This window comes from Physcomitrium patens, chromosome 5 (assembly GCF_059467195.1).
Source record: "Physcomitrium patens ecotype Gransden chromosome 5, ASM5946719v1, whole genome shotgun sequence".
Lineage (NCBI taxonomy): Eukaryota > Viridiplantae > Streptophyta > Bryopsida > Funariales > Funariaceae > Physcomitrium > Physcomitrium patens.
The window spans coordinates 14,790,296-14,862,384 of record NC_143414.1 but is presented as its reverse complement, the minus strand read 5'-3'; the positions used below and the strand labels follow the sequence as shown (position 1 = coordinate 14,862,384).

At 30.7% G+C, this 72,089-nt stretch overlaps 3 protein-coding genes across 6 annotated transcripts in view; 2 read left to right on the top strand and 1 right to left on the bottom strand.

Moving 5' to 3' along the window:
- The first annotated feature begins 19,638 nt into the window (after window positions 1-19,638).
- Window positions 19,639-21,650, top strand: LOC112282227 (uncharacterized). 2 transcript variants are annotated; one of them, XM_090250623.1, is made up of 2 exons: window positions 19,639-19,711; window positions 20,030-21,650. In XM_090250623.1, the coding sequence occupies exon 2, from the start codon at window positions 20,088-20,090 to the stop codon at window positions 20,643-20,645; it is 558 nt and encodes a 185-aa protein (XP_090106749.1). In that variant the 5' UTR covers window positions 19,639-19,711; window positions 20,030-20,087; the 3' UTR covers window positions 20,646-21,650. The 2 variants fall into 2 exon arrangements, with proteins under 2 accessions (XP_090106749.1, XP_024375377.1); XM_024519609.3 differs by having other exon boundaries at window positions 19,665-19,909.
- Window positions 21,651-37,413: 15,763 nt separating this feature from the next.
- On the top strand, window positions 37,414-43,121 carry LOC112283007 (uncharacterized). 3 transcript variants are annotated; one of them, XM_024521296.3, is made up of 19 exons: window positions 37,414-37,540; window positions 37,706-37,764; window positions 37,898-38,561; window positions 38,659-38,826; window positions 38,956-39,039; window positions 39,165-39,215; window positions 39,319-39,375; window positions 39,485-39,567; window positions 39,687-39,810; window positions 39,968-40,027; window positions 40,174-40,350; window positions 40,520-40,672; window positions 40,870-41,017; window positions 41,154-41,281; window positions 41,494-41,541; window positions 41,670-41,892; window positions 42,059-42,162; window positions 42,290-42,360; window positions 42,467-43,121. In XM_024521296.3, exons 3-19 carry the CDS (start codon window positions 37,983-37,985, stop codon window positions 42,894-42,896), a joined length of 2,688 nt encoding a protein of 895 aa, XP_024377064.1. In that variant the 5' UTR covers window positions 37,414-37,540; window positions 37,706-37,764; window positions 37,898-37,982; the 3' UTR covers window positions 42,897-43,121. The 3 variants fall into 3 exon arrangements, with proteins under 3 accessions (XP_024377064.1, XP_073390533.1, XP_024377065.1); XM_024521297.3 differs by having other exon boundaries at window positions 37,425-37,528; XM_073534432.2 differs by having other exon boundaries at window positions 37,424-37,528; window positions 37,706-38,561; window positions 40,589-40,672.
- Window positions 43,122-70,559: 27,438 nt separating this feature from the next.
- The window catches only part of LOC112282733 (putative RNA-dependent RNA polymerase 4), an 8,468-nt gene continuing 6,938 nt past the window's right edge, over window positions 70,560-72,089 (bottom strand). Inside the window, exons 16-19 of the mRNA XM_024520751.3 lie at window positions 72,055-72,089; window positions 71,695-71,848; window positions 71,269-71,417; window positions 70,560-71,054 (exon numbers count right to left, since the gene is read on the bottom strand). The exon at window positions 72,055-72,089 is cut by the window's right edge and continues 170 nt beyond it. Of these exons, the coding sequence (XP_024376519.1) occupies window positions 70,809-71,054; window positions 71,269-71,417; window positions 71,695-71,848; window positions 72,055-72,089 (584 nt within the window). The 3' untranslated portion in view covers window positions 70,560-70,808. The remainder of the gene's footprint in view (window positions 71,055-71,268; window positions 71,418-71,694; window positions 71,849-72,054) is intronic.

Sequence of the window (72,089 nt, the reverse complement as noted above, 5' to 3'; positions counted from 1 at the left end):
CTTCAAGCACGTCATGACTTTCCAACAGCAGGGCACTTTGGATATAATAAGACTTTGGAACTCATATTAAGAGATTTTTGGTGGCCACAAATGTGGAAGTCAGTCAAAGACTTTGTACAATCATGTGATATTTGTTCAAGATCAAAAATTCCTCGTCATCGACCTTACGGACTTCTTCAGCCATTACCTATACCAGAACAACCATGGTCTTCTGTTTCTATGGATTTCATCACAGATCTTCCAAGCTCAAGATCTTATGATTCTATATTTGTGATAGTAGATCGTTTCACCAAGATGGCACATTTTGTGCCATGTACGAAATCTATCACAGGTGAAGAAACAGCTAAGCTTTTCATTGATAATATCTATCGCTATCATGGATTACCTAAAGATATCATATCGGATAGGGGAACTCAATTTGTGTCAAGATTTTGGAGGACCCTTTTCAAGATTTTAAAAGTGGACATAAAGCTATCTTCGGCTTTCCATCTTCAAACTGATGGACAAACAGAGCACGTAAACCAAGTCTTGGAGTAATATTTAAGGTGTATTATCAACTACCAACAAGATGATTGGACAACCCTTCTGCCATTGGCAGAGTTTACTTATAATAATACGGTACATTCCTCCACGCAACAAACACCTTTCTTTGCCAATTATGGCTATCATCCACGACTTGATACTTTTGATTTTTTAAAAGTTGATAATCCTGCAGCAGAAGATATGGCAAATCGGTTGTCAGAGTTACATGCAATAATGAAGACGTAATTGAAGGAAGCTCAAGAACGACAAAAGATAAACGCAGATCTATATCGTAAGGAGCAACCACAACTCAACGTGGGTGATAAGGTATGGCTACTTCATCGCAATATCAAGACTACTCGACCTTGTGACAAGTTGGACTATCGTAGGCTTGGCCCCTTTTTTGTTTCTGAACAGATCAACCTAGTTGCATATCGGTTACATCTATCGGAGTCAATGAAGATCCATCCTGTATTCCAAGTGTCTCTTCTTGAACCATATAAGACAGTGGATATATAAGGAAGAAGACAAATGCCACCGCCTCCTATAGAAGTAGATAATAATGAAGAATTTCAGGTGGAAGAGATACTAGACTCAAGGCGGCGCCGAAATAAGCTGAAATATCTTGTTCATTGGCACAGATATGATATTCGTGAAGGCACATGGGAGCCATCCAAGAATCTAGCAAACGCATCAGCTAAAGTCAAAGATTTTCATCAACGACATCCATCAAAACTAAGATGAAAATCTCTCTTATAAAAGAGACAAGATTGAGGCAAGATAAAATTCAATTTCCTATCCTTGTTTGTAACTTCTTTGCATTTGTGATGCTAATTAGATGGAGAGCCAACAACCAGCGGATTCAACTCAAGAACCTTCATTTGCTGACCTGCCGGACGAGACATTATGATTGTCACAACCTTCAAGATGACGCAATTGAGATGAAGATCTTTAAGAACGACATGTTCTTCCTCGAATAGATGGTGAGATACAACGCGTTTGGTATCAAGATTTGGGAAGGGACTCCTGATGTTTGGTGATTTTGCTAGAAGTAGGAAAAATTCCTGATGGTGTTCCAAATATTCTATTCGAAGGAAGTTACGAAGGCCTCAACAATGATCAAATAACTGGGTGGTCTTCCCGCCCTAGTATGGGACACTACCGATGGTTGAGAGGCCCTATCAATCATCTTCGAAGAGAACAGAGATCAGAGTATGTGGCGAATACAATTCATCGCATCATAGATTTTCTCAACATATGATGACCGCTCCTCGTGGAACTCGTCTCTAGAAGGGGGGGTAATGTCACGGCCATAATCATGTAAGCTAATAATTACATATAAAAATAGGTAGAAGTAAGTAAAAGTAGATAAAAATAAATTAATTCTATAATATTTAATATAGAAGCTTTCTAGAAACTTCCTAGACGCTGCTTTGACTTCATAGGTATCTTTAATTGACTTTTTGGATTAGAAACGTGGTCAACAAGTTGGCCATGTGCCACACATGTTGTTAGCTTGAAGATCAAGCTAACTATGTGGCCCACACGTAGAAAAACTTGCCTTGTAAGTCAAGGCATGTGTCCTACAAAGTCAACACATATTGGAGGTCCTGTAGAACGTCGCCACGTAGCCCCTAGTTAGATAGTATATATAGAGACAAGAGTGAAGGCTTCTTCACTCTTGTCAACTCCTTTCTTGCTTCTAGTCCAGGTTCAAGAGTCTTTAGTTTCTTGTCTTGTGGCAATAGCCATTCCAGTTTCTTTTTAATATACCTACTTGTTTATATTTTGACTTATTATATCGAGATAGCCTTTTTGTGTATATTTTCCCTCATTGAGTCTTTGTCCTTGACAAGCTTTTAGAAAGCTCCTCTAGAAGACTTTATAAAATTAATTTATATTTATCTACTTCTACCTAATCATGTAAGTAAATTTTGGAGTAAATATATATGTTCATGACATTATCTCCCTTTCTAGGGACGAACTCCATGAAGAACACTCTTTATATGTTGACAAAATCAAAGATGCAATAAATTTTATTTGCCACATACTTTGATCTTTCCTTCCTTTGAAGATGGTTGATAAGCCTTCTCAGCCATCGATAGTATCTCATACTAAGGTGAGAAGACCACCCTATTATTTGATTGTTGTTGAGGCCTTCATAACTTCCTTCAAATAAAATATTTAAAATACAATCAGGAATTATTTCTATCCTTAATAAAATCACCAAACATCGTGAGTCTCTTCCAAGATTATGATATCAAATACATTATATCTCGCCATCTATTTGAGGAAAGATATGTCGTTCTTAAGGATCTCAATTTCAATTTTGTCATCTTGAAGGTTGTAATAATTATAATATCTCGACTCATAAGTTTGCAAATAAAAGCTCTTGAATTGAATCTGCTAGTTGTTAGTTCTCCATCTCGTTAGTATTGTAAATATACAGAAGCTACAAAGAAAAATAGAAGGTAGAATATTATCTTCCTTTAATCTTGTTTCTTTTATAGCAAAGATTTACTATTCTTCATCTTAGTTTTGATGGATGTTATTGATGAAAGGCTTCAACTCTCTTTGTTGCATTTGTAAGATTCTTTGATGGCTCCTATGTACATTCACTACTATCATATTTGTGCCAATGACAAGATATTCCAACCTATTTTGGCACCGCCTTGAGTCTAAGACTTCTTCCACTTCAAACGCTTAATTATTATCTACTTTTATTGGACGAAGTGGCATTTGTCTTTTTTCCAAAATATTCATTATCTTATATGGCTCAAAAAAGGATACATGAAATATAGGATAGATCTTCATAGACACCAATAGATGTAATCGATAAGAAAGAAGATTGATTTGTTCACAAATAAAAAAAAGTTCTAGCCTATGATAGTCCAACTTATCACAAAGATCAGTAGTCTTGATATTACAACAAAGTAACCATATCTTGTCACCTATGTTGAATTGTGATTATTCTTTACAATAGGTATTCAAATTGATCTTTTATCATTCTTGAACTTCCTTTAATTGTATCTTCATTGTTGTATGTAGCTCTGACAAACGATTTGTCAAATCTTCTGTAGTATGATTATCAACTTTTGAAAAGTCAAAAGTATCAAGACATGGATGATAACCATAATTAGCAAAGAAAGATGTTTGTTGAGTAGAAGAATGTACCAAATTATTATATGCAAAATCTGCTATAGCAAAAGAGTTGTCTAATCATCTTAATGATAGTTGATGGTACACCTCAAATATTGCTCCAGAATTTGATTCATCCATTTTGTTTGTCTATCAATTTGAGGATGAAAAGCCAAAGAAAGCTTTATATCTATATTTAGAATCTTGAATAGAATTTTCTAAAATCTTGATATAAATTGAGTCCTCCTATTCGATATAATATCCTTTAATAATCCATGATAGCAATAGATATTATCAATGAAAAGCTTAGCTATTTTTTCTCCTAAAATAGAATTTGTACATAATATAAAATATGCCATTTTGGTGAAGTAATCTACAATTATGAATATAGAATCATATGAACTTGAGACTGAAAGATCTGAAATAAAATTCATAAAAACGAAAGATCATGGTTGTTTTGGAATTGATAACAGTTGAAAAAGTCTATAAGATTGATGGCAAGGAGTTTTGGATCTTGAATAAGTATTACATGATTGTACAAAGTCTTTAAGTGCCTTCCACATTTGAAGCCACTAAAAATCTCTTGATATTAGTCCTAAAGTCTTATTGTATCTAAAATGTCCAATTGCTAGAAAATCATGACGAGCTTAAAGGACATGTTATTGCGCCTTGCTTTCTAGAATATATAGGCAATCTTTGAAATATAGTAGATTATTCTTGAACTCAAAATTTGAAGTATCATAGGACTTAGAAGAAGTATTCCTGATATCATAAACGAGAGGATCAGAGAACATAATTGATTGAATTTGCTTGACAAAGATTGAATCAACAATCAATGTTAATTTTATTGCTTGAAGCTGAAAATGCTCGGACTTCAAAAAGATCATTCTTTGTTGATCAAAAGATGCATCTCTTTCTTTTGGTGTAAGATAAAAACATCTAAAAAGGACGTTTGATAGACCTTGTTGTTTTTCAGATCAATAAGTGATCTTGAAATTAAATTTGGATAAAGACATGCTCTAATAGGCTTGACAACAATTCAAAATATGTGCTGACATGAAGTATTTGAGGTTCTTATAATCTGTATACATGGTAATTGGACTTGAAGTGCCTTCTAGATAATGATGCCATTCTTGAAATGAATCCACAATTATAAAGAGTTCTTTGTAATGGATCTCATATTTAATCTCCGTTGCTAAAAATTTCTTGAAATAGAAAGTTATTAAGTGGAGTTTGTCATCTGTTCCCATTTGTGACAATACAGCATGTATAGCAAAGTCTGACATATTTGTTTCTATAAAAAATGCCTTAGAAAAGTCGACACAATGTAAGATTGGTGCAAAAGTAAACTCCTTCTTTAAAACAACAAATGATACTTTTGCTTTTTTATTTCACTCAAGTTTGTCTTTACAAGTCAAACGTGTAAGTATCATTGCAACTTGAAAAAATTTCTTGATGAAGATTCCATAGTAATTAACAAAGTCCAAAAAGCATTGTACATCTAAAACTATTCTTAAAATCTTCCAATCTATGATAGCTTGGACCTTCTTGGAATCTATCATAAGGCCTTTGTTGGAAATGATGTACCCTAAAAAGTCAACTTGAGTAGTGTAGAATACACACTTTTCCAACTTGGCATATAATCTTATATTTCTAAATTTCTATAATATGTGACAAACATAAAGTTCATATTCTTATGTGTTCTTAAAGTAGATTAGAATGTCGTCTAAATAATAAACAATAAAATCATCTAAAAACTTACAAAAAATATCATTAATAAGATGTTAAAAAGTGACCAATACATTTGTGAGTCTAAAAGGCATGATATTATATTCGAAATGTCTATACCTAGTTTGAAAAGTAGTCTTCTATTTATTTCCTTCTTTGATACGAACTAAATTATATACTCCTCGTAGATCTATTTTGGTATAGATCTTTACTTGATTGAGTTGGTCAAGAAAGTCTTGAAATCAAAGGCAAAGGATACCTATTTTTAGTGATCTTATTGAGTCTTCCATAATCTACATACATCCATAGAGATCTCTCTTTCTTCTTTACAAATAAGATAAGAGCCTCAATTAGAGATTTAGAATAGCGTATGAAGTTCTTTGCCAAGTTTTCATCAATATACTCTTTTAATACAATCAATTTATTTTGCAATAAGCTATAAATTGGTCCGAATGGTGGTTGAGGTCCTTTTTGTAGATTAATTGAATAATCATAAGGTTGATGCTTTGGAAGAATATCTACATTCTTTTTTCCAAAAACATCTTGGAATTCTTGATATTGGCTAGGAATACCACTTGATGTTTTTCCACCATCAAAAATAGGCGTAGCATATATAGCAAAAAATGATTCTTCTTTTATAACACGTATAAAAGCTCTTACGCCTATCAGTAAAGGTTTGGATGTACTAACTTATGTATTTCTACTTCACTAACCTGATCTTAGATTATACTACTAAAAAATTTAAGGTTATGAGAAATCCAATCTATTTGAGGGTTATATTTTTTTAGCTAAAATTATCCTAAAATAACCAAATTGGAAGAAAATCTTATTACATTAAATACTACTATGTTGTTATGATCTTTAATTGCTATATCTAAAAGAACAATCTCATAGGAAATATTTTCAGAAGACAACAAACAACCATCTATGACTTTTATATGTACGGGTTTAGTTTTCTTGATTAAAAATATTTTTTGATTTTTGACAAAATTAATCTCTATAAAATAGGCTGAGGCTCCTAAATCTAATAAGACAAAGATTTAATGATTTTTAGGTCTTAAATATACATCTATTTTAAAATAAAGTGAAGGATTTGAGGAGCAAATATGACCTTTATTAGGTGTCGCACATGATTCCAATCGCACGGTCTCTATTGTAGCTAGAAAATTTATTTTCTAATATATTATCGTCTTTGGTAATTGTGCTCTTCATTTTGTAATTACATTACTTCTTTGGACAATGTTGAGTAGTATGCTTAGCTTCTTCACAATATAAATATAAACCTTCTTGGCAACGTTGTCGTATTACGTGCTTTCCTGCTCGAGAACGCGTCGGGCGTCTGGCTGTAGAAGGTAGTATGGAGATTCGCCAATATTCAAGCAGTTTATCGGTTTTTGACTGTTGGAATACAAACAACTGCAAGAATACACTGTAAATCTATACAGATGCCCTTCGATTGCTTGTCAAAGTCCTTTTTGCCCCAGCCGGTAGGTCTCAAGACGTTACAGAGAACCTCGAACAACCCAAACTACTAATCTTCGATACCGCTTTATACTCACGATCTTGTATCCACTGACTGTCTTGTTAGATTAACCCAATAAATTTCATTCACTCCGCATACTCAATCCTATAGACACCCTTTTAACTCTTCATCACAGACGTAACTCGATTTCATAAAACAGTCAAGAGTAATCAAACCCACTTCATCAAAAATCTCGATTCCCAATTACAACATTGACTTCAGTAACGATTGCCTCAGTCTTCCCAAAACCCTATGAAGAAAAAAAAATCCAATTCTCTGTCTTTTTTCCCCGCCCAAAGCATGAAGCTAGCTCTCTCCTTCTTCAAAACCTCCCAAAAACTTATTCTCATCCTAACCTTATCCTCTGAATTTCTTCAATCTTTCGTCTTGGATCCAGAATTGGCTCCCACCATCAGAGCTTAGATCTGAAATTGACTCCCGTCGTCAGAGCTTTCTCCTCCGTTTTTACCTTTAAGAGATCCATTTACCAAAAACAACGTTTCCTGAAACGGCACAAAGAATAGGACAGCCTCAAATAGAATCAAAACCCCGTACTCGGATCCACATTGAGTCGCCCGACCAATTCAGGTCTCATATTGGGTAAGATGCCCGTAGTAACCTGGATGTTCGCGTAATTGGGTCAAATTGGTCCTCGCGTCAGATTGGCTAAGAGGCCCGTAGTAAGACCTAGATGTTCCCGTAATTGGATCAAATTGGTCCTTCTCGTCAGACTGGCTGAGGCCCGTAGTAAGACCTAGATTTTCCCGTAATTAGACTGCATTGAGTTGCCCGACCAATGCAGGTCTCATATTGGGTAAGAAGACCCGGATTGGATTCTTGAAATTGGATCCAATTGGCTCTTCGAACCAGGCTCACCCGTCGTGTGAATTGGTCCTTTCTCTTCCTGCTGACTTCCGTTATTAGAATCAAACGGAGCATTTCAATATGCCCCGGCTGACTATAACGGGGTGACTGAACCTGGCCACTCAGTATTTGCACTGGAGTTGGTCGTTGCTCCCAATATTCGAGGTAACTGAACATTATTAAAAGTCCCCTTTCTTTATATTTTCACGGTATACTCGTGTTACAACACGACAACGTCAAGTCTTTTCTTATTCCATGAGAAGTTTAAAACGTATTGTATCAATTTGCATTGGTTCTGGCTTTGATGAATATGTTTCAAAAAACTTGAGAGCTATGACCATTACTTGACTTGTTCCTCTCTAACTAAGTCTTTATTCCTCACGCCTTTCAAATAATTAATTGTCATATATAATGGCTTCAACTATAAATTATTCTAAAGATTTTGCTTTTGACATTGTTAATAATAAATCTTTGATGCTATTCTTCAACCCATATCAAAATTGATTGATAAGTGTTTTTTCATTCCAGTCCACAACGCAAGCAAGGTTTTGGAATTTAACAGCATATGTGGTGGTTGATCATTATCTTTGTTATAAAGATAAGAATTTGATCTCTGCTACTTGTTCTTGATCTTTTTTTCCGAATGTGGCTGTAAACACTTCAAAGAATGAATTTAAATCATAAAGAATTTGTGAATTCTTTTCCATCAAAGGTGTATATCAAAAAAGAGCACTTCTAGATAGAAGTGTACCTGTGAAGCTGACTTAAGTAAATTCATCCACTTATTAGAAAGGATGTAACTTTAAGTAGAGCTTAACTTGTTGTAAAAACCTTCAAAATTTTGATCTTATTCTATTAAACTTCTCAAGCATACTAATTCTTACCAAATTATCAAGGACATGAATTTCAAAGAAAAAAAATCATCAATACACTCTTGTATCATTAAAAAGAATTAGAAGGTCACTCAAAGATGATATAATATTGAATTGGAATGGCTATTGCTAAAAACAAAAAGACTAAAAAGTCTTGAAACAAGACTAAGGACTAGAAATATATTGACAAGAATGAAGAAGGCTTCATTTTTGCTTCTATATATACTGTCTAACTAAGAGCTATGTGGTGATATTCTATAGGACCTCTAAGATGTGTTGACTTTGCTAGCCACATGTCTTAACTTGCAAGGCAAGTTATCTATGTATACGCCACATAGTTAACTTGTTTCTATAAGCTATTACATAGAGTTAACTTATTCTACAAGCTACCAACATGTGATTAACTTATTGGCCTAGTTTGTATCCTACAAATAAAACTAAAGCCAAAACCACGTCTATGAAGCTTTTAGGAAGCTTCTCTAGAAGACTTTATAAAATTAATCTATATTTACTTACTTCTACATAATCATATAAGTAACTATTGAGATAAATGTATATGTCCGTGATAACTCCACCAGTCAAGATTAACTGAGAGACCTACAATAAAAAACTTTTTGCAATTATGGATTCTTTTTAAGAATGGCATCACTATCTAGAAGGCACTTTGAATCCAGTCAACATTGTCATATGGCGTGATTTGTAATCTGGGAATACATGGAGTATCTAGCTCTAGAGAGTTTAATTTTAACTTGTTGGCTAAGTATCAATAAGTGATTTATTCCACCTTTAACTTATATACAAAGTCTTGGCTTCTAAAACCTCTTCACTTTATATAAAATACTCAAATTGTAATAAAATCCTTCAAAACATATTTTTTTTGTAAAAGATTTTTTCTTCTTAAATTTTAGAAATTCATGTCTTTTGATCTAATTATTCAATTTATTTCAAATTTTTATATAATATAGTTATTATCTTTAAGCTTTACCATACAAAAAAAAAGAATTGAAAAATTACTACCGATCTTTTGGCATCTTATAAATCTTAGCAGATGCTCTAAATCTTAATTTAAAAGTATTCAAGCACTATTTTCTTTATATCTCAAAATTCCAAAATTAAAATACCATAAAATTTATGTACAAAGTTTATTAACATGACTGTACACATTTTAAAAAATTTTGAGCCAAAATCTTATCAAAGTACTCAAGATATAATTCAAAATACAACCAATAGTGAATTGAATCACTCACTATCCTTAGATTTGTAAGCACTAATTTCAACCTCTAATATCTCTTTTATTCCAACTTAAAATCTATTAAAAAATTTACCAAAAGTGTAGTTAAAAAAATTCTCTCTCCAATCCTAATTGCAATTTTTTTTATTTCTATTTGTATGCATGCGTTATGTCCAAAAGAGTGACAGTAGGTACAAAATGAACACCTTAACTTTGAGCACCCATATCTCTTTTATATAAACTCCAAATTATACAAAATTTTCACCAAAACCATAGCCAAAAACTTAAACTTAAAGATTTTAGCTTCCTAAGCTAAAATAGATCCAAAAGAATAACCCAAATCCCTAATAAGGCCTTGAGCAGTCTCCTTGAAGTCCACTAGGGATGATTTTTGGTTAATAGGAATGGAGATTTTTATCATCCATTTCCATTCATCTATATGGGTGCCTTAACTTCTCTTTTTTCTTCTAAGATCCCTCTCCAATCATTTTTTTAATAAGATTTATATAATATATATCATAAATATCAAATAAAAGAACCAAAATAAAACTTCAATAGTCACTAATGTCTAACAAGCGTGACTCTAAATGTTTAAAAGTTACCACTGATAAGATCAACTTCAAAAGTCACTATCAAAAGAAAATAAAGTTTATTCTAATAATAGTCTTTTTAAATAATCTCTTATTAGAATAATAATCTAAATTTGGTCTATAATTAATTAAAATTTATTAGTATAGCTCTTACTATGTTACTTAATAAATCACATATCAAACATATAAACACAATATTTTTATATGATAGCCAAACTACAATACGACAACATTGTCATGATGTAAGATAACTAATAGGTGAAAGAGTGTAAAAATTATTATAATATAGGAGATCTTAGTTCAAAGTATTAGAACAAATTATCTTAGAAATATAATTAATAGTCAAAAGGGTAGTAAAATAAAAAAATATTAATATTATCTTTTATAAAATGGCCTTCTACTTGCTTTATTGGACTATAAGTAAAGCAAAATAAAGTAGATTAAGAAAATAGAGAATATGAACATTTATAAGAGAAAGTTAGGAGTTGATTTTAACAAAATTAACTCAAAAATACAATTTGATATCCAAGGAGGGCTGATTATCAACCTAGGTCAAAATCAGACCCCGAGGCATAAAATTGAGCACCTACGGCAACTCTAGGGATTTTTTGTAGATTGGAGAGTGGAGTTTGATAGTGAACTAGATAAGATTTCTATGAGCATTGTTTTTGTATGATTTGGATTTGTAATGACTTTGTAAGAGCTTTATAAAGACAAGTTTGTTTTCAGATGACTTGGATTTTGTAAAATAAAATAGGATTAACATTTTAGGTGATTTTAAGAGTTTTATAATAGATCTATAAGTGAAATTTTGTGGATTAATGGTTATAATTGTGCTTAATATGTTTTATAAATTTTAGCTTGATCTAACAATTGAATTGAGGATTATTGAGGTTTAAGTGGATCAAGGTCTCAAAAAGTAGAATTTTAGATTTAGTGAGGTTTTTTAAGATTTCTTGCAATCTACTAATTGAATCAGAGTGAAATTTGTGGATAAAGATAGTAGACTTGTTTTTCTATGTATAAGAGAATTTTGAGATCAATCAAATGGTGAAAAGAAGAGATATTAGTTCTAAGAATTTGGCATCAAGGTCAGAGAAGGAAGTCAGCCAATACCCAAGCACGTTTTTGATGTTATCATCTATTTGATAATTCTAATCCTTTTAAAATTTTTTGTGCTTATTTTCAACTTAATTACTAAGAATTATGCAAAATTTGAGTTAAGATCAATGATTCATTTATTAATTATTGAGGTTTAAATTTGTTGTAGGAATTATTAGGATTTGATTAGGATTTGATTAGAGTTTGATTTAGGATTTAGAGTTTGGTTAGGATTTGATTTAGGATTTAGGATTTGATTTAGGTCGGTTTAGGGGTTAAGATTTAGTTAGGATTTGGTTTAGGATTTAGGATTTGATTTAGGATTTAGAATTTGGTTAGGATTTGATTTAGGATTAAGATTTGGTTAGGAGTTGATTTAGAGTTTAGGATTTGATTAGGATTTGATTTAGGATTTAGGATTTTATTAGAGTTTCTTTAGGATTTAAGATTTAATTAGTTTTTGGCCTAAAGTTTTAATGAAGTTCAATAGGATTTTAACTAGGATTAAATTAAGATTGAATTGAGATGTATTTGAGATATATTGTGATCATTCTAATATTTTTTTAAGATTTCTTATTGTTTCTTTGTAATTCCTTTGAGTTTTCTTTGAATTTGATTAAAGTTTGCTTAATATTTTTATGGTCTAATTAGAGTTTAATTAGTGACCTTTAGAGTTAGGATTTTATTATTACAATATCCATTCTACCTTCCATAGCTGAGTGCCTAGAATATTTTCAAGCAAGACTTCATGTATTACGATAATGTATATATGGATCACAAGAACCTTGAATATTTCATGCCAACATATATTTTGAATCATTACGAAGCTTGTCAAAATATATCTTTATCAAGATTTGAATTCAATATCACTTATCGACTAGGAAAGAAACAAGGTTTGTTTGATGTCCTATTTAGATATTCTTATCTTGTACCAAAAGAAAGAAATGTAGCTTTTCATTAATAAAAGATAATTTTATTGAAGCCAGAATAATTTCATCTTTGAGCAATGAAATCAACATTGATTATTGATCTAAGTTTTTTCAAGCAAATTTAATCAAATATATCCTGTGATCCTCTTCTTTATGATATCAAGAATACTTCTTTTAAATATCTTCATACTTCCAAGTTTGACTTAAAGAACCTACTTTATTTCAATGGACACCTATATATTCCAGAAGGAGAAGCACATTTATATCTTCTTCAAACACATCATGATTTTCTAGTAGTATGATATTTTAGATACAACAAGACTTTAGAGTTAACATCTAAAGATTTTTACTAGCCACAAATGTGAAGGCTATAAAAGACTTTTTTCAATCATGTGACATTTGTTCAAGATCAAAAACTCCTTCTCATCAGCCTTATGGACTTTTTTAGCCATTACTTATTCCAAAACAACCATGGACTTGTGTTTCTATGGATTTTATTGTAAATCTTCCAATCTTAGATTCATGTAATCCTATATTTGTGACACTAGATTGTTTTACCAAAATGACACATTTTGTACTATGCACAAAATCTATCATAAGTAAAGAAACTGTCAAGCTTTACTTTGACAATATCTATGAATATTATGGATTGCCAAAAGATATTATATTAAATGAAGAGATTCAATTTATATCAAGATTTTGAAGAATATTTTTTAAGATTTTAGAGGTGACAAAAAGCTTTCTTTAGTCTTTCATCTTTAAATTGATCGACAAATAGAGCATGTAAATCAAGTTTTGGATCAATACTTAAGATGTATCTTCAATTATCAACAAGATGTTTGAACAACCCTCTTGCCATTGACAAAGTTTGTTTATAATGATACCATGCATTTTTCTATACAACAAATATTTTTCTTTGTTAATTATGGCTATCATCTTCAACTTGATACTTTTGACTTTTTAAAAGTTGATAATCTTGTTGTGGAAGATTTGGCAAATCATTTGTCAAAGCTACATACAATAATGAAGATGCAATTAAAAGAAGGTCAAGAATAACAAAAGATCAACATAGATGCCTACCAAAAGGAACAACCACAATTTAATGTAGGTGACAAGATATGATTACTTTGTCGTAATATCAAGACTATTTGTCTTGGTGATAAGTTAGACTACCACAAGCTTGGACCTTTTCCTATTTGTGAACAAATTAATTTAGTTGCTTATCAATTACATCTATTGAAGTCAATGAAGATCCATCTTATATTCCACATATTTCTTTTTGAACCATACAAGACTGTGAACATAGTAAAAAAAAAAAAGTTCTACCTTCTCCTATAGAAGTAGACAATGATAAAGAATTTGAAGTAAAAGAAGTTTGAGACTCAAGGTGGTAGTAAAATAAGTTGGAATAACTTGTCCATTAGTACACCTATGATATTAATGAATGTATATGGAAGCCAACTAAAAATCTTATAAATGGGAGAGAGAAGGTTAAAGCTTTTCATCAATAACATCCATCAAAACTAATATGAAAAATAGCAAAACTTTGCTATAAAAGAAACACAATTTAGAAAAGATTACATTCTATCTTCTATCTTTGTTTGTAGTTTTTATATAATTGTGGCATTAAGGAGATAGAAAATCAGTATCCAGTGGATTCAACTCAAGAACTATCATTTACTGACTTACTAAATGAGACATTGCAATTGTCATAGCCTTCAAGATGACGTAATAGAGATGAAGACCTTCAAGAACAACATGTTTTTTTTCAAATAGATGACAAAATATAATACGTTTAGTATTACAACCTAAGAAAAGACTCTCAATGTTTGGTGATTTTATTGGAGATAGGTACAACTCTTGATGTCATTACAAATATTTTGTTTAAAAGAAGTTACGAAGGTTTCAACAATGATCAAATTATAAGGTGGTCTTTCCGCCATGGAATGGGACATTTCCAATGGTTGAGAGGACCTATCAATTACCTTCAAAGAGAATAAAGATCAGAGTATGTAGCAAATATAATTTGTGGCATCTTAGACTTCTTCAACATATGATCACCGCTCCTTGTAGAACTCGTCCCTACAAAAGACAATAATATTATGAAAATATATCTATTATAATTATTACATAGATAATATAAATAAATAGAAGTAAATAAAAATATATTAATTTCATAATATCTTCTAGAAAATCTTCTTAGAAGCTTTTTGGATGTTTTTTTTAACTTTACATGTGTTTGTAGTTGATTAGTAGATTAGAAACTTTGTCAACAAGCTAATCACATTGCACATGTATAGATAGCTTGTGAAATAAGCTAATTATGCAGTATCTATATAGAAAACTTGCATTAGAAGTCAAAATATGTGTCATATAAAGTCAACACATTTTTGGAGGTCCCATAGAACGTCGCCATATAGATCTTAAGTAGATAGTATATATAAAGGCAAGAATGAAGCCTTCTTCACTCTTGTCAATTTCTTTCTTGGTTTTAGTTTAGATTCAAGAGTCTCTTATTTTCTTCTCTTCTGGCAATAGCCATTCCAATTTCTTTTTAATTTACATACTTCTTTATTTTTATTTTTTCACTTTTTCTTTTATACAAATTTTATAAGTTTATGCATCTTCTTTTTGTTCATGTCATTAATAGAGGTTTGTAAATTCTAAATCAAGATAAATAATTAAATTATTAATTAAAAAGATTTTGAATCTACTATAGGATTTTATTACAATTTTTTAGAGTTTTTTCAAGATTTTTTAGAATTTTTTTAAAAATTATTAAAATTTATAGGATTTTGTTTAAGATTTTATTGAAATTTAATTAGGAACTTTTTAGAATTTATTTAAGATGCGAATTTTATTAGAACTTAATAAAAGTTTAATCAAAATTATTTTTAATATTTCTGAAATATATATTTTTTAGCATTTTGAAAATATTTCTTTAAGAATTGTTTATGATTATATTAATTTTTAAAAAATATTTCTTTAAATATTAATTAAAAATTTTCAGGTTCTATTATTATTCATTTAAAAATCTTTTAGGATTGTTAGCTTCGTTTTTGTTGCAAAATTCTAATTTATTTGCCATAATTAAGTCCCTAATGCATTTTCAAGTAAGATAATAAGTAATACAATAATGTAATAATATTTTTTAGAACTTCTAAGAGATGTCTAACTTGAAAGATACATGTCTAATTTATATGTCAAGTTTTTCACATGTGTGCCACATATCCAATTTATACCACAAATGACCAATATGTACAATACATGGCCAAGTTTTCAACCTGCCAATTACCTACAAACACATATAGAGACAAATTTGCATCTATAAGGTTTTTTAAAAAAAATTCCACGAGATATTATTAAATTTATCTACTTTTGATTATTTCTATATATTCATATTATTTAGATAATTACTAAAATAATTATAAATATTTATGATGCTTATACTATAATTAACAATTTTTTTGTACAAGTAAAAAAAACCTTTAAATACTAATAATATATTAGATTTGAATTTTAATGGATATTTTTAGTTAAAAAATATGTTATATATTTACTTCAATTATTTAATTTTCTATAGTTCAAAGAGATTATTTTTAAGCAATGAAATTTTTATAAAAAATTAGCTAAAATTCTTTTGCAAAAAAAAAAAAAAAAAAAAAAAAAAAAAATCAACTTAAAAGTATGAGTAATATAGCAAAAAATTAATTAATATTTAAATAAAAATTTGAAATAAATAATATATTAAATTATTTTGAAATTAAATTATAAGCAACTTAAAATTATTATAAAATTCTAAATTTTTTACTATAAAAAAATGTTTGAATTTTTTTATTTTATCATTCAAAAATTAATAAAATTTAAAAATTATCTACTCCTATAAGATTATAATATAATAGGTAAAACACCTTTACTATTAGTAAACTAAAAATATCATAGAATAGAATTTAATTGCTACCAAGTTTAATCTTTTGATCTTTAAAAACCTTTGTTAGATTTAATTCGATTACAAATTCTTATATAATAGATACAACCCCTACTAGAAAGACCTCAAAATTCTAGGTTTTAAAATTGAATAATATTTCTTCTACATAATAAAAAGATATGATAAGTGTATATATTTCAAGTTTGCTTATAGAAAGATGCAAGCTTTGACAATGCCTTGTTATCAATAGATTATAATTTGAACCAAAATAGTCAACAAAAATACTTATGTTTTGATGAAAAAGTTGATTTTAAATAAGTTTAACAAACCACAAAGTTCTAGAAATTTAATATAATTGAATGTAATATAATTATTTTAATAGAAGGTCATAATTTAGTAGAACTTCCAATTAAATAGATACAACTATCATAATATTATTGTCTTAATAATTGGGCTATAATTTAATCTTACAAGTTTTTTTGAAGTGACTATTATTATTTAGATAAAAATATTACTAAATAATGATAAAAATTCTAAATAGATGCATTCTACCAACATCTATTTAAATCATAAAATAAAATAAAATACTTCTTTAAAAATATAACATAAAATGGTCTTTTATTTGGAAAAGAAGAAAAATATATATATATATATATAATTAGCTTATTTAAGAAATAAGAATATTATTATAAATGCATAGAGATATAAGCTTGACAACACAACTTACAATGTTTGTGCTTAAACAACTATACAAATGGTTTTATGTGGATCTTAAAAATATCTAGTTATACAACATATATAAGACTTGGATATAAATATCCTCTATGTTTTCAATAGATATGGTCTATGTAGATGCTTTTGGCTTGCTCTTAATATTTAAAAAATTATATTTGATTGTAAAATTATATTTATATTATCTTAATTATATATGCTTATTTTTAAGACTTTTTAGCTTTTTTTTTTTTGTTATAGATTATTTTTGAAATTGAAATTGATATATGGTTTTTCTTTAATTTATTATTTTTATAGTTAGCAAGAATAGCATGTTGATGTAAAAATTGTTTTTGGATCCAACTCATGTAATGTATTCTAATTCTTTCCAATTAAATTTTAAGATTATGGAGTAAAAGTAAGAATAAATAAAAGAGTGAAAGAGATGATTGTCAATAAAGACAACAATGTTTAAGTTATTTCAATTCCAAAGAAGAGAATTATATTAAAGATAACTAGATCTTGAAAGAAAAAAAATTTGAAGACTTTGGTGAAGATTAAAGATGAAGAAAATAACAACATCCATTGATGGATTGATTTTGAAGTAATCTAGTTTATTACACTTTATAGAAAGGTGGAACTTAAATTTATCTACAATAATATATATATATATATATATATATATATATATATATATATATATATAGCAAATAAAGCAATTTAAAATCTAATATATTGAAATTTTTTTCAAAAAAGTTTTTAAATCAAAGGTTTGATCTAATTGAGATTTGGAAGCCTTTATCTTTGCTGCATACTATCTAGGCTCCATATGTCTTTTTCTTTTTTCCTCCCAAAAATAAATAAAAAAATACATTGATGTAGAGATTTGAACCTTGGTTTAATTTGAATATTAGTTAGATTTAAGTCAAAGTGATTATTTTTTCAATAGTTATATCTTTTTTTATTTTTTTTAGTAATAAACCTTAATATTTATTTATATTTTTATCAAATACAATTATTTACAATCTTTTAGTATTGTATTCTCATTCTTTTTCCACATAACTTTTGAAGGTCTTATCAATGTCAAATAAATATTATATACATAGGATTTAATATATAAATGGATCTCAATGTCTAAATAATTTTTATTCATCCCAAATTCAATGAGAAATATAAGGCATGTCAAAAGAAATTTCAAAAGAAATTCAAAAATACAAAAAAATAAATTTTTTAAGACCATTTTTAGTATTAACCATTATTAAAGTAAGTTCTACAAAGCTATGGACATATAACTGTATCAGACCAACTAAAGATGAATCATGTTTTAGCTTCAACAAATAAAAGAAGAAAAACTTCCACCAATTCTTCACTTGTGATGAATAATTTATCACAATCAACAACTATGCCTATGACACCATCAACTTCCTTGAAATCAAAAAATAAAAAAAACTTTCATAAAAAGTATTAATATTTTTTAAAAAATAGAAAAATAGTAAATACTTAATAATAGAATCTTAAAGAATAAATATACTATTAGATAGGATAGACTTATTATTTGATTATCTATTCAATAAAATATAGTATTATAATATTAATTTTAATATAAATTTGCATTGTGTCTTTTAAATTGAATGGTTGATTAGTTTGCTTAATTTGCTTTATAAATGTTTTTAGCCAAGACCTCATGGATTTGTATTGCATCTATCAAAATTTCTTTTTTTATTTTTATTTTTTAGTCTTTTCTTATTGATCATTTTTATTTTTAAAAGATTAAATTTTTTTTGTTTCAACTTTTTCATAACTTTCACATCAAAAAAATATTATTTCTTCTTAAGGATTTTTTTTAATTATTTTATTTTCTTCAATAATAATACAAGTGCACAAAGAAACATATCAATTCTGTTATGAAAATTTTATTCCTTAGTGGGTCACGAGGTAGTTAACTCCAATCTGGTCCCAGTATGGCAGCAAAGAGTAGCAGTTCCTTACTGTTTGATACTGAGCAGGCTCTTTGAGCACTTTGTAGAGCCTGTGGTCACTGTTGGGTTAAGAAACAAGCTAGAGGCTATTGTGGGATTTCTAAAGAGGCTGAAGTCCTAAAACATAATATTAAGGATCCCAAACAATTACATAAATTTGTGAAACCCATTCATTCCAGATGAAGGTTTCAAAAAGTAAACAGAATCAAAACGAAAATTACTATCAGAGTTTTGCATGTTCAATTTGCAGATTCTATTCTTCATGAATTCCTCCCTGTCCGTCAGTGAGAAAGCTGCCGAATACTGGTTGAAACGTGGCAAGAGTAGTCGACAATTTCCTTTCAATGCAAAGCACCATTTCAATTACTCTTGAAAATGCTCCAACTATTCTCAGTGCTATTCGAGGTTCACAGTCTGACACCGTGGCGTGCTCGCCCTGACTGAACTGCATTATTGCTGCATGGGCCCTCCCATTCTCGTACATGTCTCAACTGTGCACTGCGTTTAAAGACTTTCGTTGATTCTCACCCCTCTTGTGTGCGCTTCACACCGTCGTCCCCAAACGTGTAAGCGGCGACCTAGTTCTTCTAATACAAGTTTGCTTTTGCCACCAACATCTTACGTCTCTTCTTTATTCATTTCCTAGGCTGGATTTTGAGTGCATATTGTCGGATTAGTAGCGGCTCTCGAAGGGTGCATGTTGTGTGTCTGGAGTCTGTGAGTTTGCTTTCAAGCGAGATCTGTTACATGTCCATAGAAATAAACGTGAATCCGCAAGTCGCAGGAGAAAAAAGGTGATCCGCTTTACTGTTCAATGTGAAAAGCGTGATTCTGTCTGCTGTGTCGCTTGACCAGGTGTGCTTAGCAGATCCATATCATCTGTCGCTTACTTGAAGTGTTTTTGTGTGCGACAGGAAAGCATTGTTAATTGAATCCGACGACAACAAAGTTTGCAATTTCGGCGTTTGCTTGATGAAGCAAGGGCGTCTGGAAGAAGCTGAAGCCGTTCTTCAGAGAGTGACCGTAGCGTGTAGTGGCATTCGGTGGGCATCAGATTCTCATCTTAAATCCTATGAGCGCGCTCAGGATTTGTTAAAAGAGTTAGAGTCCTCCATAGGGTTGAAGGGATCTCATGATGATATTCTACAACAGTTGAGCTCATTTACCATTTCAGGTTGTAACACAGATGTGAGTGCTCATGACTCAACCTTGTGGCAACCTCAGCCAGCCATGCCACGTCAACCTCGTCGTGCCTCACGGTCTGCTCTGGAACAAGTTTCTCAGTCTAATATTGACCCGTCTATGTCTGGTGCCTTTATAGCTACTTCAAGATTTGGCCCTGCGCATCATACCAGACTGGAGATGGCCGGGAGCTATAGAACACAGTCTTGGCTGCAAGATGGTAGCTGCTCTGGAAGTTCCAGTGGTTGGGATGAAGATGATTTCGATGACGCATCTCCTGATGAATGCTCTATCAGATTTTTAAGGGTATCTGCACAAGTTTATCAGTTCCAACCCCACTGCTACTGAGAACGAGGAGATGCAATGTCATGTTGAGACCAGCTTGGGATGGAAGGTGAACGTGAAGCTCACAAATCTTTTCCTGTCACAACGGCGACCCCGCCAGCATGTGATATGGCATCAATTACTGGAGCTCAATCTTGTATCCCAGTTGCAAAGCCAACACAATCCCTCTCGTCGAAGCTTTCTAGGATGCTAATTAAAAAGTTTTTAGATATTGCTAAACCTCTTCCTTACCAGCACTCAAACTCAAGGGACGTTCCCTCACATCACAGTGACGTTGAGAAACAGAGTACTATCAAAGTTGAGGAGGAAAAGAGTATTTGGGATTTACTGGACTTCACTTTCAACCTGATGACCTCGACTTTGGTCGTGCCAGCAACAGGTTTGAGACCAATGATGAAATTCAGGACTCTTCTTTTAATCGTGAATTTGCAGAAAGAATTACTTTCATTTAACGACGTTTTTGCCTTAGAGATAAATATGAGGCGGCAACGAAGATTCCTGGTCGTACGCTTTTCTAGTGATCACTCTACCTAAGACCTTTCAGATGTGGGACTAGTCTCATCTGTGAATGACCAGCAACCGCAAATCACAGCCACACTTTTACATCAGCACTTGAGAACGCTATTGCAGGGGCGGTGGAGCAAGTTCTACATGTTAGATAAATGAAAGACAGGCTGCTCACGCTATACTCATGAGGTAAAAAGACTGGTATATCTCATTGCAGATTTTGTTTTCAGTAACATTGGATGTAATCTTTGAGAGCAATGTGGGAGAGTTAGAGCACAGTTGAAACGATGCGCAAGCGATTGTTGGCGATGTTGAGAAACACAGTAGGTGTATGCTCAGTTACGTGGAGAGGCAGAGCAGCTTATCACCTCGAGTGCAAAGCACCAAACCGTCTCTACGCATCGCAAACAGGTCCATTAGTTTCATGTGACTCATTGTTCTTCACAAACGCCATGTATATAATTGAGTTGGAGATGATTTAAAGAGACGATGAGTGACGATGAGCCTGTCTTTGGATCTATCAACATTTTCCCATCTCTTTTGACGTGTTCTGAGGATATTTTCCAAATGGTCAGAACCAGTTTATTAGAAGAAAGCTTTGAACCCTTCACTCACTCAAGATACAAACAAAGGCTACTAAAACTCGTGTGCTAGCTCTGCTGATTGTCAGAGCTGACGCCTGGGTTTTCATGTCTTGCAAAATAGCGCTTGAGGATGTGCATTGGTCGGTGTGGCTGATTTTCGGTGTGGCTGCCTATGCCTGGCATTTCCTGTTTACTGAGAGAGCATGCACAAGTAACTACCCAAATGCCAGTCCATGTGCACCACTCCCAACGCCTCCTCTCAACCTCCAAAGATGTGAGGTACTTAGGTTATAAATAGTTAAGTTTTCTCCGTTTTCAGAAGTGCGCAACTTGTTCTATTGTTTTACAAATTTTTACGTCACACATATAAGCTTGATACAATCAATAAAATCAAACCAACCCACTAAGTGAATATGCATTCCTGCTAGTAGATGGTCCAACTTCTCTGCAATCGCTGGGTATATATAGTGACGATTGAATCAGCTAATCCCATCCGTAAACAAGCCCACGCCCCTTCGAATAAACTGGCTTTAGGAATGTCTTTCCTCAGATATTCATAATTTTCTATGCACTCAATCAAATAGTCTGTATCAATGAACCAGCTCAGCTTGGGACACCTTGGTTAAGCCAGCTTCATGTTAAAAAGAGTATCAGCCCACATGTGTACCTTTTCTAAAGCTGCTCCTATACTGGCACATTTGTAAACGCATCAAAAGTGGGTGTGAGGTGCTCATCGCCAAGACTCAGGGTTCCAGCAAACAAGAAATGCCAGCCACACCAAAAATTTATTGAAGAGTATTTACTGAAGAGCTGCAGATCAGGGTTCAGATTTAGTAAACTGAAGGTCACGGAGGTCCTCTCGCAATTCTTGATGTTTTTGTGATTAGGTTCACACTGTTGGGGTTGGGGTTGATGGTCTGATGTGGTTTTGGACAAACGCAGAGAGTGTTTATCGAGTTTGAGATTATCTTGTGCTAATGTGCCTTTTTCATGTATCTGAAGGAGCTCGATTGTAAATTTTGTTCTCTTCGCTAGGTATACCAAAAGATGGAGGCGACGTCGTTGTTGAGGTCGTGGTGGGTTGGAGAAGCAACCAACTCTTCTCCTTTGGATGGTGGAACGAAGCCAGGTGACATTGAAAAGGTACAGTGCTATCATATTTACAAATCGTCCATGTGTGGAGAAATTAGGAATAACAATTTGATTTGATGGATATTGTAAGTAGTAGTTTGGAGATTGTATAAATAATTTTGGTCATTCTTAAATGCAATTATTAGATAAAAAATTATAAACTCTAAGCTTTTTTAAAACTTTTGATGGTATAGACTAGTGGAGTGTATAAACTAAGTAAGCCTAAGCCTCCAAGGAAAGTTGAAGTGGAGATTGTGTTCATCTATGGATTACAATTATATGAGCATAGCAATACATATTGGACAACTTGGATAGGTGGGAAAGGTTGCAAAGAGTTTGTTGGCCAATAGAACCATTGACACAAATACAAGTATTCTTACAAGAACATTTTATGAGCAACAATATTGTTTAAAGTTTACTTTAAATTCAAAGGAATTTCGATAAGATCCTTCTCCTATACCTATCTTGTTTCTTATGCAATACAATCAAAAACTCATCTTATAATCCATAAATTATTCTTTGAAATTCCAACTCATTCTTTATTTTAAAAAACTCTCTTTTAAATCTTTGTAAACTTCAGTCAATACTCTTGTTCTAGAAAACACTTGTATTAAACCAAAAAATATAAAATTCTAATTAATTAAAGTTGATGGAATAAATATATAAAAAATAAAGAGTGAATATAATACCTTTTTGTAGAAAAAAGAATGTACCTATTAATAAAAAAAATAGAATAGATGATATAACAAAACTTTAAATACATCAAATAAAAATTAAATTTACAAACAATTACACATTATTTAAAAAAAAATTATAATTGAATAAATTCTCTTGCATTTTTTTTTGAGTTGCTAGTAGGTACTTCTCATTCTTCTCATAGTTTATTGTCTTTTTGATGCTCTTCCTATATTCAATTCTCTCCTCAAAAAATCCACATATTTAAATACTATAATATTGATGTAACTACAAGGATAGAAGCCATTATACATTAAGATAATATATAATTCACCTACAGTATTTATTTATTTGACTTTTTTTCTTGTTATTTTATGATTTGTCCAACAATAGATTCAATACTTTATTCTAACAACTAAATGAGTGGAGAGAGAGTCCATGTATCAACTATCTATTAAATTAGAGTAAGAAAAGTTTTAAGTTATGGTCAATAATTTGTTTGGATAGAATGGTAGTTAAATGGATTTGGATTCTCTCAATCTATAGAGTACTTTAGAATAAGAGCCCCATGGAAATGAATATGCCTCATCGATATTAAGCATTACATTTTGTTTACTTTTGGATAACAAATAGAAATATTGTCTTCTTGAATCCAAGTACCCTTTGAAGACTAATGAGATCTTTGAAGATCTTTTTATTTTTTCTTTATTTTGGTTGGTTGTTTTTCCATTTTTTTGTTATCTACCTACTTATTCAATTGTAGATAGCAACAAGCACTAAAGAGTCTATTTTTTTATTTTATTTTTGTTATTTTTTTTGTTTTTTTGGTCATCCATTACTTTTTTTATTCACTTGTTCATAGGTATGAAGCTATTGCTGCCAGAGTGAGGGATGAACTTTGTCTACATAGCTCCTTGATCTAATAAGTTCCTTTGATCATGAGTTTTCTATTGAATTTTTTCTATGTTTCAGAGATTAATTTGTAGAGACAATAGAGACGGATTTTAATGAAAAGAAATAGTATTGTATATTTGCATATATTTGATAATATTTCTTAAATAAATAAATAAATAAATAAATAATCTTATTCAATTCAAAAAATTAAAAAAGTATTATGATTATGATTATTATTATAATTATAATCTGAAACTATAATTTTTTCAACATGCTTAGGTTATTTTAAGAAAATAAAAAAAGATTTTTTTTATTGAGTGCAAGTATCTTTAGTACTTCAAGTTCAAAAACCATAGCTTATGAATTGTTATTGTTGAAAGTATTAAAAATAGCTAGAACTTTTTATAATATTTACTATAATTTATAATAAATATTGTAACTATAGTATTTGGAATATAGTAGAAAAAAATTGTTTACTCAAAAATTAGAGGGTTTGGAATTAGAATAAACAAATTATAGCCGTTTGATATTAAGGTTTCTTTAAAAACACATTGAGGATACAAAGAATTGTACGATTTCTTTTGAAAATTAAAAGATGCAGCTACAAGGATGATTTTAAGACCTACATCTTTTATAAAAGAATTATTATATTTAGAGTTTGTATGAAGGAATTATAGAGAGTTGAAGATAGTAAATGTAATTCAAAGGCATAAAGTAAACCATTTTGTTGATAGTAATGGTTGGAGCCATATCTTGAGTTTTTGGATGAATTTTTGGCTCAAATTTTTCAAAAGTATGAGCTATTGTGTTAAAAAGCTATATACCACTTTTAGTAGCATTTGAGCTTTTAATTTGTGAGATATGAAGAAATTTTCATGCAAGTGTATATAAACAAGGATTTGAAGCTATTGCTAGGATTTTGGCGATATCTCAAGATCTGTAACAAATTTATAGTTGAAATTTGTTGTAGTAGTTGTTTGAAGTATATAAGTATTTTTTGTAAATTTTGAGGCTATTTGTATGGTTCGATTGAGAGATATGAGCCATTGAAATTCGGAAAAAATTCACTTTAAGAATATATAAAGGTTTTAAATATTTTTATCATATTTTGGATGTTCTTTGGTACTTAGGGCTTATGTATTGATGTAATTGCCCTTAAAGGGATAATATTATATATGAACTTGGTACTTTTATATCTTGAGACTTGATTGAGTAATTAGTGGCAACCAAAAGCCCAACGCTTTCTTGAGGCAAAGTCTCTCTACCTCAAGAATGGTTGTTTATTGAAAAAATTTCAAGATGGCAAACTTGAAATTTGATGGCCATGTCTAGAGAAAATGTGTTTTATTTCTAAGAAGGGATATTTTAAATAAATTTTGCTAAAAGGTTTTTTTTATAAAATTTAAATATACAATATTTGCACTTTTAGTACCTCGGAGTTTGATCAACTATGGAGATGTGTGTGCCAATAGTTATTACCTTTCAACTACCATTCTATATAGGCATGAGATTTTGGTTCTTATAAAGAATCATAAAATTATTGAAAAAATCTTTCTTGTGATAAATACTTTATATCAGATTGCAATTTGTCCTTTCATTATATTTAATTTTGTATCGTCTATCACATAGATTTACGTTTCTCTCTGGCATGGAAAATTGAGACATCCATGATCTACATTATTTTGGAATATAATTCTATGTATATTTGGACATAATTTAAGACCTAGTGATGCAAATTCTATCAAATTATGTCATGCATATGTGCAAGGCAAGATGATTGCTTGGCCTTCAATTTGAAAACTCCCATGAATGTTACTACCAATGCTTGAAAGATTGAATAGTAATATTTGTGGTCCCATTAATCCAATATTTGGATCATTTTGTTATTTTTTATTTTTTGTTAATGCATTCGATAAAGAATCACATGTTTCATTTTTATCAACTTGAAACATGGTATTTGCCAATCTTATATCTATGCTTATTTATTTTTGGGCATATTTTCTTAAGTATCCTATCAAAATATTATGTATAGATAATATAAAAGAATTTGCATCAAAGTTTTTTGAAGACTATTATACTATAATATGGATTGAATTGACATATTATGTTCCATATGAGTATGCTCAAAATGGACCTATAGAATCATTTACAACTCATTACTTGTCCACTCCTTCTTCAAGCAAATTTACCTGTATCTATATAGGGTCATGTAATTTTACATGTTGCAACATTAGTACGCCTTTGTCTTTCTTGTCTTCAAAATTATTACACTATAAGAGTTCATTTTAAGTTGTGTTTTTAATGTATCTCACATGTGGGTGTTAAGTTGTTGTATTTAGATTTTAGTACCAAAACTTCAATGACATACCATTAGAGCTCATCAACAAGGAGGCATATATGTTGGTTTTGATTCACCAAGTATTATTTGTATTGCTAATCTATATGCTGGTACATTATTATGTGCACATTTTTAAAATTGTTGTTTTAAAGAGAATGTATTCTTATCTCTTTCAAGAAGAGTATTTAATCAACAAAGAATTAGAATACTTACATTTGGAGTACTAAAAATATTTACAATAAATCTTGATCTTAAAACATCTTTAGTTGAAATTGAAGTTGTCAAGATTTTGTATCTAATACAAATATTAGATGAAATATTTGATGGCTTCAATGATGTGCCTTACATTACAAGAATTTTCATTAATAAGGCTCAGAATGCACCTGTTTAGATTGCAATATGACTAACTGATATACCTCAAGTTATAACATTAAAAACTAAAAGGACTTGTAGAGCAAATAAGTAATCATGTAAGAAGAAGGCTATAACATTTATTGATTCTGGTATTGTTTTTGTAGAAGTTCCTACTAAATCTGCAAGACCATGAGTTAATAATAATATATCCATGTAAATTATATCTTTACCTTATGTAATAAAAAATCTTAAAAATAGGAAGAATAAAACCAAGTTGAGTACAAAGTTATTTATTCTTTATTGTACTAGAAATAAAATTTTGAATAAACTATCTATTTCAATAGATAAATCATTTGCATGCATGATTATAAAAGCCCTTTATTACAAGGAAGAAGATCTTGAATCTCAAACCATTAAGAAAATTATGCATCACTCTGATTGATTAAAATAGAAAACTGCCATAAAGGAAGAGTGTGCCTCTTTGTGTAAGAAAAAAGTCTTTGGTTTAATTGTGAAAACTCTTACATCTTGCTTTGTAGGATATAAGATGATATTACTACACAAGTGAGATACTAAAGGTCAAATAACTTGCTATAAAGTTTGTCTTATTGCCGAAGGATTTATCCAACAATTTGGCATTGATTATAAATCCATATATTTTCCAATCATGGATTCAATTACATTCCAATATATTATTGGAATGGGAGTTCATGCCACCTTTGAGATACAACATGGATTTAATAACTCATAGATGTAATAACTGCGTATCTATATGGTTCTTTTGATGCAGATATTTATATGAATGTTCCACCTAATTTAGAAATAAGAATTACAAATGGATATGCTCTAAGACGATATTTTAGTATTAAATTTCATAAGGCTTTATATACTCTAAAATAATCTAGATGCATATAATATCACCATCTTTAAGATTATTTAAATAAAAAAAAATTATAATTGATCTATTAATCCTTTGTTTGATTATTAAATAAGATAAAATTAGTTTTTTAATCGTCTATATATATATATATTGATAATCTTAATCTAATGAATAGTAGATCTACATACACTGCAGTTACTAACTTAGTTGTCTATGACTTTGAAATGAAAATGCTAGGGAAAACAACTTTCTACATTGGTCTTTAGATTATGCATCTCACAAATGATAGCATTTTTCTCTATCAATTAATTTATTTCTAATATCTTATTTGTCTCTTCTTTCAACTTTACTCCAGTAATTTTTATCTCTTCAAAGTTATATTCATCATTTTTTAAAATACACAAGTTATATAAATATAAGGAAGTAGTAAAAATATTAATAATATTTTAAAGAGACATATCAATTCTATTCAATAAAATATACTATTTTCTTTTTAATATTCTAAAAATAATTTTTAATAATGTTTTTTGATTAAATAAAATTTTAATATATTTTTTTTAAATAATAAATAAAACCATGATCTTTTAGAATAAAAAATATTAGCAATGAATCCAAAAGGGAGAAAAAAAAAACTTTCATAGTCTTATTTTTAATTTTAGATTTCTAGAATAATATATAATTATGAATTTGACCACACCATCAAAAATCATAGTTCTAAAAACTTCATTTTGCATCAATAATTCTTTAGAATAATATCAAAGACATAAATTTCAAAGAACTAAAAAATCAATAAATTCTTGTATCATTCAAAAAGACTAAAAAGTCACTCAAAAAGAATATAATATTAAATTAGAATAATTATTACCAAAGACAAGAAGACTAAAAAGTCTTGAAACAAAACTAAGGATTAGAATGGCATTGATAACAATGAAAAAGACTTCACACTTGCTTCCATATATATTATCTAACTAAAAGTTGTATGACAACATTGTATAAGATCTCCAACATATGTTCAATTTATACGACATGTATTTTAACTTGTAAGTGAGCTTTCATGAGTGCCACATTGTTAGCTTGTACTATAAGCTACTCACATATGCGAAATATAGTTAACTTGTTGGCCAAATTTTTAACCTACTAATCAACTTTAAATATGTATAAAATCAAATATGCATCTTTGAAACTTTGCCACAAAATAATATTAAATCTACCTATATTTTCCTTTGATTTAGTATTTTTTTATCTAAGAAAATATATATGTCTATGATATTATTCCTTATTTCTAGGGAAAAATTCTACAAGTAACACTCATCATATGTTAAAGAAGTTGAAAGTGCAGTGAATTGTATTTGCTACATACTCTGATCTTTGTTCCATTTGAAGATGCTTCATAGGTTTTTTTAGCCACCAATAGTATCCTATACTAAGACTAAAAGACCACCCTATTATTTAATCATTATTAAGGTCTTTGAAACTCTTTTCAAATAAAACATTTAAAATATTGTCAAGAATTGTTTCTATCTCTAATAAAATCACCAAACATTGAAAGTCTCTTCCAAGGTTGTCATATCAAATGTGTTACCATCTATTTCAAGTAAAATATGCCATTCTTAAGAATCTTCATATCTATTGTTTTGCTTTAAAGGCTGTGACAATTATAATATCTCTTTTGATAGGTCAAAAAATGAAAGCTCTTGAGTTGAATTTATTGATTATTGATTTTCTATCTTTTTAGCACCACAAATACTCAAAAATTATAGATAAAAATAAAAGCTAGAATGATATCTTCTTTGAACCTTGTTTTTTTTATAGGAAAGATTTATTATTCATTATCTTAATTTTGATAGATTTCATTGATGAAAAGTATCAACCATCTTTATTGGCTCTCATGTACATTCATTAATATTATATCTATACTAATAAATAAGATATTTCATCCTATTTTGATGCCACCCTGAATCTAAGACTTCTACTTCAAATTTTTGATTATTATCTACTTCTACAAGAAGAAGTGGCATTTGTCTTTTTTCCAAAATATTTACTATCTTATATGGTTTAAGAAGAGATACATAGAATATGGAATGGATTTTTATAGATTTTAGTAGATGTAATTAGTAAGCAATTAGATTGATTTGTTTATAAATACAAAATAATCCAAGTCTACAATAATCCAACTTATCACATGGACAATTAATCTTCATATTGGAACAAAGTAATCATACCTTATTACCAACATATAATTGAAGTTGTTTTTTGTGATAAGCATCTACATTGGTCTTTTGTTGTTCTTGAGCTTCTTTTAATTGTGCCTTTATTATTACATATAGCTCAAATAAATAATTTTATAAATATTTTATCATAAGATTATTATTTTTTGCAAAGTCAAAAGCATCAAATCATAGATGATAACCATAATTACCAAAAAAAAAGGTGTTTGTTGCATAAAAAAATTTATCATGTTATTATAAGCAAACTTTTCTAATATCAAAAGAATTGTTCAATCACTTTATTGATAGTTGATAGTACACTTTAAATACTATTCCAAATCTTAGTTTACTTGCTTTATTTGTTCATTAGATTAAAGATAAAAAATTGAGGATAACTTCATGTCTATATTTAAAATCTCAAAAATAATTTTTTAAAATTCTAATACAAATTACATCCCTCTATCCAATATAATATCTTTGGCCAATCTGTGATAGTGATAGATATTAAAAAAAACTTAAGTTATTTCTTCATTTGTGGTAAATCTTGAATATGGTACAAAATAAGTTATTTTAATAAAATAGTCTAATATTATAAATATAGAATTATAAGAATTTGAAACTAGAAGATCTATGATAAAATCTATAAAAATAAAAATAAAAATAAAAACCATAATTTCTTTGGAATAAGTAATGGCTAAAGAAGTCTATAAGGTTGATTACAAAGAATTTCTGATCTTAAACAAATGTTACATGATTGTACAAAGACTTTGACTGCCATCTATATTTGAGGCTATTAAGAATCTTTTGATATTAGCTCCAAAATCTTATTGTATTTAATGTATTTGGTTGCTAGAAAGTCATAATGAGCTTAAAGAATACATAATTGTGATTTGTATTTTGGAATATATAATCATTCTTTAAAATAAAATAGATTATTTTTAAACTCAAACTTTGAAGTATCATGAGACTTAAAAGAATTTTTAACATCATAAACAAGAAGATTAGAGGATGTATTCAATTGAAAAAGGTTGAATCAACAGTCAATATTGATTTTATTGCTTAAAGATGAAAATACTCTTAATTTAAGAGAATTATTCTTGTTAATTAAAAGCTTTATCTCTTTCTTTTCATGCAAGATAAGAATGCTTGAAAATAACATCTAATAAACCTTATTGTTTTTCAAGTTAATAAGTGAACTTGATAAAAAAAACATGATCCAATAGGCTTGATGACAATTCAAAATACGTGTTATAAAATACTTAAGATTCTTATAATTTGCATATACAATAACTAGACTATAAGTGCCTTCTAGATAATGATATTTTCATATTTTGTAAAGTTTGTTTGAAAATATACTTGGCATATAGTTGTATAAGATAAAATAGAACATAGAATAAAAAAATCATAACAATTCTAATAAAATTCTAAAACAATTTCAATTAAATTATAGCAAATGAATCTTTGATTAAATTATAGAAAATGAATCTTTGATTAAATTATACAAAATAAATCTTTGATTAAATTCCAAAAGAGACTCAAAAAACTTACAAAAAAAACATTAAGAAATCATAAATTAATCTTAAAAAAATATTAAAAATAAAAATCTTAATTGAATCTTAATGAAATCTTAATACAATCTTAAAAAAATCCTAATAATATCTTAAATAAATTTTATCTAAATTTTTGATCAAATCCTAATGAAACCTTAATAAAATCTTAAACAAATTCTAATCAAATTCTTAGCTAAATTTTTATGAAATTCTTATTAAATCCTAATTAAATCTTATTAAAGTTTTAAATTAATCTTAATTTAATTTTAAATCATTTCTAATTAAGTCCTAAATAAATTTTAAATCTTAATCAAATCTTAGATTAAACTCTAATAAAATCTCAGATCAAATCTTAAATCTTATCCAAATCTTAATCAAGCCTTAAATCAAATTCTAAATAAAATCTAATCAAATCCTAAATCCTTATTAAATCCTAGACTAAATCTTGATGAAATCTTGAAAAAACCTTAAATAAATCTTAAATAAATTTTAAATCTTAAATCAAATCTAATCAAATTCTTAATAAATCCAATAATAGATTAAAACTTCAAAAACTAATGATCAAACCTTTGATATTGAATAACATCTTGCATACTTTTTAATAACTTAATCAAAAATAAATACAAGAAATATAAAATAAATTGCACATATCAATTGAGAGAAATATAAGATAATCCATTTAGATGTTGGACAACCTCCTTCTTTAATCTTAATGCTAAGCTCTCAACACCAATAACTCTTTTTTAAATTATTGAATTACTCTTAAAATTCACAAAATATTAGAAATCAAGTCTACTATCCATATAAGTAATTTATACTTCAATCTTATTTGCATATTGATAAAGAGCTTAGAAACTCTTATTGACCCTCAAGCTCTAATATTTGAGATCTAAATCCACTTTAACTTCAATAATCTTTAATTTAATTATTTTATTAAGTTCAAATTTATAGCACATATTTAGTTTAACTATACTTATAAATGCCCAAAATTTTACTTATAGAACTATTACAAAATTCACGAAATTGTCCAAAATATCAATCTTATATTATTGCACAAAAAACACAGTCACCTAAAACCATCTTGATTTTGTAAAGCTCTTACAGAGTTAATTCAAATTCAAATTCTTTAAAATTAACACTTAAAAAAAATTAATTCTATATGCATTCAAATTCTATTCTTGGATTTACAAAAATAATTCCAAAAAAATCATAGGTACTTGGTTTTGAGCCTTGAGGTCTAATTTCAACATTAGTTAGCAACTAGTCTTCTTTGGATATTAATTCGTATTTTTTTGAAATATTTTTTTATAAAATCAATTCTTAATTCCATCTTACATATATTTATATTCTTTATTTTTTTAATCTATATTATTTCTCCTTATTTATAGATATACATAATAAGTAGAACTTATTTTCATAAAAGGTAGTTCTAACACTATAAGAAATTACTACCTACATATTTTTTATCTTTATTTTTTTATTATATTTTTTAATTAGGCTCTTTTATAATAATTTTTTTTTACTTAATGGTTGTATTATTACACAATAACACCATTCTTAAAGTAAATCCATGATTACAAGAAATCTTTTATTATTAATCTTTGCTGTTTAAAATTTTTTAGAATGAAAAGCTACATTGTATAGTTTATAATTTATTCCTATTTCTAACAATACTACACCTATAATAAAGTTTGATGTATCTATTATTAAAAAAATTACACCTTAAAAAAGTCAATATAATATAAGATTTGTACAAAAATAAATATTATCTTTAAAGCTTTAAAAGATATTTTAGCTTCTTTGCTCTACTTAAATTTGTCTTTACAGATAAAATGAATAAGAGGGCTTGTAATTTTTTAAAAAGAATTGATGAAAGTTTAATAATAATTGAAAATTTTCAAAGAATATTGTACATCCTTGACTATTTTTTGAAGCTTCCAATCTATGATAGCTTTTACTTTCTTAGGATCCATTATAAGACCATCAATTGAAATGATGTATCTTAAAAGTCAACTTGAATAATAAGAAATATATAATTTTCAATCTTGGCATATGATTCTACATCTCTTAGTTTTTTTAATATACAAAAAATGTAAAATTTATATTTTTATGTATTCTTAGAATAGATTAAAATCACATATAGATAAAAGACAACAAGTGTAGTATATATAATAAAAGCTCTCTTCTTTTGCAATATGCATACAAATTCTTGTACATACCAATAAGGACTTGGATGTATTAGACTTATGGATTTTTATTTGACTAATAGAATCTTGGACTAATCTACAAGAAAAATTAAAGTTACAAGAAATGTAATCTATTTGAGGGTTACGCTTTTTTAGCTATAATAATATTAAAATAATTAGATTAAAAAGAGATCTAATCACATTAAATATTACTAAGCTATTATGATCTTTAGTTTCCACATCTAAAAGAACTATTTTTTAAGTAACATCTTTAAAAGACAATAAATGATCATCTATGACTTCTACATGCAAGAGTTTATTTTTCCTAAGTAAAGATATTTCTTATTTTTTAACAAAGGCTAAACCTATAGAACAAGCTAAAGCTCTTGAATCTAAGAAGATAAAGACTTTATAATTTTTTAGATCTAAAAAAATTTCTATTGTAAAACAAGATGGAAGATATCATAGAAGAAAAAGACATTTACTAGGTATTATATAAGATTCGAACCACATGGTCTTTATTGTAGTTGGAAAAAATTATTTTTCAATACATCTTTTTCTTTGGTAAGTATACTCCTCATTCTATGATTGTATTGCTTCTTTGAGAAATATTGAGTAGTGTGCTTAGGTTCTTCACAATATAAGCACAACCCTTCTTGTTAAATCTGAGTCTTTTTTAGCTCAGTGAGATGTTTGAAATGTATAATATCAATTTGCATAGGATTTGATCTTAATAAATAAGCTTATGTAAACTTAGAAGTTGTTGCCATGACTTGACTTGTACCTCTTCATCCAAACCTTTGTTCTTAGTATCTTTCAAAGAATTGATTGTTGCATGTAATAACTTCATCAATAAATTACTCTAATAAGTCTATTCTAGACATTGTCAACAATAAATCTTTAATATTGTCTTCTAATCCATATCAAAATTGATAAGGACTTTGACATTTTAATCCACATTGTAAGTAAGGTTTTGAAATTTTATAGCATATATAGTCATTGAACGTAATTATTGTTATAAAAATAGGAATTAAATCTCTACTATTCTTTTTCAATCATTTTTTCCAAATGTGGCCAAAAAGACTTCTAAAAATGAATTCAAATCATAAAGGAATCATGATTTTTTTTCCATCAAAGATAAAAATCAAAAAAGAATACTCTTGCAAAGAAGTGCACCTATGAATCCAACTTGAGTAAATTCATCAAGGTGTTGAGAAGGATGCAACTTTAAAAAGAACTTCACATATTATAGAAACCTTTAAAATTTTGATCTTGTTTTATTAAACTTCATTGGCATACTTATCCTTGCTTCCCTCATACTTATAGAAACAAGGCATCTTACATTCAATTAGGAACTTAATCCACTTGCTTTTCTTAATTGCACAACTTTTTGGTATAGAATTTGAACTTGTTGTTGATCTCTTCTATATGCTTAGAAATAGTACCTCCATGATTTTTATTAAAAATACATGAGATTTTAATCCTAAGAATGTTGATAAGTTCGTGAAGATCTATAATAGTTATAAATCTATTTTTACTTTTATCATGAATAGCATTCATAATTTTTTCTTCTACATACAGCTTAAATAAATCTACAAATCAAATTAAAAGAGGATAATCTAGAACCTTCAATACTAAATAAAAATTTCTACAAAGAGAGGTAGTCAACTCTTTTTATAAAAAATAATTAGTATTTAAAAAATAAAAAGTTAATTTAAAAATAAAAATTTTGTAACCTCCAAAATATAATAATAGAAGTAATGTAATTCACTCACTTCTAAAAAAATAAAAACAACAAATTAGCACTCTTGTTAAAGTGTTAAGGATATCAAATTTAAAAAACTAAAAGATCAATAAATTCTTGTATTACTCAAAAAGATTAGAAAATCACTCAAAGATGGCATAATATTAAACTAGAATGACTATTGCCAAAGACAAGAAGACTAGAAAGTCTTAAAACAAGACTAAGGACTAAAAAAGTATTGACAAGAGTGAAAAAGGCTTCATTCTTGCTTCATATATATTATCTAATTATGAGCTACATAGCGACATCTTATAAGATCTCCAATATATGTCCAATTTATTAGATACATATTTTAACTTACAAGGCAAGTTTTCTATATGCACGCCACATTGTTAGCTTGTATCACAAGCTATCTACACATGCATCACATAGCAAACTTGTTGGCGAAGATTTTAACCTACCAATCAATTATAAATATGCATAAAGTCAAATATGCAAGAATGAAGCTTCTAAGAAGTTATACCATAAGATAATATCAAATCTAATTACATTTACCTTCTACCTAGTACTTCTTATCAAAGTAAATATATATGTCTATAACAAGTAAATAAGAATAGAATTCCTTGCAGCAATAATAGAAAGTAGGATCATGGTAGGGTGAATATAGAAATTTAACTACCATCTATTATACTTAGCATTATCATAAGTCTATGCTAATTTTTAAACTCATTAATAATTTGCATAATCAAATAAAAATAAAATTTTCATATACTATTAGTTGCAAAATATTCTTAATTGTTTTATAGCATTTCTTCATAATATCTAAATTGGTTCTAAGTGGTAGCTCAAATAAATCTCCAACCATTATTAAATTATTATCACTACCTAAACAATAAAGAATTATATCAAGTCTATATTCTACAAAAATATTTGGTCTTAAGTACATATCTTACTTCTTTAAGGCATGCTCTAAAAAAAATACACAAATACTTAAATATAAACATACTCACATTCAACAACTTTCAAAAACCATCCATTAAATATGATCTCAAAAGATTACATTCCAAAAAACCTCCATCTTACAATCTTCTATATTAAAAAACAACCTTCATTATCATTTGTGCATTATATTGAAAAATTGCAAGTTCTTGCAATCCTACAATGCTTACAATGACATACTTCATAACCATAAAAATTGAAAGCGGAACAATCATGCATACTATTCTAGGATTCGCAGCTACTCATAAAAAATAAAAAATAAAGTCATGAAATGAAGTAGTTGAAATAGTGTAAAATAGGTTGGGTCCTTGTAAACGATATGGGCCATGGCAATTGGACTTACCTTTTGGGCTTTCTCACTCTAACCAGCCGAAAGTCACATTTACTTACATATTATTGAACTTCTAAATTAGCCTTTGCCCAATTTTAAGTGGAACTGTCCAGGGTTTGCTCAACCAAATGGCCATAGTGTGAAGTGGCCCTCATTCACTCCCTTGTGAAACAAAAGTAACAATAAAAAGGTAAACAATTGCATCTAATGCCACAGAGAGAATGGTGAGTGCGAAGAGTCTGTCTCTGGGAGGATAATCTCAGTGGATTGATATCTGCTTCGGAGGGTCCTGGTTTCCATGGTCCCAGTTGACACACATAACTATTGACTGACTCCCTTTATTTTAATCAACCCTTTTTTGTTTTGAACTTTTTTGTTTATTGTTTTTTTGGGTCTTGCTGGCTTTTACTGTGAAGCTTAGACTGATTGGTGGTGGCTTTGCGTGTTGAGAGCCATGCCGGTGAGCGTGGAGAGCTGATTCTTCAGCGGAATCCTTGAGCTTTGCGGTTGCGATTCTGGTTATCCTCCTTTTTCTGGCTGCTGTGGCGGTTGAGGAAGTTTTTGTAGCTGGTGTTGTTGGGAGAATGGTAGCCCGACCTTAGATGATGAGCTCGTCCAAGCTTTCGAATTTCGATTAGGTTGTTTTGTCCGGTTGCCAACTGCGAGTTGCAATTTTCTTGCAGGATTTTCACGTCAATGCAGCTGCGATTGATGAGTATTCTGATAGCGCCTGGCTTCTGCAGTGAGCTTGTTCCCCTGCTCTGTTGAATTTCACCTTTCGCCCAACTTCGCGCTGTAAGAGCACATTGAATTGTCTGCATTTTTTCAGTGACACTCGAGCTCAATTGGGTACTCTGAAATTTTGATATTCGCAGGAGGGTTGTGTAGTGGATTCAGGGTCCGTGGGGTTCTTCACCGAGAATGCAGTTGACGATGTAATCTGTCATTCTTTGGATTCTGATGGCTAAACCCCTGCTTCTCCCCGCCACTACTGCCCCGGTTCTCAAGAATCATAAGAAAGGTTTAGTCAATGAAACATCCCTATCCTGCAGTTATCCTACTGGGTCGAATTACCACTTTAGAAGCAGTCCTCACCAAAAATTAGCTTGGGATCAGCGAGTTGTGGTGGTAGCGGTCTCAAGGAGAGGCTGGAAGCTACTGAAAGCTGCGCAATCCCAGGAAAGATTAGGTCTCGGTAATGTGGCATTTGGAAGGGCGACCAATTCCCCTTCATGCTTCGGATGCCATGACCAAAGGGTTCGCAGTGTTCAAGCTACATTGCAAGAGAAGGATGGGGTTGCACTGGATGAAGAGAAATCAGCGGCTATGGAGACTTTGGAGCTTCTGGAGTGGCCCCGAGTGTGTCGTGCAGTGGCTTCGTTTGCTGCAACGACATTGGCCAAAGAGCAGCTTCAGGTGTTGGAGATTCCGGCAACGAGGGAAGCGAGTGAAGCTTTGCTCGAATTGACGAGTGCTGGCGTGGAGTTTATTTCTTTACTGGGCGGGCCCTTCGAGTTGGGCGTGTTGCGAACACAAGTGGTACAGGAATTCGGTTAACCCTATGCCATTTTCGCAAAGAAAATATCATGAGGAATATTTTTCCATGACCACTGTTCTATGCATTTTCTACGTGCAGGTGAAGGATTGCATCCTGCGCATACGCAAGGGTATGGTAGTATCTGGAGTTGAGGCCCTCGCCGTCGCAATGCTTCTGCAAACCAGCGGGAACGTGCGGCGCCAGGTCTCGAATACTGCACAGGAGTTCCAGGACAGGCAAAGTGTTCTGGAGCCAATCGTGGATATGGTTGGTCCCCTGAAATATTTTCGTGGACATGCTGCAACGTAGACTACGTCCTTTCAAACTTGTGGGATTGATGTGGACAATGAGCTTGCAGGTTTGATGAAACTAAATTTTTTTACTTACCTTTGGCAGCTCGGTCCTATGGCGACGCATCCTGAGCTTGAGAAGGGCATATGGAGGATAATAGACGAGGATGGCACAGTCAAGGATAGTGCTGTAAGCTTGTACTACCATAACCTGGAGTGAATTCTTTGTTCAAAGCTGGAAGCTGTTCTGTGTTATTGAGTTGTAGATCCTTGAGCAGTATATTTAACTGAAAACATTGAGTATTGTGTGTGCAGAGTCCGGAGCTCAGGAAAGCTCGTATACAAGAACGTTCAGTTGAGCAACGGGTATGTCTTTAGATTTGATTTTGAGTAATGAAACTCGCCTCTCTGTTTCTTCATCTGAGTTTGTTTTTTTGTGCTAACTTCTCTAGGCTTGTGACATCTTCAGCTTCGAGAGCTTTTCAACAAAATATCACGCGACAAGGGAGCCAACATCCAATCTGAGGTAACATATTGTTTTTTATCCGTTGATTCGCAAATACGTAAGAGGATTTAATTTGTTGATCATAATTGGTCTCTTAACACTTACTAAAAGAACTCACGTGCTCTTTCAGGAGGTCGTGCTAGTGGATGGAAGAATGTGCTTGGTGGTGGCTTCGGACAACCGCAGCAATGTTCCAGGGCTTCTTTTACGAAGGTACCGCGTGCTGTTGTTGCTACTTTTCCTTGCCATTCGTGGCTCTCAGGTTTCAGATGTGAGGTTTTCTGTAGTGCTTCCTGTCTCACCCTCATTATCGTATATTATTGAATGACCAGTGGCTCTGGAGCAACTTCGTACATAGAGCCAGCTGGTGCAGTGCCCTTGAACAACAAGCTCAGCGAAGCCCGAGCGGAGGTTGCCAAAGCAGAGTACAATGTTCTTTCGAGATTAACTGACCAGGTAACGGGTTTTGGGTCTTTAGAGCTGAACTATTCTTGACGGTGCAGCATGATTCTTTTCCCTCGTGAGTATAATCCACTTCTCGTAATTTGCAGAAAATGGAAGCTCCCGCTTTATTTGCACACTACTCATGAACGTTTTTGTTTGGGATGTGCAGCTGAGACCTTACCTAGACGACATTCAGTTTTGTCTCAATATTATAGTCCGCCTCGATGTGGTACGTGATCTTCAGATAGTTGATAATATTGGTCCATCTTATGACTTTATCTTCCTTTGATTACCTGAAGAGTTAACTGTTACGTCAGAATTGTGATACCTTGTAATTGGCCACTTATATTTAGTTTTTTTGTTTGTAATGGGAAGATAATGGCTCGTGCGAGGTATAGCACATGGTTAGGGGCCACCAAACCTACATTTATCGACACCGAATCTCAAAGCCTTGTTAGACTGCAATTGCGAAGAGCTAGGCATCCCCTGCTTGTACAACGACATCGCGAGGCTCTAAGAGATGCCAAAGCTGCACTTAAGTCTAAATCCAAGGTACTCGATATGTTTTTACCAGACACAAATGTTATATCTTCGTTACATGGAGCCCCTGATTTTTCTTGCTATGGTGCTCGTTTTTTCACATCTCAAGGCATTTGTTTGATCAATAGACCCGCAGGCAGTTGTATTCATGAGGTATATTGAACCATGATCCTTCTTGAAGTTGATATGCAGTAATAATCCAATACTTTTTATCAGACATCTAAGGATATTGCGTCCTTCGTTTACTCAGAACCTTGGAAGGCTGAAGTCAAGGGCAGGCACGATGATGGCTCTTCAAGAAACAAAGGCCGCAGTTGCAGAAGCAGAAGCTGAGGTGCTTTTTGCTGCACTTGCCTTGAATATCATCGTAATTCGTTGCTACACAGTCTCAAGTCTTTGGTTTTTAAGGTTTCGTTGGGAATATTTTTTGCCACGTCACTTTGACTCGTGTTTGTACCTGTGCACAGTAGCTTGTTCTCTAGACATATCTGTAGTAGATGAATGAAAGGGTGAACCTAAGGTGATTGTTAGGTGGCAGAACTGGAGGAGAATGCGCCTGTGCCGATCGATGTGCGGGTAGTTGGTGAAACAAAAGTGGTGGCGATTACCGGTCCCAACACTGGAGGAAAGACTGCTACTATTAAGACCGTAGGCTTAGCTGCTCTGATGGCTAAATCAGGTCCTTACCTTTTTTTCAGTTGCCTGTGTACCATGTATATTTCTTCGCATATCAGAATCAGCATTCTTGAGTTCGCCACGCTTCTTTGATCCGCTGCAGGATTTAGGCGTAACCAAATATAGTGTTACTTTTTCAGGACTTTTTGTGCTGGGGATAGAACCGGTTGTGTTGCCGTGGTTCGATGCCGTACTAGCAGACATAGGTGATGAACAGTCGTTAAGTCAATCCCTTTCAACATTCTCTGGTCACCTGCGCCGCATCAAGGTAAGAGTTTGTTCAGGTGAAGTTTGCTTTCTAAGTGTGGTGCTATAGAAGTAAATGACTCAGCAAGAATGTCGGTGCACATGTAGGCATTAGTAGTTGTTTGTCGACTATATGTTGCTTGAATTGTAGGAATTATCGTGTGTTTTCAACACACAGGATCCATTCGTTAAATTTGTGAATTGAGAAGGTATGTTCGTTTTCAAATCTTGCAGCGAATCAAAGAAGTGTCAACTGGCAGCTCGTTGGTGCTACTAGATGAGGTCAGTAACTCTTTCTTCTTTTCATATTAATTTTTTCTAATGGTGACGATTTGTAAATGAAATATTGGTGTTTTATTGTAAGACAAAGAACTCTACTACGGGTGCATGATTGTTTGTAGTTTCTTTAGGTAGGTGCAGGCACAGATCCAACGGAGGGGGCAGCCCTCGGAATGGCCTTACTTGAATCATTCGCTCAAAGTGGCAAGGGAGGTTCATATCTTACCATGGCCACGACTCATCATGGAGAGCTTAAGACTCTTAAGTACAGTGACTCAAGATTTGAGAATGCGTCTGTGGAATTTAGCGAGGAAAAGCTAAGACCCACGTATAAGCTGCTTTGGGGCATTCCTGGTGAGTCTCCTGACAAATCCGTCGTCTGCAGATAGTGATGTTATTGTTCTAGCCTGTCGCCTGGGGATAATATTGAGCTTGCATGCGTCTAGAATATCAAGTCGTTGCTGAATTGTTCTATTTTTTTCCACACACTCGTCTCTATTACTGAAGCTTGGTCATGCAGGGAGATCGAATGCGATCAACATTGCAGAGAGACTTGGTGTACCAAAAGATATTCTAGATGAAGCTAGGACTCTTTATGGTGTTGTCAGCGCTCAGCTTAGTGAGGTAAGATAACTATCAATATACGCTTTCAAGGAGTATCATTAATTTAAGCTTCTCTAGTGTTGTCTATTCTTACGCTGAGCGTATCAATTCAGAAGATTGATTTTCATGTCACTATTAAATACTTCAGGTTATTATGGAGCTCGAACTGGCAAAACGTGACTTTGACCAAGATATAGCAACAGCAGACTCTCAAATCACGTAAGTGTAGAAATCCAACAAAATTGTTCTATCAGAAGGCCTCAACAAGGGCACATGAATTATCAGTTAACATATTAGATGTTGAAAAGCTTCTTGAAATGTACAGGGATTCAAAAATGCTTCTGCAACAGCTGGTTGCTGTGTCGAAGAAGCTCCAAGAAAACCAACACATGCTTGACGTGCAGAGGGCTGATCGTGTAGCGGCAGCTGCAGGAGCTGCAAGGTCCCAGCTCCATGCGATTGCACGAGATGTGAAAAGTAGTACCAAAGTGCCTTTGAAGGTCCCTCCGTCGTTTCAAAACACGAATACCGAGGTGACGCAAGTGAAACAGAACATGAAAGTTGCAACCAACTCTCAAGCTCCTAAAGGTGCTGTCCCAAGCGTTGGCGACATGGTTTATGTGCCCAAGCTTGGTCGAAATGCCAAAGTTGTTGAAGTCAAAACTAGCAAAAAAGAAGTTACGGTCCAATCAGGAGCAATGCAAGTGAAGGTGAAGTTGAAAGAGATACAATGGCCTGGCCTTGTGCAAGCTTAATCAAAGCTTACTCAAGTTCATGACACTTGTACCAGGATAGCAACATGTTGAAAGATTATTCATTTATTTCAAGTGTATTAACACAGTAATGTTGAATGAAGAGCAGGGGCCCCTGTTGTCTTTGCTGTGTACAAAAAACCTTGGTAGAAGAATTTATTCGTAGTATAATGTTTACATAATATTGTATTGTGCACTCCAAAAGAATACCTTCTACCTTAATCCTTACTTTTCTTTGCTTTTGTTTTTTGTGTATCAAAACCCTTAAATGCTTGAAATATTATTTATTTATTTATTTATTTTTACATATTAAAATAATACAGGTTAGTAGTTTGTTCACATCTACACAAAATATAGATTTTTAAAGAATCTTTATAAGAATTAAATTTAATTGTAAAGAAAAAAATGTGATTTTCTAAAATTTGAAAAGTTCCTTTATATGAAATATGTAGTATTTTGATAAATAAGTTAAAAATAATCAATAAATATTAAAATTAATTTTTAAATTTTTGTTTGGGTTGAAAAATAAATAAAAATGGAAGAAGGGCATGAATTAATGAATCTAATTATACTGTAGAAAACACAATATACTCATGAATTATTAAGAAAGAAGGCATATTTATTAAAAATCATGTTTAAAAAGTTTAAAGATTTTGAAGTTATTATTAAAATAAATAATATCACTTTAAATATAACATATTTAAGTAAAAAGATAAATATCTTGAATTAATCAATAAAATATTTTTTAAAGCCATTTTTATGTAAACAAATGCATCAAACTTTACATTGGGTGCAATTTTATCATAAATGGATGCAAATGATAAACTCTATCCTATTGCTTTTCATTTAAGAAAATTTTGAGTACTAGAGACTAATTATAAAACCTACAATAAAGAACTTTTTGCAACTATGGATTCATTCTAAGAATGGCATTATTACCTACAAGGAGCTTTTTATTCCATCATGGTTTATATTGATCACAAGAATCTTTAATATTTTATATCAATACATGTATTAAATTGTTAGTAAGCTCATTGAAGCATGTCTTTGTCACAATTTGTATTTGATATTACATATCATTTTTGAAAACAAAAAAGCTTATTAGATATCTTATCTAGACATTCTTACCTTGCATGAAAAGAAAGAGATGTAGCATAAGAAAGAGATGTAGCATATGATTTATGAAAAAAAAAAATTCTTTTGAAACTAAAGTAATTACACCTTTAGGCCATAAAGTCAACAATTCTTGTTGATACTACTTTCTTTTTTTATAAATTTTGTTCAAATACATTGACAAACCGTCTTGTTCTTGATGCTAATAATAAACTTTACAATGATTCTAAAAATTTTGAATTAAAAAAAAAAAAAAAAAAAAAAAACTTCTTTATTATATAAGATGTTTATATATTTCCAAAGATAAAGGACAACTTCATGCATTATAAATACAACATAACTTTCTAGCACTATGCTACTTTGAATACATTAAAATATTAGAACTTATTTTAAGAAATTTTTGGTGGTTTCAAATGCAAAAAGAAATAAATGTTCAAACATGTGATACTTGTTTTAGAACAAAGACTCTATTTCATTTATCTTATAGACTTCTTCAACCCCTATCTATTTCAAAGCAACCATGGTCATCTATTTCAATGGATTTCATCACAGATCTTTGACTATCAAATTTTTATGACTATATCTTTATAATGATAGATTATTTTATCAAAATAGATAATTTTGTATTATATTTAAAAATAATTATTAATGAAAAAATAACTAAAGGCTTCTTAAATAATATTTATTAATATTATGGACTTCTAAGTGACAATGTATCTAATTGTGGGCCTCAATTCTTATCAAGCTTTTGAAAGATATTCTTTAATATATTATAGGTTGATATCAAGTTATGTTTAATTTTTCATCCTCAAATAATAAACAAACAAAATGTGTAAATTAAGTATTAGAATAATATTTGTAATATACCATCAACTACTACCAAGACTATTGAACAACTCTTTTGCCATTAGCACAGTTTTCATATGATAATATTATATATTCTTTTACTAAAAAAACTCTATATTTTACTAATTATGGTTATCATTTATAATTTAATATTTTTAGTTTTTAAAAGTTAAAAATCTAACATCATAGGATATGACAAGTAGAATGAAAGATCTTTATACAATAATAAAGATATAATTAAAACAAATTAAAGAATAAGAAAAAATTAATATAGATATTCTTCAATAAGAACAACCTTCATTTAAAGTTAGAGATAAGGTATGGTTTCTTTTTTATAATATTGATATTAATCAATCTTTGAAAAAATTAAATTATTAAAGACTTGGCTTATTTTTTTATCAAAAAAATAAATTATTTTAGTGGCATATTAATTACAATTATCACTATTAATAAAGATTCATCTTATATTCTATATGTCTCTCATTGAGCCTTAGATAACAATCAATATAGTGAGAAGAAAACAATCGCCTCAAGCTCTTGTTGAAATACTTAACAAACAAGAATTTGAAGTAAAAGAGGTCTTAGATTCAAGATGGCATTAAAATAAATTTGAGTATTTCATAGATTAGCCTGGATTTGATATTAGTAAACACACAGAGTATTCTCTTTATTTTTCATCAATAATATCCATTGAAACCAAAGATTAATCATTGATAATAAGATGATATAAATCAAAAAGAACCAAGTTCAAGAATCAACTTATTAAATTCTTTTGTACCATGCAAATTTATCTCAGAAGTTCTCAGTAATTATAATTAGAAACAATAGTAAGAAGATTAATTATATTAAAAATTAAAAATAAGTAGATTCATCTCAAGATTTTTTATTTATAAAATTACCAAATGAAGCACTTAAATTTTTTCAACTTAGAAAATGTTGCAATTGTTATAATTTATATAAAACAAAGATCATAATTTGCTACTAACATCAATTGATTGATTTTGGACTTCATCAACTTATAAAAAAAAGTCACACAATTCCTTGTCAAAGTTGTCACTTAGGAAATGGGATAATGTAATGAATAGCCATATTTATTAGTATATTTACTTAGATAACTAAAATCAAGTAAAAAAAATTAAAAATATGTCAAATTCTTGATATCTTCTTGAAAAGATTTTGAGAAGCTACATAGACTTTACATATGTTTATAAGTGATTAATAGGTTGAAAACTTGGCCAACACATTAGCCACGTATTGTACATTTAGCCACTTATATTACAAGTTGATAATATGGTATATATGTAAAAAATTTATCCTATAAATTAAATACATAACATATAGTCTATACAACATCATTTTACGGATATGTTGTCATAAACGTACATACTTATTCTAATAATTATCTATATGATTAAGTAGAAGTAGGTAAAAATAGATTAATTTAATAATATCTTTTAGAATAGCTTCGTAGAAACTTCATAGATACAATTTTGACTTTACACATATTTATAGTTGACTTTAGGTTAGAAACTTAGTTAATAAATTAGTCACATGTCACACATGTAGATAGCTTGTGGAACAAGCTAACTTTGTGGTACACACATAGAAAACTTACCTTGCAAGTTAAGACATGTGGCTTGTAAAGGTAATACATGTTGGAGGTCATATAGAATGTCACCACGTAGCTCCTAAGTGGATAGTATGTAGAGGCAAGAGTGAAGCTTTTTTTGCTCTTATCAACTCTTTTCTTATTATAGTCTAGATTTAAGAATCTTTAGTATTCTTATCTTTTGGCAATAGCCATTCCAATTTTTTTTTAATATATATGTTTTCTTATTTCTATTTTGTCATATTTCTTTAAAAAATGTCTCATTTAGTTATTTGCTTTCATCAAGTTTTTATCTTTGATAAATTGATAAGAATATATTTACAACATCAGAGCTTTGTCTTTTTTTGATCAAATATAGATTATTTTGTTCTCTTAATAAGACTTAAATATATTAAAATTTATAGATTACCTTCTTCTAAATTGATATTATCTTTAGTATTTTCTTTGTTCTCAAGTCCTTTTTTCTATTTGTCTTGAGCAATATTACATATCTTCTCTTCTCTAAGTATTATCATGACACAACTTCTTAAAATGAAGAATATAATGGCACAAATATAAGAGCAATTGAAGAAATTAATGCTTACAATGTATCAACTCAATTTACCATGACAAAAAGTAATAAGAATGGCAAAAAACAAAGATGTAGAAATGATTGGAATTGCTTTAATATCTCTATCAAATTATGTATCTTTTCTTATGATAGAATATCCTTCTAATATTAAAAAATTAAGAGTTCCACTGCCCAAGAAGTTTGATGGCACAAGATCCAAATTTTGAGGATTTATCAATCAAGTACAACTTATAATTGAACTTCAACTCCAAAGTTATCCAGCTCCAAGATTGGAAGTTAGATTCATTGATACACTTCTTTTAGACTCAACATTATCATGATTTTTATCTTTTCTTAAACAACAAGATTCAATATTAGATAAACTAGAGTCTTTTTTGGTAGAGATTTGTTCAATGTATAGAGAACATGATATAATTCATGTTGTAACTAAAAAAATATGTATTTTACAACAAGACAATCAATTAATAATAATATATGCTTCACAATTTTGACAAATTGCAACTGATATGAAGTGGATTGATATTGTATTGGTTAGCCAATTTTTCTATGGATTATAATATGAAGTAAAAAAATTGATGTTCAACTTATCTGATCTTTAAACATTGAGTCAAGAAATTGATTTTGCTATGAAATGTGACAATTGTTTTTTTGAATTTTGATCTAAAAGTTGCATAAGTGTGCCTCAATGTTAGTATAATTCAATGGCAACACTGATGTTTTTTTAATATATATATTACAAAGTAGAAGATATACAAATTGATATAGTATGTTTCAAATCTCTTAGTAAGCAAGAAAAGACTCATCGTCATTAAGAAGAATTATGCTTGTATTATAGAGAATCTAAATACACTACTCAACATTATCTAAAGAAGCAATGTAATTATAAAATGAAGAATATGGTTGTCAAAGAAGATAGTACATTAAAATACAAGTTTATTTAGCTACAATAGGAATTATGTGATTGAAATCTTATACAATACCTAATGAAGATTCTATTCTCTTTTTTAGAATCCTATCCTTGTTTTATAATAAATATTATTTTAAGGCCTAAATATCATAAAACCTTTGCCTTATTAGATTTGGAAGCTTCAACATTGTCGTAATATGTGAAGTCTTGCTTGAGAATGTTGTAGGCACCTGGATGTGGAAGGTAGAATGGAAATTGCAACAAAAAAATCCTAATTCTAATAGAACACTAACAATACTAAACAAGCTTTAATCAAATTCAAAGAAACCTCAAAGAAATTCCAAAGAAACAATAAGAAATCTTAAAGAAATATTAAAATGATTACAAACATATCTCAAATATATCTCAATTCAATCTTAATATAATCCTAGTTGAAATCTTACTTCATTCAAACTTTAGGCCAAAACCTAATTAAATCTTATATCCTAAATAAACTCAAATAAAATCCTAAATCCTAAATCCTAATCAAATCCTAAATCCTGAATCAAACCCTAATCAAATCCTAAATCCTAATCCTAAATCAAATCCTAAACTTAAATCAAATCCTAACCAAATCCTAATCCTAATCCTAAATCCTAAACCAAATCCTAACCAAACCCTAACTAAATCCTAATCCTAAATCAAACCCTAATCAAATCCTAAATCCTAATCCTAAATCAAATCTTAACCAAATCCTAGCCCTAATCCTAAATCCTAAACCAAATCTTAACCAAACCCTAATCAAATCCTAATCCTAAATCAAATCCTAATCAAATCCTAAATCCTAACCCTAAATCAAATCCTAATCAAATCCTAATCCTAGTCTTAAATCCTAAATCAAACTCTAATTAAAACCTAATCCTAAATCAAATCTTAATCAAATCTTAATCCTAAATTAAACCCTAATCAAATCCTAAATCTTAACCAAACTCTAAATCCTAAATCAAATCCTAATCCTAAATCAAATTCTAACCAAATCCTAATCCTAAATCTAATCCTAACCAAACCCTAATAATTTCTACAATAGATTTAAACCTCAATAACTAATGAATGAACAGTTGATCTTAATTCAAATTTTGCACACTTCTTAAAAATTAAGTTAAAAACAAGCACAAATTTTTTTAAAAGAATTGAAATTATCAAATAGACAATAACCTCAAAAACATGCTCAGGTATTGGTCGACCTCCTTTTCCAACCTTGATGCCAATCTCCCAAAGCCAATATCTCTTCTTTTCACCATTTGATTGATCTCAAAAATTTTACACACATAGAAAAATAAGTCTAGTATCCTCTTACAAAAATTTTACTCCAATCCAACTAGTAGATTGCAAGAAATCTTGAAAATCCTCATAAGACCTAAAATTCTACTTTCTAAGACCTTGACTCACTTAAACCTCAATAATCCTCAATTCAACCATTAGATCGAGCTCTAGTTCATAATATATATTGAACACAACTATAACCATTAACCCACAGAATTTCACTAATAGATCTATAACAAAACTCTTGAAATCACCCAAAATATAAATCCTATTTTATTTCACAAAATAAAAGTCATCTGAAAAAAAACCTTGACTTTGCAAAGCTCTTACAAAGTTGTGATTGCTCGTTTTAATTATTCCAAATTAATCTAATGGGAATAAATCCGTATAAGGGGATTCAAACACAGGGAATGACTAGTTGCTTAAGCATTCATGTTAGGGTCATACAATCAATTACCTCCTGAATGTATCGTCTTTATTTCCAATATCCGAACACACAAGGAAACTATAATCTCCTCCTTCACCTTATTGATCTCTTCCTTACAGCAATTAAGTCATACTAATAATTATTATTTCTACTAATATATTCATCCTTATAATCTCCAACTGTAATATTGTGCCCTCACAGCTTTCAGCACACAATTACCCTCATTCCAATCACTGGAATTCTTCACACAGAACTGCCATTCACATAACGATGTTTCATACAAACATAGACTCATTCTCTTTGCTGAACTACAATCAGATTTCAACATTCAATCTTTCTTCTTCTCAAATAATACTAATAACATTTCCATTCCATAATTCACTTCACAATATTCAGAAACTCTCAATCCTCTTATTCAAAGAAAATAACAAACAAAAGAAAAGAAGTAGCACCAAGCTTACCCCGGCTCACAACTATCACAGCGATGGCCCTCGACTCATGACTATCACAGTCTGACACCTTAATTAATTTCTACAACTGCTATATACTTTCCCTTGATTCTCCAGATTCTAACCGTAATTTTATAATTAACCACTTTTAAGAACTAAATCACTCATCCATCTTCCTGAATTTCCTATTATATGGACTATTAATATATTTTATCAATATCTTTCAAAAACGAATTAATATATATTCTACATAGCCCCACTCCTATCTATGCAGCGTCCTCGCAAACACTCAATTGATACCTATCTAAAAACTACTTAACAAATCTCCACAAAGTTACTAATTCCTCTGGTCTATCTAATTAATTAATTGCCGCATTATCGAATGTAGGTTCGACCAAATCTGGTTCCAATTGCACATCTTCTTCTTCTTCCTCCAGTCCATCGACTCCTTCCTCAACTGGTTTGATAGATCTTCATTATACTCATCCAATACAAGGACTTGAGCATCCAATTTCAAGATCTGGACATCTCGAAGTTCCAATTATTGTTGCTGCTAACTCATCTATTCTAGAATATCTTCAATCGACACTTGCAACTGGCTCTTCACTGTTAACTCTTAACTGGAACTACTACTCTCAAAAATACAAGAAATACAAGAAAATGGCATTCCAACCAAACCAAAACAACACCACAAAATAATTTTAACTACTGCCCCTCTCCTATTCTTTTACTACTTGGTGATAATGACAACATGTTACCCATACTATCCGTGAAAGGTAATGGGAAGTAATCTTTCTTGGTGGCCGCATTAACTTTCCTGAAATCCTGAGATATCTTGATTTTTCCATTCTTCTTCAGTACCATCACAATTGACAACATCCATGCATTATGCGAAACAAGATAAATAAAATCCACATCGAGAAGTTTATCCAATTCCTCTTTCACTAAAAAGAAATATTTTGGGTTAAGCCGGTGTTATCTTTGATGAACTGGCATAACACCCTCCTCCAAAATAATCTGGTGCTCACACACATCAACTGGAATCTCTTTCAAATTGGCATATGACCATGCAAAGGCAGATTTGTGATGGACAAAAAATTATTTTCAAGCATCCAATTCTGTACCTATAATATCGGCATATATTTTAATTAGCTGTGGCATTTTGTTGGTGCCTAGGTTAATAGATTGACACACAGGGTCTTCAACAACCTCTGATTTAATTGTCTTCTCTTGATTTGAATATCTTATATTATTCGACATATGGGAACAACCCAAATGTAGTTCCAATATGCTGACTCTATTGACTGCGGAATTGTTCTTCCATTTGGCAATAGCATGATCCGAGTTAGTCACATCTTCTTGATGCAATAAATATTCGTCGGGACCTCGACATTGATAGACTACTACCTTTGCTGTTGAAGTGTTTTGTCCTATCTCAAATTGTGGTGAACCTATAGCATCGTCATTTGCCTCAATTGATTGACTCTCATTGTCTGATATAAATTCTAATTCTGGCAATTGAAATTCTCCATGATATTGTACCGGGTACATCTGTAAAATAATTTGGTCACGGCTTTTTCTAATTGTCAATGTGCCTCGGCCCCAATCGTTCTTAGCTTTGGCTTGATAAAGCCAAGGTCTGCCCAATAAAATGGGATACGATAACATAGAACTCTCTAATCAAAATACAATATAATCGATTTTATATGTCAATCTCGTGATTACAGTGGTAATATTTTGTAAGATTCCCGAAACTTTTGGCTACAGCCAAAAGTTGCTTCATTGTAATTGAAGGCTGAATAACATCGAAATCCTTCAAAATATCGTAGGATTCCATATTGAGAGTAATTCCCAATGCTCTTTTGTGTTTTATTGGTTTCGATTTTACTCCATGAGCTAAGATATTCTTCCACCCTGGATACGGAATTGGAACAGCGGTCGGGGCTTCTTTGGAATTCTCACCCCTGAGAGGATCTTTCAAAGGATAGGACGTTTCTCGAAATTGCGTAGAGATCAAAACTGCTTGGAACGGAACCGAAGCCTCCGTAATTGGGACCTCATTGGGTTGTGCCATCGATTCAGGTCTCATATTGGGTACAAAGCCCGTAATAGGACCTGGATTGGATGGTCCCCTAATTGGGTCAAATTGGTCTTTTGTATCGGGATTACCCAGATGTTGAATTTGTCCTTTTTCTTTTTCTTGACTCCAAGTAAGAATGGCTTGGATACATTCCACCTGATTTACCAGAGAATCTTGAGAACTTCGATTTATCTCCTCAATTTTTCCTTGGCTTTGGATCTGCTGATCCAGATTATTGAAATTGAACGGAGCATTACATTGCTATATATGCTATATGCGAATGATTGGAACATTCATTGACATAATGACCAATCTATCTGCAATGGAAACAACAAAGTGGTCTTCTTGCACCCCCATCAGGCATATTGGGTGTTTCCATCGGTATATACCTACTAGGTTTGTTCCATGTAGGGTTAAAAAATGATCCTGGTTGTCCCATTAGTACTGAGGGAACTTGGTTTGATGACGTTAGTGGAGCATATTGCTGATACTTCTGCTGCTCCTTACCATAGTTCTGGGAGTTCGATGGAGACCTCTGATTAAAATTGGAACTTTGAAAGTTATTGAATGCTCGATTTTATCGATTAAGTCAATTTCCATTCCATCCAAACGTATTTTCCATTTGTACTTGATTGACGTCTCACTGGGTTGGTGGAATCATGGTCTGATTACTAAATTGTTGTTGTTGTCTTTGCCAATTCTAACAATTTGCTGTTAGGTGCTTTTCTCTGCAAAATGTACATTGATCCATTATTTGTGAAGGTGAGGGACATTCTATTACAGAATGATCGTGGCCCTTACAATTACTGTACCATACATTGGTCCTAGTATTGGTAGGCTTTTGCCTCTTCTCCTTATCTTTGGCCATATTGACGGCCATTTCTTCCATTTTCTTCGTCAAATTCAATAACAAGGTTTCATTGGAATCTTTTAAGACTGGCATTATTGGTATCTCTGCGGTAGTTAACGCTTATTGTTGATACGAAAAATATAGAGCATATGCTGTTGTCACGTTCAGTGGTATAGCTTGTAATGGGGTAACATTAACTGATCCCTAAATATTGGTATTGGAATTGGCCCATGTTTCTAACATCCGTGGATAACTATCCACTGATTCATTCCAAGTCAGATTTTGATATCTACCTTGAACTAGAATCATCGTGGCTCCCGCAGTTAAAAATTGATTATAATGGCATTCTTCCTAAACCTTGGCTCTATTAAGGGACGCAGCCACCGTAATGGTTTGATCTTCTTTTACAAAAAAATTTAGCTCTGGTGGGTATAAACCATTGATTAATATGGATAAGATAAATACCTCCGACATTTGGTGATTTAGCCACTTATTGAGTATATCAGCCACTCGGCCATAGTACGATTCCATTGCCTCTCCTAGGATCATTTTGATGTTCATTAACCTCTCTCAAAGGTGATCCTCAAAACCAATTGGCCAAAAATGAGATAAAAATATATTCTTCAATGCTTTCCAATTTGGAAATTGATCCACTGATTGGCGGTTGTACCATTCAAATGCCGTATCTTTTAAGGTCGTTGGCAGTGATCACAACCAAATATCTTCAGTTCTGCCATTATTAGCTATACATGTTGTAAGAAACTGAGACAAATGCTGATCGCGATCTGCACTCGAAAATCCCCAAAAAGTAGGTAGTAGGGCAATACTAATCGTACAATCGCCTATTGTACCCATTTGTACTGCAATCAAAACAGCTAGTCCTCCTGACGCCACTCAATTTCTTATTCCGCTAAACTCTATTTTAAAATAATCTCTGCTTTCTCTTATTCTAATTTTTGAGCTCTCAGTGCTCCTCGATTTACTGTTATTTTCTGCAAATAGTTTTATTGGTTGAATTACAAGTGAAAACGTCAGATTTTGAAATACAATATAGTTATCTTTATTGTCGACCAATTTGTGCCAATCTGAAGAGCCACTATTGCTCGTTTCAGTGGTACCTCCTATTGGAAAAATACCCAATGGAGTACCAAATTCTTCTACGCCTCCTTCTCTTTCAGTTAATGGCCTCAAGATTTCCACTGGAATGTTAACAAAATTTCTCACGAGTGTTCTTGGTATTTTTTCTAATGATACATACGACTGCAGAATTAACAGTCTGTCCGGTTCTTGATATGTTCGGATGCACCGACAAGCTTGCAACCATGGTTTAATCTAATTTTTTTTGCTGCTTCCTTTTAAGATTTTATTCTTGCTCCTCTCTAAGCAAGTTTCTTCCTTGCGCTCTTCCCTGTCTTTCTCTCAATTGATTTATTTTCCTCGATGCAATGCTCTTGTTCTTATTAACCATAATCTTGCTTCAAACACTATTCAAATCATCTTCTATTGCCAATTTTTTCACACGTTTGGTAATTAATTCCTAACACTCAAAGCTATTATCACTCCACAGCAACAGTGCCAAAATGTGATTACTCGTTTTACTTATTCCAAATTAATCTAATGGAAATAAACCCGTATAGGGGGATTCGAACATGGGAAATGACTAGTTGCTTAAGCGTTCATGTTAGGGTCACACAATCAATTACCTCCTGAATGTATCACCTCTATTTCCAATATCTGAATACACAAGGAAACTATAATCTCCTCCTTCACCTTATTGGTCTCTTTCTTATAGCAATTTAGTCATACCAATAATTGTTATTTCCACCAATATATTCACCTTCATAATCTCCAACTGTAATACTGTGCCCTCATAGCTTTCAGCACACAATTACCTTCATTCCAATCACTAGAATTCTTCACACAGAACTGCCATTCATATTACGATGTTTCACACAAACACAGTCTCATTCTCTTTGCTGAACTACAATCAGATTTCAGCATTCAATCTTTCTTCTTCTCAAATAATACTAATAACATTTCCATTCTATAATTCACTTCACAATATTCAGAAACTCTCAATCTTCTTATTCAGAAAAAATAACAAACAAAAGAAAAGAAGTAGCACCAAGCTTACCCCAGCTCACAACTATCATAGTGATGGCCCTCGGCTCATGACTATCACAGTCTGGCATCTTAATTAACTTCTACAACTCCTATATACTTTCCCTTGATTCTTTAGATTCTAATCATAATTTTGTAATTAATCGCTTTTAAGAACTAAATCACTCATCCGTCCTCCTGAATTTCCCATTATATGGACTATTAATATATTTTACTAATATCTTTCAAAAACGAATTAATATCTATTCTAAAAAAGTCAATAAAGATCTAAATCATCCAAAACCAATGCTCATTAAAACCTTATTAAGTCTATTCTCTAATCCAACTCTTTGATTTGCAAAAGAACCCCGGAGTCGTTGTCAAGATTTGGTTTTGTGCCTTAGGATCTGATTTCGACCCTGGTTCATAACCAGCCCTCTCCACGTATCAATATCTAGTTTTTCTATGTAAATTTTGCTAGAATTTACTCTTAACTTCCTTATAAAGATGCTTATATCATTTATTTTTCCAATCTATTTTATTTTGCCTTATTTATGGCCCTACAAAATAAGTAGAAGTCACTTTTTTAAAAAGGCAACATTACTACTAAAAAATTTACTACCTCCCTATCTTTTATCCATATTTTTTTATTTTATCTTTTAACTTGGTTCTTCTATAATAAGATCCATATTATCATCTTTCACCATATAGTCATGTTACAACACGACAATGTATTTCTTAGATGAATAATTTGCTAAAAGATATAACATACTTTTAATGAAGAAAACTATACCTATTTACATAGAAGTCATAAATGGTTATTTATTATTTTTTGAAGATGTTATTCATAAAATCCTTCCTATAGAAGTAACAACTAATAGTCATAGTAGCTTTATAATATTTAATATCATTGAATCTTTCTCTAATTTAGTCATTTTAGATTTATTATGACTAAAAAAATATAATCCTAAAATAGATTGGATTTCTTATAGACTTGACTTTTCTAAAAGTATAACAAAGAGTGTAGTTAATCAAGTAAAAAGGCATAAGTCTAGTACAACTAAATTTGTATTTGTAGGTGTAAGAGTGTTCTTGTATGTTGTAAAAGAAGAATTATCTTGTGTCATTTATACCGCACTTGTTTCTAATGGTGAAAAGACTTCAAGTAGCATTTCAAGCGAATATCAAGATTTTCAAGATGTATTTGAAAAGAAAAATCCAGATACTCTATTAGAACATTGTCCCTATAACTACTCAATTAACCTTCAAGAAGGAGCTCAACCATTATTTGGATCAATTTATAGTTTATTATAAAATGAGTTGGTTGAATTCAAGTAGTATATTGAAAAAAATCTAGCCAAGAACTTCATATACCATTCTAAATCTCTAATAGGAGCTTCAATTTTATTTGTGAAGAAAATAGATGGATCATTGCACATGTATGTCAATTATAGGAGACTCAACAAAATCACCATCAAAAATAGGTATTCACTATCTTTGATATGTGAACTTCTTCATCAATTGAATCAAGCTAAGATCTATATAAAAATAGATCTATGAGGAGCATACAATTTAGTATGCATCAAAAAAAGAGATGAACAAAAAACTACGTTTTGAACTAAGTATAAACATTTCAAATACAACATCATACTTTTTGGACTTACAAATGCATCAACAATTTTCTAATATCTAATAAATGATGTCTTTTAAGAGTTTTTAGATGACTTTATCATTTTTTACCTAAATGATATTTTAATCTATTCTAAGAATATAAAAGAATATGAACTTCATGTTTGTCATATGTTACAAAAATTAAAAGATGTGGGACTTTATGTCAAGATAGAAAAGTATGTATTTTATACTGTTCAAGTCAACTTCTTAGAATACATCATTTCAAATGATAGAGTTAGGATGGATCCTAAAAAAATTCAAACTATTATGGATTAGAAGATCCCAAAAATAGTTATAGATGTCTAATGCTTTTTGAGTTTTGCTTATTACTATTAGATTTTTATCAAGGACTTCTCTCAAGTTGCAGCTCTACTTACTTATTTGACTTGTAAATACAAACTTTAATAGAATTAAGAAGCAGAAGCAATATTTAAAGCTTTAAAGATAACTTTTTATTTTTTTACCAATCTTATAATGCATCAATTTTTTTAAGCCATTTTTTATAGAAACAAATGCATCAAACTTTGTTTTAGGTGCTATATTGTTCTAAATAGAAATAAATGATAAACTTCATTTAATAGCTTTTTATTCAAGAAAATTTTTAATAGAGAAGATCAACTGCAAGATTCACAATAAAGAAGTGCTTGTAATTATAGATTTGTTTTAAGAATAGTGCCATTATCTACAAGGTGCTTCTAATCTAATCATTGTTTATATGGATGACAAGAATCTTTAATATTTTATATCAATATATATTTTAAATCATCATCAAGCTCATTAGAGCATGTCTTTATTAAAATTTGATTTTAAAATTACTTATCAATCTGAAAAACAACAAGGTTTATTAAACATTATTTTTAGATATTCTTATCTTGTACAAAAATGAGGCACATCTTTTGATGAACAAAGAATAATTCACTTCAAGCTGAAGAATTTTCATCTTTGAGCAATAAAATCAACATTGATTGTTGATTCAACCTTTGTCAAATAAATTCAATGAAGTATGTCCTTTGATCCTCTTGTTCATGATATTAAGAACCTTTCTTTTAAGTCTCATGATGCTTCTGAGTTTGAATTCAAGAATAACCTAATCTATTTCAAAGGACACTTATATATTTCAGAAAGAATAGTACATTTACGTTATTATATAGCATGGTTTTCTATCTAAGAATACATTGGGTACTTAGTTGTAGAGAGTTTATTTTTAACTTATTGGCCAAGCTCCAATAAGTTATTTAATTTTTAAAATAGAAGACAAATAAATATTATAATATCAAAAAGATATTGTATTAGTAAAACCTTTTATATTTAAGAAGATTTATACATAAGGCTTTTAAAAATATCTAGAAATTTCCTAATATTCTTCGCTATATCAAATCATAACTAACCATTTGCCCATAAGTTAGATTTTCAATAATTCTAAAGAAAATCCATAATCTCCTCTCAAAAGCTCATCTATATGTAACAATTTAATATTAGGTCTATATATCCATCTTCAACATATATATAAAGTATTGAATTTCAAAACACTCCTTTATTTTGTATAAAATGTTCAAATCATAATAAAATCCTTTCAAAACATAATATTCCCGCAAAAGTTTTCTTCTTTCCAAACTTCAAAAATTCATATCTCTTGATCCAACTGTTCAATTTTTGTCAAATTCACAAATAATATAGAATTTATCCTTAAGCTTTATTTCAAGAAAATTCAACCATAAATTTGCTATCAATCGTCTAACATCTTAAAATTCCTAGCAAGTGCTCTAAAATCCTAATTCACAAGTACTCGAATATTATTTTCTTCATATCTTACAAATCCTAAATCCAAAATGTAAATTTTAGTAATATAAAAATATACATTTTTAGAAATTTTTAGCCAAAATCTTATCAAATTACACAAGATATAGCTAAAAACACAACCATTAGCAATTCGGATCACTTACTACTCCTTAGATTTCAAGCATTGACTTCAACTTCTAATATTTCCTTCATTCCAGCTTAGAATTCATTAAAAAATATGTATAAAATATAGCCAAAAAAAGTTTTTCTCCAATTCTAGTTGTTGATCCTTAATTTCTTTTTGTATGCATGCATTATATCCAAAAGAGTGACAATAGATATAAAACCAATACTTTGACTTTAAGTACCTATATCTCTTTCATAAAAACTCCAAATGACTCAAAATTTATACCAAAATCATAGCCAAAAACTTGAACTTGCCAATCCTAGCCTCTAATGGTCAAATTCTTCTAAAAAACTAACCCTAATCTCTAATATGGCCTCAAGAAACCTCCTTAAATCCCATTGGTCATGATTTTTGATCAATAGGAATGGAGATTTTTATCATTGATTTCTATTCATTCATATGGATGCCCTAACTAACTTTTTTGCTACCAAAATGCCTCTTCAATTCCTTTTCATATAAGATTTACATATTATATGCCTTAAACATCAAATAAAAAAACCAAAATAAAACTTCAAGGATCACCTATGTCTAATAAGAGTGATTCTAAATGTTTAAATATTACTACTAATAAGATCAACTTCAAAAGTCACTAACAAAAGAAAATAAAGTTATATAAATTCTAATAGAAGCCCTTTTAAACAACCTCTTTTTGGGGTAGTAATCTATCTACATTCTATAATCAAAAAAAATCCACTAATATGGCTTTCACCATGTTGTCTAATATATTTTTTATTAAATATATAAATACATTATTTTCACATGGTAGCCAAATTACAACACAATATGTTTTTTAAGCATGTCATGACTTATCGATGGCTGGATATTTTGGATACAACAAGACTTTAGAGCTTATATCAAGAGATTTTTAGTAGCAGCAAAGGTAAAAGGCAGCAAAAGACTTTGTCTAATTATGTGATGTTTGTTCAAGGTCAAAAAATCCTTATCCTCGACCCTGTAAACTTCTCTAATTATTGCCAATATATAAACAATCATGGACTTTTATTTCTATGGATTTTATCATGGATCTTTTTGTCTTATGTTTGTATGATTTTATATTCATGATAACGGATCATTTTACTAACATGGCACATTTTGTACTATATACAAAATCTATCACAAGTAACAAAATAGTTGAGTATTTTTGTAAAAATATCTATTGCTATCATGGATCATCTAAAGATATTATATTAAATAGGGAGACTACTCACCTTTGTAACAAGTTAGATTATTGTAAGCTTAGACCTTTTTTTATTTATGAACAAATTAATGCAGTTATTAATCAATTATACCTATTAGAATCAATGAAGATCCATTATAATTTCGACATGTCTCTTCTTGAATCATACAAGACAATGAATATACCAAAAAAAAAATAGATGCCACTTCTTCCTATAAAAATGAACAATAATGAAGAATTTGAAGTTAGAGAAGTCTTAGACTCAAAGAAACACCAAAATAGGTTAAAATATATAATTTATAAGTATAGATATGATATTAATGAATGTACATAGAAGCCAAAAAAAGAATCTTCAGATGCAATAAAATAAAATGGAGGCTTTTCATCAATGACATCCATCAAAATTTAGATGAAGAATAACAAATCTTTGCTATTAAAAAGATAAGATCAAAAAAAGATAATATTCTATCTTCTATCTTTATTTATATATTTTATATATATTGTGGAGCTAAAGAAATAGAAAATTAATAACCAATAGATTAAATTCAAGTGCTATTATTTGTTGACTTGCTAGATGAGACATTATAATTGTCTCAACCTTCAAGACAATATAATCAAAATGAAGATCCTCAAAAATGACATGTTTTTCTTTGAATTGATGGCAAGATACAATGTGTTTGATATCACAACCTTAGAAGGGACTCTTGATGTTTGGTGATTTTATGAGAAGTAGGAATAACTCTTGATGGTATTTCGAATATTTTATTTGAAAGAAGTTATGAAGGTGTCAACAATGATCAAATAATAAGGTGGTCTTTCCACCTTGATATGGAACATTATCAATGGCTGAGAGGATCTATCAACCATCTTCGAAGAAAACAAAATCAAAATATGTTGCAAACACAATTCATTGCATCTTAGATTTTTTTCAACCTATAATGATTGCACCTCATAGAACACGTCTTTAAAAAGAGAGATAATATCACAAACATACATAATTATTTTAATAATTATCTATATGATTAGATAGAAGTAGGTAAAAATAAATTAATTTCATAATATCTTTTAGAGAAGATTCTTAAAAGCTTTATAGACATAGTTTTAACTTTACATGTATTTATAGTTAAAGTTTAGGTTAAAAACTTAGTCAATAAGCTAATCACATGTCACACATATAGATAGCTTAAAGAAGAAGTTAATTTTGTGGCATACACATAAAAAACTTGCCTTGCAAGTTAAAACATATGGCTTGTAAAGTCAACACATATTAGAGGTCCTATAGAATGTCACCATGTACCTCCTAGATAGATAGTATATATAGAGGTAAGAATAAAGCTTTCTTCACTCTTGTCAATTCTTTTATTACTATAGTCTAGATTTAAGAGTCTTTCATTTTTTTGTTTTTTGGCAATAACCATTTTTATTTCTTTTTAATATACATATTTTCTTGTTTCTATTTTGTCATACTTCTTTGAAAAAAGTCTCGCTTCATTATTTGCTTTCATTAAGTTCATGTCCTTGATACATCACCACATAGTTTTTTAACAAAAGGTAAATACATAATATAGAATAGATATTAATTTGTTTTTGAAAGATATTGGTAAAATATATTAATAGTCCATATAATGGGAAATTCATGACGACGGATGAGTGATTTAGTTATTAAAAGTGGTTAATTATAAAATTACGGTTCGAATCTGGAATATCATGGGAAAGTATATATGAGTTGTAGAAGTGAATTAAGGTACCATCGTTGTGATAGTTGTGAGCCAGGGTAAGCTTAGTGCTACCTCTTTTCTTTTGTTTGTTATTTTCTTTGAATAAGAAGATTGAGAATTTCTGAATATTGTGAAGTGAATTATGAAATGGAAATGTTATTGGTATTATTTGAGAAGAAAAAAGATTGAATGCTGAAATCTAATTGTAGTTCAGTAGAGAGAATGAGTCTGTGTTTGTCTGAAACACCGTAATGTGAATGGCAGTTCTGTGTAAAGAGTTCCAGTGATTGGAATGAGGGTAATTGTGTGCTGGAAGCTGTGACGGTGCAATATTACAGTTGGAGATTATGACGGTGAATATATTGGTAGAAATAGCAATTATTGGTATGACTGAATTGCTATAAGGAAGAGATTATAGTTTCCTTGTGTGTTCAGATATTGGAAATAGAGATGATACATTTAGGAGGTAATTGATTGTGTGACCCTAACATGAATGCTTAAGCAACTAATCATTCCCCGTATTCAAATCCCCCTATAGGGATTTATTTCCATTAGATTAATTTGGAATAAGTAAAATGAGCAATCACATTTTGGCGTCATTGTCGGGGAGTGATAATAGCTTTGAGTGTTAGGAATTAATTATCAAATGTGTGAGAAAATTGGCAATGGAAGATAATTTCAATAGTATTGAAGCAAGATTATGGTTAATAAGAACGAGAGCATTGCATCAAAGAAAATAAATGAGTTGAGAGAAAGACATGGAAGACCGTTGTCATAGTATAAATGCTTATAGTATGTAAAAATTAGTTAGAACACATTAAATGTTAATAAATCTAAATGTATGTTAGAGTGGATAATAGATTAAATTAAAAAGAGTTGGTATAAAAAAAAACTTTATTTTATTTTCTTTACTTAGTTTGATTATAGTATATAAAAGTTAAAGAACCTTAATGTTAAGTATAAAGCCTTGAGAGGAGATAGGGGCCTAAAGATGAAGATTTAAACTAATAGGAGGTTAATTGAGAGGGATGAAACCAAGGCATGGTTGGATGAAGGTAGAAATAAGGATCTTCATCCCCATTGGTCGAAATCCATGACTAATGGGCTTTTAGGAGGCTGCCCGCGACCTTGATAAGGATTTCGGCGACTTCAAAGAAGCCATTAGGAAATCGAAGGCAAGTTTTGTAAATTTTAGGGTTTTGGCTACAATTTTTGTGCAAATTTTATAGGGTTTGGAGTTAGGGTGAATAAGTTATAGCCGTTTGAAGTTAAGGTGTCAATTTGAGACCTACTGTTACTCTTTTGAGTTTAAGAGGAGTCTTATGGAAGCTTTTGGAGATCAGAAGGTGCGGCTGGAAGAGCAACTTCAAGACATACATCTTTTGCGAAGGAAATTTTGCATTTGGAGTTTATGTAAAGGAGTTATAGGGAGTTAAAGACAATGCATTCAAATCAAAGGCAGTAAGTGAGTGGTTTTGTTCAAAGTAGTGTTAGGAGCCATAACTTGAATTTTCGAACGAAATTTTGGCTCAAACTTCGAAAGAATGTAAAAATTTGTGTTAAAAAGCTATCTATATAAGTTTCGTGGCATTTGGACTTATGGTTTGTGAGATATGAAGAAAATTGCGCGTGGGTATATAAAAATTAGGGTTTGAAGCGACTGTTAGGATTTTGAAGATATCTCAAGATCCGCGATGAATTTGCGTTTGAAATTTGTTGTAAAAATTAATAACAAAATATCAGTACTTCATGTAAATTTCGATCTTGTTTTGGACGGTTGGATCAAGAGTTATGAAATGTTGAGGTTCGGAAGAATTTCCATACAAGGATATACAAGGTTTTAGAGTACTTCTACCATATTTTGGGTGTTGTTGGTTATTTAAGACTTAAGTATTTGGTGTAATTGTTCCAAAAGGAGAACTTATATATATAAAATTAGGATTTCCTTATTTTAAGCTTGATTGAGCAATTAGTGACAGCCAGAAGCCCAGCGCTTTCTTGAGGCAAAACCTCTCTACCCCGACAGCGCAAGGAAGGAACTTGCTTAGAGAGGAGCAAGAACAAAATCTTAAAAGGAAGCATCGAAAAAAATTGAATTAAACTATGGTTGCAAGCTTGTCGGTGCATCCGAACATATCAAGAACCGAACAGACTGTTAATTCTGCAGTCGTATGTACCGTTAGAAAAACTGCCAAGAACACTCGTGAGAAATTTTGTTAACATTCCAGTGGAAATCTTGAGGCCGTTAACTGAAAGAGAAGGAGGCGTAGAAGAATTTGGTACTCCATTGGGTATTTTTCCAATAGGAGGTACCACTGAAACGAGCAATAGTGGCTCTTCAGATTGGCACAAATTGGTCGCCAATAAAGATAACTATATTGTATTTCAAAATCTGACGTTTTTACTTGTAATTCAACCAATAAAACTATTTGCGGAAAATAACAGTAAATCGAGGAGCACTGAGAGCTCAAAAATTAGAATAAGACAAAGTAGAGATTATTTTAAAATAGAGTTTAGCGGAACAAGAAATTGAGTGGCGTCAGGAGGACCAGCTGTTTTGATTGCAGTACAAATGGGTACAATAGGCGATTGTACGATTAGTATTGCCCTACTACCTACTTTTTGGGGATTTTCGAGTGCAGATCCCGATCAACATTTGTCTCAGTTTCTTACAGCATGTGTAGCTAATAATGGTAGAACTGAAGATATTTGGTTGCGATCGCTGCCAGCGACCTTAAAAGATACGGCATTTGAATGGTACAACCGCCAACCAGTGGGTCAATTTTCAAATTGGAAAGTATTGAAGAATATATTTTTATCTCATTTTTGGCCGATTGGTTTTGAGGATCGCCTTCGAGAGAGGTTAATGAATAGCAAAATGATCCTAGGGGAGGCAATGGAATCGTACTATGGCCGAGTGGCTGATATACTCAATAAGTGGCCAAATCACCAAATGTCAGAGACATTTATCTTATCCATATTAATCAATGGTTTACACCCACCAGAGCTAAAAATGTTTGTAAAAAAAGCTCAAACCATTACGGTGGCTGCGTCCCTTAATAGAGCCAAGGTTTAGGAGGAATGCCATTATAATCAATTTTTAACTGCGGGAGCCACGATGATTCCAGTTCAAGGTAGATATCAAAATCTGACTTGGAACGAATCAGTGGATAGTTATCCACAGATGTTAGAAATAGGGACCAATTCTAATACCAATATTTAGGGGCCAGTTAATATCACGCCATTGCAAGTTATACCACCGAACATGACAATAGCGTATGCTCCATATTTTTCGTATCAACAACAAGCATTAATTACGGCAGAGATACCAATAATGCCAGCACTAAAAGATTCTAATAAAACCTTGTTATTGAATTTGACAAAGAAAATGGAAGAAATGGCCATCAATATGGCCAAAGATAAGGAGAAGAGGCAAAAGCCTACCAATATGCATCCCAATGTCTGGTGCAGCAATTGTAAGGGGCAAGGTCATTTAGTAACAGAGTGTCCTTCACCTCCCTAAATGACTGTACAATGTACCTTTTGTGGGGGTAAGCATAGTACTACCAATTGTTGGAATTTACAGAAGCAACACAACTCAGTAACCAGATAATGACTCAATCAACTTCGTGGGATGTCAATCAAGTACAAACGAATAATAGGTTTGGCTGGAATAGAAATCGAGTGAATAAACAAAATAAGAATTATTCCAATTTTTTAAACTCTGAATTTCACTAAGAAGGTGTATCCAATACTCACGGATTGGCGATGAACCAACCAGGATACCATCAATATCTATCCATCACGAAGCCAATGCCAAAGTCTACAGTAACAATGGGTCAATCAGGATCCTTTACTCATCCGACATGGAACAGACCTAGCCGTTATATACCAGTAGAGACATCTAATATCCCTAAAGGAGTTGGCAGGAGACCACTTCATTGCTATCGTTGTAGACAAATTGAACATTATGTAAGTGAATGTCCTAATCCAAGGGCCAGTGATGACTATGCTCCAATATGTGGAAATTGTAAGCAGTTTGGTCATACTTATCAGCAGTGCAATACGCCCTTTAATTATAATAATCTGGACCAATAAATGCAAACAAGTCAACCGACGGAGGACAAAGGTCTTGTTCAACGAGACTCACCAGTACATCGTGTTGACGTGGTGAACGCACTGCTTATCAGAGGCCAACAAAAAGACAAGAATCCAATTCAAGACCTGGATGAACCAATCGCAGGAGAGCAAGTAGCGCCGTCCATGGGGCTAAACGAACCAATATCAATATTGGAACGTATCCCAATATTGAGACCTCAACAGACTGAAGAATCCAATTCGATTCTACGTGCGAATTTATTAGGACCATCAAGAACAATCCCAACTGACTAACTACCAATACCTATACAGCCCAATAAAAGTTCTTACACATTAAAGGAATCTTTAGTAGTAAAAAATTTGGTAAAGTTACCAGCGGCAATCCCAATCGCCAGGAAGGAATTGCTGCCAAACGGAGTAAAATCGAAACCAATAAAACGTAAAAGAGCATTGAGAATTACTCTCAATATGGAATCCTACGACATTCTAAAGGATTTGGATGTTATTCAGCCTCCAATTACAATGAAGCAACTTTTGGCAGTAGCACCGAAATGTCGATCTACATTGAATTCAGCGCTAATATGACGAAGATTCCACACTAAAAAAATTCACGAAGTTAGCTTAAATCTAGATCCGGGAGTACCAACAATCGATGTATCAATCGATGGCATTTTAATTCTAGGGATATAAGTCGATGGTGGCTCCAGTGTCAATTTAATGAACGCTGATACAATGGATGCTTTAGATTTGGAACACTTAGTACCCACGACATTGGTATTACGGATGGCAGATCATAGCCGGGTTAAACCAATGGGTATCTTACGGAGTGTTCAAACTATGATTGTCGGTATTGCATATGAAATTGACTATATCATCTTTTGGTTAAAACGTTCGACTTTATCGTATCCAATTTTATTGGGACGACCCTGGCTTTATCAAGCAAAGGCCAAGAATGATTGGGGTCGGGGTACTTTGACAATTGGCAAGGACGAAGACAAAATGGTGTTACAAATGTACTCAGTATACTATCACAGGGAATCTCAATTGCCAGCTTTTGAATTAACGTCGGACAATGAGCTTAGCTTCGATGACGATGTAATAGCACCAATTGCGGAGGCGCCCGTAGAGGCAGCACTATATCCTGGAGTGGTGTACCAATGTGGAGGTCCAAGAGAGTACTTGATATATCCGACGGACTCTAAAAACTCGGATTATGTTAATATTGATTAGATGACCAAGTATAATGTGCACCATGTTAGTGCCCTGAATATAGGATTTAGTACTTCATACATGTCAAAGTTACCGACTGACTTTAAACCAGTACAGGGTTGAAACAGAATATCGCCATTGCACCTTTATGTCAAACTATCAACTTGGCGACCATAGGAGAACCTCGGACAATTAAGGTCTACGAAGATATTAGGGAACAAGAGTTGACCTGCTAGACTGAACTTTTCTTACATCATAAATCCACTTTTGCTTGGACTTATGATGATTTAAAAGGTATTCCCACTGAAGTCTGTGAGCATCATATCGTTTTAGAGGAGAACGCTAAATCGGTACGGTAGAGGCAACATCGCCTTAATCCTAAATATTCCCTCATGGTGAAGGAGGAATTGGACAAGCTTCTTGTGGTTGGTTTTATTTACCTAGTACCAAATAGTGAGTGGGTTTCTCCAATCGTGATGGTGTCGAAAAAGAATGGGAAAATTTGAATTTGTCAGGATTTCTTGAAACTTAATATGGCTTAAAAAATAATTATATTTTTAACTTAATACGGTTTATTCCCATTAGATTAATTTGGAATAAGTAAAACGAGTAATCACACATAAGCAAGAATTAGATCTCCTTTACTCTTATCAATACATATCTTATGTTTTATTAAGTTCAAGTCTTTGTAGTCATTTTACATTTAGCAATAGCCACTTCAGTTTTAATTTTATATTTATCTTTTAGTTTTTTTTTTCTTTTGATAATATAATATTATATTATTATTTTTAGAATTTTATTATAATTTATGTCTTCAAAAATATGTCTATAAGACATATTTAAAGAAAAATCGTTGAAATTATGGATCAATGGTCAAAAAAACATATAGGAACAAGTTGTAGAATTTATAATGGATATATTAATTTATCAATCTTTAATAAAAGTAGGTAAAGAAAATTTTATAAGAGTACATGATAAATTACAAAATATGAGTAGAAATATTGTTGAAATTAACATAGAGTATAAATACAGACAAATGTAAAATTAAAATTTAGATGCATTTCATGGATTATTAAAAAAAAAAAAAAAAAAAAAAATACTTCACTATTATCTAAACAATGCTTATAAAATTGATTAGAATAAAACATAAAAAAATATTTAAATTTTTGAATTATTTTTATATTATTTAAATTTTATTATATTTTTTAGATATATATTAATATAAAGTTATTATTTAATGAAAATAATTTTATTAAGTAATTAAATTTATGCATATATAAAATATACTACTAATATTGAAATTCTAATTTTTTTTTAATTTGATTGTATTGGTCTATGGTTGCATGAATTATTTTACAACAATCTAAATAACAATATTTTTGGTGAAATGAAAAGTACTTGCTTTACATCAACTCAATTTTTAAGTTGTAATATTGGTATTCTTGCTTCAAAGATTTTTGTAAAGAAAAAAAGCATATTTATATAATTATAAAAAAATTCATAACATTAAATGTTTTCTATTAGATATGTCATATAGATCCACATTAGAAGAAGAATTGGTAGACAAAGAAATTGTTCTTTTATATAACACTTTTCAAGTTTATTCTTTAAGATTGCTATATTATTGGAATTTAATTTAGAAAGATGTTCAAAATTTATCATGCTACTAAATAAAATAGTGTACATGACTTCTTTGAAAATATTTAATTTGAAGGATTGTAGAAAATTAAAATCATTATCAATATCTAGAATTAGTCTCTTTTCTTTAAAAATCTTAATATTAGCAAGTGCTCAAGTTTGGCATTATTTCCAAATGAATTGGACAACCTTATATCTTTACTACCTTTAATATAAACTAATGTTCAAGCTTGACATCATTGCCAAATAAGTTGAACAACTTGACAATTTTTAATACCTTTGATCTTAGCAATTGTTCAAAATTGATACTATTGCCAAATGAATTGGGCAACCTCACATCTTTGACTACATTTTATTTAATAAAATGCTTAAGTTTGATATTATTGCCAAAAGAACTTGACAATTTTAAATCTTTTGTTATTTTTTATATGAGACAATATTCAAGCTTAACATCATTGTTAAATAAATTAGTCAATCTCAAATCTTTTATTACTTTTAATTTCGATGGATGTTCAAGCTTGACATCTTTATTAAATGAATTAGACAACTTCATATCTTTAACTATCTTGGATTTTAGCAACTACTGAAGGTTGGCATCATTACCAACTAAATTAGATGCTTCCACATCTTTGAGTACCTTTGATATTAGTAAGTACTCAAGTTTGACATCATTGCTAAATGAATTAGACCTCACATCTTTGACTACACTTAATTTATAGGAATACTCAAGCTTGATATTATTACTAAATAAATTAAGTAACTTTGCATCTTTAATTACCTTTAATATAAGAAGATACTCAAGCTTAATATTATTGTGAAACAAATTAAAAAATCTCATATTTTTTACTACCTTTATAACAAGTGATTAAGCTTGATATCATTGCCAAATGAATTCTGAAACCTTACATCTTTGATTACTGTTGAAACAAGTAGATGCTCAAGCTTGGCATCATTACCAAATGAATTAGGCAACTTTACATCATTGACTACCATTAATATTAGGCAATTTTATATCTTTGACAACTTTCACTATAAGAGTTAGAAAAAATAATTAAAAACTATCTTTATTAACAACATTAAGCTACATCTTTGATTTTACTTGATTCTATCTAATTGTAGTATTCTAAATTTAGATTTATATCATTTTTAATTATATATATTATTTTGGATTTTTTAAAATTCTAAAACTTATTTAGAATTTACCAGTATAATAGATTAGTATATTTGTTTGTTGTTCTAAACTAGTTTATTATTATATTGGTAGTAAGTCTTAATTGGATTATATTTTATATTAGAAGTTATATTGATGATGATACATAACATCTTCATAGAAATAATTAATTAATAATAATACTATATTTGTATAGTATTTTATTATAATAGAAATTTTCACATAAAAAGTAAAAAGACCTTATTATTTAATTAGTGTTGGAATACCACCAATTGAAAATTTTAAGACTATTTTATAGAAAATAAAAACCTAAGAATTGATAAGAGTGTACATAGAACTAAATCTTTGTAGATGCATAGAAATAATTAGATAATGAGTTGAATGAAGTTGAAGAGATAAATACATTATTATAAACTATGGATGAAAAAATAATAATGATATCAAAGAAAGGGATTAAGAAGTTTGACAAGTGATACAATTATACTTTAGTTATAATTTTTTAAAATGTTTAATTATATCTTAATATATAACATCTATAATTAAAATTAATCATCATAAATTCTTCATAGATTATACTCCATTGTAATTTTTATTTTTTCCAGTTTCTTGACATAAAAACATTACCAAAAAAATCAAAACTAAAACATTTTGTTTGAGACAAACTAGTAATTCAGACATGCATTTCACATTGCTATGGACACAAGGGTTTTTTAATTTTACTGAACCTGATCACACATATGATAACTTATAAGGAGAGAATTAAGTTTTAAGGAAGTTCTGATGAGACAAATCAATTTTTTCTGAAAAAATGACACATTTCTTCCAGTACAGGCATTTCATTTGACACCATGACATGGGGTCAGAATCCAACAATTTACAGTGACTAAATAATCACCAACCCCTCTAATAAACTCATCCCGAAACTAACAAGGTCCGAGAAAAATACCATCTGCAACTCTTTACTTCACAACCGTACAACTACATACAACTATGTACAGAAGGAAAGAAAATTTTCATGATTCAAAATTGATGGGACCAAATATATCCTCCTTGGCAGAAGCTGATAAAGTATACGGCTTCCGTTCCTCATTGCTTGCATATATGCCACACAGATACTCCAATGCAACAGTCAATGCACAATGCAGTGAAGGCAGGTGTCCTTTGCGCAAAGTCATTACTGCATGCTCATGGTTCACAGCATAGAGGGCAGAGGCTTCCTCCCACATTTGAGTAATCGACTTGTTTGTTCCTTGTAATATCTGCGCGGTAGACAGTAGTGAGTCAGCTCAAAGTTTCGTGCTTCAACGTTGCTTAACTGACAAATTACGACTGAATGAAGGCGTCATCCCGAAATTCAATTCCCTTTTCACTATTCTCATTTATCATATAAGTTCACAGCGATCTAGTCTACCCTTAAACAATCGTAGCTAAAGAAGCAAAAAAATACTGTGAAGCATTAATCGGATGAAAAACCTCTTGATAATAAGCAATAACTCGATCTTCCTCATGGTTCTTGATCGCAGCCTTTATGTCTTTGTTGTACTGCTGAAGGAGCCCCCGCCATCTCTCCATGTATCTGTCAAACCTCCCATACTCGAATTTGGGATCATATGCAATAGTTTCTGTTAAGCATACAAAAAACAAAAAGTTAGACAAGTGCGACATGCTTGGACTACACATGCAACAAGGGAAGAAATTCCACAATAAGCTTGTAAATAAAGAGAAACTTGCTTAATTCTCCATAAAAACAATCAATACTGTAGAATATTGCGCTGATAATGCCTTCATGTATCAACGGGCTAATTTACGACTTCCGTAGAGTACTGTAGTATAAGATGAACATGTTAACTCTTCTAGCATTGCCAACTTGATAAAGTTTTTGAGTGCCAAAAGACATACCTTCAGGTTTGCAACCAATGCCGTCAACATTTCTGACAACCATATCATATATTTGACCAAGTATGCTAGTGGAAGTATAATAGGTTCTGTTGGTCTGAATCTCCTTCAGGAAGTGCGGAAAGCAATCCGGTTCCAACCTTCTAGGTAACTTGACCTGAATTGAGCATGAATTATTCTTAAAAACAACCAAGGTATAGTTGACTGATTCTGAAGGGTCTGAAGTTCGCATTGATAGGCACCGCCTGGCTTACAGTAATCCATTTCAATACTACTGTGATGAACTAACTTCATGAACTGTAATCAAAGAGCCCAACAGAAGGAGAGAGAGAGAGAGAGAGAGAGAGAGGGGAGAATACATACAGACATCCAAGCAAATGTATGTCGATGTAGACAGA

Excerpts from the sequence above, each read along its gene's own strand:
- LOC112282227 (XM_024519609.3), top strand. The coding sequence starts at position 19,863 with ATGTCCATAGAAATAAACGTGAATCCGCAAGTCGCAGGAGAAAAAAG. Across the intron at positions 19,910-20,029 it reads CAAGTCGCAGGAGAAAAAAG|GAAAGCATTGTTAATTGAAT; the intron begins GTGATCCGCTTT and ends TGTGTGCGACAG.
- LOC112283007 (XM_024521296.3), top strand. The coding sequence starts at position 37,983 with ATGGCTAAACCCCTGCTTCTCCCCGCCACTACTGCCCCGGTTCTCAAG. Across the intron at positions 39,811-39,967 it reads TTTCGAGATTAACTGACCAG|CTGAGACCTTACCTAGACGA; the intron begins GTAACGGGTTTT and ends TGGGATGTGCAG. Across the intron at positions 41,893-42,058 it reads GCTGCTTTGGGGCATTCCTG|GGAGATCGAATGCGATCAAC; the intron begins GTGAGTCTCCTG and ends TTGGTCATGCAG.